At 54.9% G+C, this 70,092-nt stretch overlaps 2 protein-coding genes across 3 annotated transcripts in view; one reads left to right on the top strand and one right to left on the bottom strand.

The window, feature by feature from the left end:
• Nucleotides 1-5,822, top strand: part of FBXW8 (F-box and WD repeat domain containing 8) — a 118,182-nt gene extending 112,360 nt beyond the window's left edge. Inside the window, exons 9-11 of the mRNA XM_049619275.1 lie at nucleotides 2,110-2,283; nucleotides 4,606-4,713; nucleotides 5,148-5,822. Coding sequence (XP_049475232.1) covers nucleotides 2,110-2,283; nucleotides 4,606-4,713; nucleotides 5,148-5,292 — 427 coding nt within the window. The 3' untranslated portion in view covers nucleotides 5,293-5,822. The remainder of the gene's footprint in view (nucleotides 1-2,109; nucleotides 2,284-4,605; nucleotides 4,714-5,147) is intronic.
• A 6,766-nt stretch (nucleotides 5,823-12,588) lies between these two features.
• Nucleotides 12,589-64,588, bottom strand: TESC (tescalcin). Of its 2 annotated transcripts, XM_049619276.1 has the most exons (8): nucleotides 64,387-64,588; nucleotides 39,950-40,019; nucleotides 24,742-24,822; nucleotides 20,407-20,546; nucleotides 18,735-18,796; nucleotides 18,525-18,632; nucleotides 14,766-14,813; nucleotides 12,589-12,860 (listed from the first exon to the last, which is right to left on the bottom strand). In XM_049619276.1, exons 1-8 carry the CDS (start codon nucleotides 64,442-64,444, stop codon nucleotides 12,783-12,785), a joined length of 645 nt encoding a protein of 214 aa, XP_049475233.1. In that variant the 5' UTR covers nucleotides 64,445-64,588; the 3' UTR covers nucleotides 12,589-12,782. The 2 variants fall into 2 exon arrangements, with proteins under 2 accessions (XP_049475233.1, XP_049475234.1); XM_049619277.1 differs by lacking the exon at nucleotides 24,742-24,822 and having other exon boundaries at nucleotides 64,387-64,587.
• Nucleotides 64,589-70,092: the final 5,504 nt, after the last annotated feature.

Below are 70,092 nucleotides of genomic sequence, written 5' to 3'. Positions count from 1 at the left end.
GTGGGTAGCACATGGCTCTGGACCCTGCTGTACTGTCTTCAGGTCTGGCATTGACCCAGACCCAGCGCTGCCTCTCACACTGGGCCGATCGGCAGGGTCTGGGTGATGACAGGATGCCGGCCTCACATCAACATCGGGGAAGCGGTTTGCTCCTTCTTGTGCTGGGGAGCCTCGTGCGCAGCCCCAGGGGGCCTTCCCTCCAGGGTGTGCCTGTGTCGCTCGCTTGTTCAAGGGACCATTGGCTCCCGTGAGAGCTTTCCCCGTCTGCTCGTTGTTACTTTTTCTATCCTCGGGGGTCAGTTTGGGTAATTCCCAGGAGATTGGAGAAAATCGGCTCAAACCTGAGTACATAGTGACTAAAGAAACCATTATTAAAAAAAAAAAAAAAAATCTCCAAAAAAAATTAGGTCCATGTAGGTTTTTCCTGTCCAGGCAAGTTTTATCAGACACTTACTAAACTGTCTCCATCATTATCAAGCTTTTCATGCTGCAGTCCACCTCTCATTCGTAGCACATACTGAGTTGTATGTACTTGGTGATCCATTTGGAGCCCTTCTTGCTCCTTGGTGGGTTCTTCCCACATGCAGTCTGTGACTTCGCAAAGCCATCTTCTCGAGCCACGCTGGAGTGTTTTATGCATCCCTCTGTGGCCTGTGTGGTCCCCTCACAGTCCTTCCAGTATTTTGCCACCTCCCTTTCTTTTCGAGAGATCCACAGGTAGAAGATTTGGGGTCCTTTTCTGTTAAAAAAAAAAAAAATCTTAATTACACCTTCAAACTCGGTAGGTCCACGAGGTATAGAATTTTTGGTTCAAACTAATGTTCCTCAGAACTCTGCATACCATTGATCTGGTGCACATGCTCACAACTGGGAGTTGAGGACCCAGCGGGTTTCAGATCCTCTCTCTGCACCACTTGTCTAGACCCCACTTACCATGCTAGCATTAGCTGGGTCTGGCCTCCTGCTAGGCACTGGGTCTTTTACTTTTTGACTTGCAGCAGCGAGGCTGTTAAGTTCACCTGTACTGAAATTTTGCCCCTTTTAATTTTTGCTCTGTGGCTTTTATTTCAGGAACCGTGTTGGTGTTTTGCCAGATAAGGGATCTGTCTCGTTTATCCATGTGTGGAAATGCAGCATATACTTAAACAGTCATTTTTTTAGCATTTTTTAAAATTTATTTTTGAGAGAGAGGCAGAACACTAGCAGGGTAAGAGCACAGAGAGAGGGAGACACAGAATCTGAAGCAGGCTCCAGGCCTGAGCTGTCAGCATAGAGCCCAACACCAGGCTCGAACCCGGGAACCGCGAGATCATGACCTGAGCCAAAATCAAGAGTCGGACGCTTAACCGACTGAGCCACCCAGGCACCCCAAGCAGAGTCATTTTGAAAGAGGTTCCTAAATTCACATTATTACAAGGCAAGTAACTATTGTGGGACTTCAGATGAGTGGCAGCCAAGTGTCCACATAGTCTTATCGTGACTTTATTATGCTTCGTCAACTACAGACACACTGCTTTCCAAATTTCGACACGAGGGTGATAAAATTTAAAAGTCAAGTTAAATTCAACCCCAGAAAAGTGTCATTTTCCCAACCGGGTAAGGGTTTGGGTTGCAGACGAATGTGGCCGGTTTACCTCCTGCCCTTAACAGAATTTGGTGGTAGCAGCAAAACCCCTGGGCTGGGCGGTACACTTACCACTGGGTCAGCCTCCTCAGTCCAGTGTGGTCAGAGTTGAGCTTTCCTGTGTGTGGACTCCCGCTCAGGGCAGCTGTCTTCCCTGTTGAGCAGAGAAAGCATGTGTGACGGGTCCGCTGATATAGTTGTCTTGAGTCTATCTTGTTCCGGGGGCTTTTAAATCATTCTGATTAGACAGTTGTGGGTACTGTAAACTCATTCATTTCTGTCGCACCCTAGCATCCTATGACCATGTACTAATAAGGAGGTAAAAGTTCTATATCAGTATGAAGATATTGGCACACAACGGTTTTGTTTAATGTTCTGGCACAAGATTGTTGGGCATCGACCAGCACAACCAAGGATGAACCTGTCATTTCGGGCCCTAACGCGAATCCCATTTCCCTTCTCTGTGCTTCTCTCGGGCCTTCCAGGGTGAGGATCCACGACTTCCGCACTGACAAAATCGCCCTGTCGCTCTCTGCCCACCAGCTGGGCGTCTCTGCAGTGCAGATGGACGACTGGAAAATCGTCAGTGGAGGCGAAGAAGGCCTGGTCTCGGTGTGGGATTATCGGATGAACCAGAAGCTGTGGGAGGTGCATTCCAGGTAACTGAACGGAACAGGAGCCGTAGGGGTAGCAGGCCGCCTCTGAGCCAGTTCCTTGTGTCACCACACCGTCCTCAGCGTAACCGAGGAGCTGGCTGCGGTAAGTTCCTCTCTCCATTTCTCAGGCAAGGAACCTGAGACCCAGAGACGGCGCTGGTCACTGGAGAGGTAGTTCTACTCACGCCGTTAAAGCTGCCGTGACTTACACCCAGCCAGGGTAGGCAAGGCCTGCTGGGAGTCCCAACATGCGGGACCTTGATTGTCCATTTCTTGGACTTGCTTTCCACTGTTTAGAAGGGCCCTAGGACTGAAAGTAGTCAGGCTTCAGCTAAGGAGGGAGCAGTGTGTCCTTTCATCATCCCAAGTGTAGGTGGGGGGCCTCACGGATGTAGGCAGATAACGTTAAGGATGCCTAACAGGTAGAGGCAGCCGTGCCTGGAGCTGACTTGAGGCCGTCCCCCTCTTGCCCGGGGAAGGGGCTCTCCCTCCCCCCTTACCCTGCCACAGCCACCTGGCCCTACATGCCACCAGTTGGGGGCAGGGAAAGAGGAGAGCCTTCTTCCCAGCACCACTGTGAAGGCACATTCTGCGACGTGGACTGGGAGAAGAAGAGGAAGAAACACAGAGACGCTGAGCCCACAAATAGAAATTTCAAGTCCTAGTAAGAGAAGGCAGTACAGTCCAGGCCCGGTACCAGCGGTGGCAAGGTTAAAACAGGAACTGGCTGCTTCTTACAAGACAGGGGTGGCTAGTGCCTGCTCCCTCCGGCAGCTTCTGTCCGACTGCACCGTCTGGCTCTGTCCAGCCCTGTCTTACTCAGCAAACAGGTGCAAAAGCCCTTTTCCTGCTTTCTGTGGTGATACGAAGAGTTGCCACCAGGTGGTGCCGAAAGGCAACTAAACGTCCTCCATGGTGGCACCTTAGAAGGAGGAAGCCCTTTTATTGCTGGGACGAGCCGGGTCAGCCTCTCCTACTAGCCCAACTCACCGCAGCTGGGGCCCTGGGGGGCTGCCACCCTCCTGTCCCGCTTTCCAGCAGCAGCGCCGCCTGTTCACTAGGGCTGGACTCCAGCAAAATCTCGTTTTCTCTCCCGGAAGAGCTGTGTTCCCTTTGACGTATCATTCAAGCGAAGCCACAGTCAGTGAGGTCTTCCCCAGCCGTGTCCTGTCCCGGCACTTGCCTCCGTAACTCACTTGTAACTGTACAAGCAGTCCTTGCCGCCGGTTAGTGGCTTGGGCCACCTGGCAAGGTCCCCATGTCCACCATTGAAGGGCTGGGCCCCACTCTTCAGTGTCCTACCTGGAGCTCGTGTGCTCACCAGGTCCTCGCCTGCCTTGCGTGCAGCCGGTCTGGGTCCTCTCGAGCCTCTGGTCCGGCCCCGCAGTACAGCAGAGCCTCTCCCTCCACACTCAGCCCGCTCTCCCTTGGCCCCACCTCGCCGGGCCCCCAGTGAAGTCTCCCAGACATGCTTACTTCTGGTTGGTGCCCCGAATCCTGGACTGGCGGGGCCAGGTTCAGATTCCCCTGGACTTTCGATACCGAGAAGAGAATGCTCTGTTCCAGCCAAGAAGCCAGCCCCTGCTCAGCCTGCACAGAGTTTCCCTCATCTCTGCCTTTCTGCAAGGGCCTGGCTGATGGGCTCAGTGCTGAAGCCTGTGTCCCATCCTTGGGGCTTGTGACATCTTTCATGCTCTAGAAACCTTGGCTTCATTTTGGGGGAATGCACTCTTACATTCTTAGCTAGTTAGGAAACCTCTGATAGCAGGTTCCCGATTGCATTGGACATCCTTTACATCCTGTGGTTCCTGGCTTGGAGCTGGAGCCAAGGCACTGGCTAGAAGTGTTTAGAACGAACAAAAGCCTTTACTCCATCCGTCGGTCTCAAGCTACTGTTGCAAAATTTTGCAGCACAAGAGCACAGAGTCCAACCATCAGCTGTAGCCCTCTCAAACGTAGGAGGAAGGGGCCTTTGGTGGATCAGCCCCACACCTTGCTGAGGGGGAGCCTGGCGAACCTGTCCAGGGCCGGCCAGCCAGAAATGGGGCTGTTCTCCACCACGTGCTGCTAAAATCCTTCACGTCCAAACATACCAAGTTGGGTGGCCGGCCAGGAGACGTAGGGGGCACCCGGACTTGTTAACAGCAGCGCCCAGAGTACAGAACCAAGGCAAGTCTCTGCCCCCGTTGGGGGCCCGGGTTCCTCCCCCGTTCATGAGAAGCTTGGTAGAGGGTTCTAGAGCCCCTGTACTCTGAACTCCCGAACGTAGAGGGGGCCCAGTTTGGGGGGACTTCCCTTTACCAGGCGCTCCCCGTTGTGTTCCAGGCACCCCGTCCGCCACCTGTCCTTCAACAGCCACAGCCTCATCACGGCCAACGTGCCCTACGAGAGGGTGGTGCGCAACACTGACCTGGACTTCACGGCCCACAGGAGGTCAGTGCGCGCGGCTGGCTTTGTCGGGGCTCAGAACGCAGCATCTTGGCTTGACTGTGTTACTAGGACCCCTGGGCCACCCCGTCCCCGCCAGGGTCACCCCGTCCCCCGTCAGGTACGGCCGTCGTTTTCCTGCGCACTTAGGCGGCTGCGCAGCAAAGCGTGCGCGTCGCGATGCTCCCGCCGCGGTTACACTCCCAGTGACGGTGGCAAAGCCCCCTCCTCCTGCTCCATCTGCTGGGGGACCCCGTTCCCAACGAGGGAGAGACCCCCGTGCAGGTGGCTCGGGTGACGGCTGGCCTCCCCTCCGTCAGACGCGGTGGCTCACCTGTCTGTCTCCAGTCCCGGGACCGCGTGTCTGCCACGCTGCCGGCCCGAAGGACGGGAGCCTTCACGGGGACCGTCCCGACGCATGCTGTCTGTGCTTCCTCTAGGCACCGTGGGCTGATCCACGCCTACGAGTTCGCGGTGGACCGGCTGGCCTTGCAGAGCACGCTGCCCGTCTGCCGTTCGTCCGCGGACCCCACGGCCGGCCACGGCTATGCCCTCGCGCTCGCCTTCCCCCAGGACCGGAGTTAGGCGCGAGCCTCCCTGCGGCGCGGGGAGAAGAGCGGGAAGAACCACGCCTGCCGGATTTGGAAACTCCCGGGGGGAAGAACACGACCCCCGGGTGCACTCGTCTGACCCCACACATGCCTCAGCTGCCTTTGCCTTCCTCCGCTGCCTGTTCCTTTTTCTGTAGCTGCCTGTGGAAAGCGGGAGCCTGTCGCGGCTTGTCTCGTCTGTTTTCTGGGTGCTCTGGTCCTCCTCCGGGGCTTTCTCACTCACGCTGCACCTCCCCCGCCCTGGCCCCATCCGGGGCCCTCTGTCCGGATACCGTGGTCCAGGGCCCTGCTCACCTGCTGCCGCCATCGTTCTGGTCTTCAAGCCCTTTCTCCAGGGGGAGGGGAGGTGCCTGAGCTGACACGGCCCCACCTCCCCTGGACCCGAGAGCACATACTCACTCGGGCTGGTCCGTGATGCCACCACCCTGCGTAGACTTGGGATCACAGGCCTGTTTCCTCCTAGTTCTTAACCATGATTCATAATTATATATTTATACAATTGCATTAAGGACTCTGTGGTCTGCTCTTTTGTCCACAACCTGTGATACAAAGTAGATTATTTTCTACATGTGTGTTGCATCAACAGCCATCCTCCACGCAGGATGGAAGAGGAAGAGCTGGCGGAGAAACCGCTACCCTAAACCACGGCGCTACAGCAGGGCAACACCGGGTGGGGGGGGGGGGGGGGGGACGATAAGCAGCCTCCATTTCTGAGGGACGGGGAGGCCGAGCGGTCACCTTACAAAGGATGGACACTGTGCAGCAGCAACCGCCCGATGTCCCTTCAAAACAGCAAAGCAGAAACTGAGAGGACCACGAAGAGAAAGTCCATCCCCAGAGCGAGCGATCAATAAGGACTCCGAGGATTTACTTGGCCGAATGTACAAGCGCGATCCAATACGCGTATGTAGAGTCTGGGGCCTCTTTAAATACCCGTAGACCATGCACGGCAACTGAGTCCGTGTGAGCACCACAAAGGACGATCCCATCCAGGCCAAATTCCATGACCCCTAATGCAGTAAAATTAGATAAAGTGAAATACGTCCACCTGGAAATTCCAAATACTCCAGAATTGGTTTAAAGAAAAATGGAAATATGAACTCCCTAGACCAGGGTGACCATGACTGCACTGAACATCAAAACCCCCGGGACGAGGCCAGGGTGGACAGAAGCTGTGGCTTGAGGAGAAAACACAACAGGCCAAGATAAATGGATAGCTGTCACCTCAGATAGAGACCTCAAAGGAGGGTGTTAAGCAAAGATTAAAAAACACACTGATGGGACAGGAAGCCAATAAATAGTAAAGTTTATCACAATGCCAGAAACCCCACGCTTGTACCATTTTACACTGGACCAGCTTTTTTGAAAAGCCAAAATATACAAGTCTTGATTAAAAAAAAAAAAAAAAAGGCACAAGGGGCTTTTCAGGGCGACAACCTGCCCACGCTGACCCAAGAGAAAGGGACGCTTTCCTACCGTACACGGGGGCAGAAAATTGGGACACGTGTGCCATTACGGAGAGTCCCGGCCCTTCTGAGTTGTGAAGGTTTCAGTGTTTTCAGATGAATTCGGTCCACGTTAAAAACCGACGTGCAACTAACTAGATAGGACGGGGGAACCGGGAAAACTGGCCCCGCCTGGGAATCCTCACTCAACCCGCAGGGTGACGCTGGCTTTCAGACCGCCTTCCTGGGCAGGAGCTTCGTCAGGACGGCCTTCTGCTTCCTTTCAACCAAATTACTTCATAAATGAAGCCGGTCTGCAGTTAGCAGATGAAGGATTTTATTTACTCCTCGTGTCATGTGCTGCTCTGACCCCCTAGTGACCTCGCTTTACAAGGTTTTCATCTTTCATAGCCTTAATGTAACTGGACCACTGGGTAAAAGACATTTTTCTTCTAAGAAGCAAGCCCTTCCAGTCCGATTTTTACCTCATTTTGCAGACGCAGTCACCCTTCCTAGCTTCGCAGCCGTGAAAGGTAGTTGAAGAGTTGCAAAGAAATCAGACCCAGAAAAATACACCAAAACTAAAAATAGTTCTAAACTCTTGTCATTCGCGGCCAAAAGCTGGTCCAGCGTAAAGTGGCACCACCACAGGGGTTTTCTTACCTCCCCAGCCTGTTTATAACCTCTCCCCTTACGGAGAAGTGCCTGTTTTTGCGGAGGAGGGTTTATCAGATCCAGACTCTGATCCCCAGGCACGGCAACCTGTGTTTGCTGCTACAAACTTTACATCCTGGAACGTGGGGAAGGGACCGAATTCCTCCATAAATTCACATTTACCCAGTGACTTAAAACGCCTTGGCCCGTATCCCCCCACCCCTTCTGCTCCGCCCACCTTACCTGGATCCCTGTTGGCTCTTCTGAGGAAGCTTCTTTGCAGGTTCTGAGTTCGCAGGTGGATCATCTCCTTTCCTTCCTCCGTAGCTCTTCTCCTCCTCAGACTCTACCCTCCTGTGGCTCCCCCCCGAAGACAGAAGCAGCTCCTGTACCACCTGGGGAGCCAGAGGGCCCCACGCCAGGGCTCTTGTGTCCTAGAACATCACCTGCCTTTTGCTTTCTACTTTTATCAACTGTCTGTCCCGATATCAAATTTTTGAAATTTGTTTCTTGCTCCAATGACCGCTTGCCCTGGCAAGGCCCCCGGCCAGCCGACCGTGGCACCTGCTCTCCCCGACCCCCGGCGCGCTCTGCCAGCAGGGCAGCCTGGTGTCGCAGGCCACAGGGGAGCGCGACCACCACTCACGGGGGTTCCCAGGCCAGGATCCAAGAAACCCACAAGATGAGGTGTGAAACCGGACACGAGCGTTAGGCAGGTTGGCTTTCGTCAGGTCGTGTAAGGGGACTGCCGAGAATCACATCTCAGCCACTGGACTGCGCCTTTTGAGCCAAGCCACGAGCTGCCTTCGTGCTGCCATTGCACAGCCAGTGGTTTGTGTTTAAAAGCTACCCCGGGGGTGGCATCACCACCCCCAGGAGGCACAACGCTCACCCTGGCTGATGACTTCCCCAAGATGGGGATTTGGGTCTGTTGTGAAAGGAACGTCTGATGGCTCCCTAGATGAAGTCCCGTATCCCGGTTCCCCGCTTCAGAGAGAGAGGCCCCCCAGGGGCACCTGGGCGGCTCAGTCAGTTGGGCGTCCGACTTCAGCTCGGGTCAAGATCTTGCCGTTTGTGGGTTCGAGCCCCGCGTCGGGCTCCGTGCTGACGGCTCAGAGCCTGGAGCTGCTTCGGATCCTGTGTCTCCCTCCCTCTCTCTGCCCCTCCCCTACTCGAGCATAAACAACAAATTTTGTTTTTAAACTAGAGGCCCGGCAGGCACGTAGGGGATGGCATGCCGCTCTGCGTTTGAATGACAAGCACCAGCTTACTGCAGACAGACTCTGCTCACTGAGGAGGGGAAGTGGCTTCCCCTCATGAGGGCACAGCCTTCTCGTTAGAACCGCCTGGTGGCTTGCCATTACGGGCAGGTCCGTGACCACGGGCTAGACAGGTGCTGTCTCGCCCCCCCGACTCGGGGCCTCTGCTTTGGGCAGCCGCTGTGGCGGCCAGGAGCTTATGATGCCGGCCGGGCCGCGGCGCCGTGAGCCACGCAGACCTGCCCGCCTCGCCCTCGAGCCAGGCCAGACGGTTACCTGGCTGCTGCGGCAGGCCCTGCCGGTGGCGGTCCGGACAGGGCCGCCTCCGATGTGCGGCGGCAGGTTCCCTCTCGCTGGGCTGCAGCGGCCCCGGGCAGGGCAGGCGTTCGGCCTCCGACCTTCGCCGTGGGTTTCCAGCCGCAGGCTTTGCACACCGGCTCAGCGCCAGGGCACGCTTCTTCCCTAGGAAGGGCGGGAACGCTCCCAGCTCCCCGCAGCCCCAAGAGCTGAGCCTGTCACATCTTCCCTTCCCATGCCCACTGGCAGGACGGTCCCTGTCCCTCGAAGACCGAGGGGACCGACGCCGCTGCTCAACATATCCCTCACCCTGACTGCTGCTCGGGGCTGAACGTGAACCCTGGTCCCTTGCTGACTTGGTTGGATTAGAAGGCTCGGCAGCCGCCACAGGCCAAGTTCATCCACCGCCGAACACCCCGCTGGCACTTGCCTCCTGATTCCGGAAAGGCCCAGAGACAAAGGCAGAGCTGACAGAAACCCCGGCTCCTCCAGCTCCCCCCTCTCCAAGGCCTTCCCAAGGTCACCGTGTGGGAGGACAGCTTGCAAAGCAGGTGTTTGCAAAAACCCTCGCCAAGGCAACTTGTATTTTTAACTGTGTCAGCCCACGGAAGTCACTGCCGATCCCGGTGCTGCGGTTCAGCCTCAGCAGGCAGGTGGGGGCAGGCTCAGGTGCACGTGTGACCTGCCTCCCCTGAGCAGAGCACAGAAAGAACTTTCCAGTCCCTCGGACAAGAAGGTAACGGAGTTGTTTTGCGCAAGTCCAGCAAGGTGGTGCTTGGCCGAATTTGGAAGCGGTTGTGATCTTGGGCTATTCCCTGATCCGTGATGCACGGTCAACGTGGCTGCCGGATGTTTCCCCCGAGCTTCTCCTATTAGATTTCCATTACGCAGCCCTTTTGTGAAGCTACCAGACTCCTGCGTTTGCGTCAAATCGCTGGATCCTCTGAACATCCAAAAGCTGAGTTCTGGTAACTTCTCCCCTCGGTGACACGGCAGCACGGGACTAGATCCGGCTGTCAACCCGACTGCGGGCAGATGGGTGAAGAACAGAAGGGGGCCCTCACCCTGCTGGGTCTCCACCCACCGCCTGCGGCCTTCAAAGCACGACCTCACTTCCTCCAAATATTTGCCTTAGCACTGATTTCTGCCTATTTCCTTTTAGTCACTGGTGTAATTCTTGATAGAAGACAGGCTGTTGAACAAGCATATCTGTTGATTCGACCACTTGCCTCTTTTAGAACCAATTTCCAAACCAACACACCACTTGCTTCTGACGAGGCGCCCGATCCAGGGACCCGGGGACGTAGCCATACTTGCTCAGGGGCGATGCAGCCACAAAGCCCTTCCTGGGCACCCTCGCCGGTCCGGCGGGTGACAGGAGGGAACGGGAGCCCCCGCCTGCGTCCTCTGCTAGACTGTGGGGAATTAACCTGCCCTTTCTAGAAGCAGGTTTGCACCCACTGCTAGGAAACCCTGATCACTCCCCAAATGACCGAACGGGCACCCTGGGAGCCGGTGGGAGCCCCAGGTAAACTCCGCAGGCCGCGCTCTGGTGGAAATAAGCCTTAACCCTGCCAATTTTGTGACACCCTCAGTGACTGGGAACAAATTAGCTTTCTTTTGAGCAGCATGGACTGGGCTCATGGTGAATAAATCTCCTTTTAATTAGCTGTTTAGGTAAGCCGGGGCCCAAAGCTTCAAAGACGTTAGGCTGGCCCTCAGTGGTCCGAAGAGATGAAAACGTTTGATGTGTGCCCACAGTGGCCACCTCTCCCAAACTAAAACTCAGGGCACAGGGGCTGATGGGAAACGGTTTCTAACAACACTTCACATTAACGAACTGCCTTTGTTGAGAAGCACAAAATCGAAGCAAATTGGGGGAGCCCCAGAAAGTCCAGGCCGACGGTGGCCACGCCAGCCATCCCGCTGCTCAAAGGCACCGTGGGGGGCGGGGAAGGGGAGGGTCGCGCCTCTGCAAGGCTGCAGGGGGTCACCGGGCAGAGATGCTTCTGGCAGAGTGCCAGATTCCAGCACACCAGGCCATGCCAGGGACTTGAGACCGTCTCCGAGGGCAGCCGGGAAAGCCAAGGACGTGAGCAGGACGGTCCCTAGGGGCAGCAGTGAGATGAGGCAGCTCACGTCCCACTCCTGCTCCAGGAAACACAGTTCAGGGTCCCACCAGGTGGCTGGTACCCTGAGGGCAGGAAGCCAGGCCTCTGCCTTCCCCGCAGACCTACCGCTCAGGAAATGTCAAGACACTTGTTGAGTAAGCGCTAGTCTAAACAGCCGAGCTCTGGAAGTGACTTCAGACCGCTGTCTACTTCCCCACGGCCGGGGCCATGTGGCCTCCCTGCCATCCACCAGGGCCCGGGAGGGAGAGAGGAGGCCGCGGCTCGCACCGCAGGCCAGCATCCCTCAGGCCCCGGGTCCGGGGCCCCAGGCGGCCCAGTTATGCCCTTACTGCCTCACCTCCAAGAGGCGTCTGCTCTCACCTCCAAGCATCACCAGAAGGATGCGCGCGCTTCCCAAACCGCCACCGCCACGGTGGGTGTGCCAGCCTCGGGACTCCTGCCCTGCACACGGTGCTCCGTCCACACAGTCCCCCTCCACCCTGCCTCACTGCTCTGTTTCAACTTTTCACTTAAATACCGACATTCAGCTCCTCCTCGGCAATATACCTGCTTGCGTCTGCAGGAACAGCCCCGGAAGGATGTCAAAGAAACAGGCTGACCTGACTGCCTCGGGGAAGGGCAAGCCGGGGCCCGCCGGCACGGGAGAAGGGCCGTGTGCTGTGCCTTCCTGCGCCTTTTCAATTCTGAACCCCCACGCACAGGTGTTAGCTAAAACACGCTTAGTAACAAAGCTCCGGAAGTGCGAGAAGGCCAATAACGGCAGTTCTCGGTTCCCGGAACTTTCTTGGAAGGCTAGAAGGGGACCTCCCAGTGAGTGTGGACGGCAGGAGCCACGCAAGGGGGCCCGGGACGCCGCCAGCGATGATCGATCACAGCAACGGCCGTGCCGGCCCCACCGAGCACCAACCGGGAGCGTTCAGCCCGTGCCGGCCTCTGCTGACCCACCGGCCATAGCCATCAACCGGATGGACAACCTTCATCTCCCCGCCCCTAGCGCAGCTCACCCGAGTCAGAAGGTGACCTTGGAGCTGTGGGAGCCACTCACCGTGGACAGTCTCCTCCCCTGCTGCCACCACCACCGGGGACTGCCACATGCCGGCCTGGGAGGGTGTGGACGCACCCAGCCCGACCTCGGCAGCCAGGCCCGGAGTCCAGTGCCCCGGGTACCGTCGGCGGGCTTGGGCACATCACCACAGGTCCCCCTTATCTCCTCTGGCCTAGATGCTCAGTCACAATACCAAGGAAACCACACCGCCTGCGTCCCGGCCACCACAGCACGAGGAGCTGCCTCGTCTTACTAATTACCGCCCAGCACTCATGCAAAGGAGCAAACCTTGCACCCAAAATACACCAGAGAAGGTCTGGGGGGGAAAAAAAACTCCCCTTTTCCAAACCAGCCTTTGAAAATCAGCTGTCCTGTTCAGCCTCGTGCCACCGGGTGGCCAGGCCACCGAGTGGACGTGGGGAACAGACAGGAGCCATGTTCATTAACAAACCAACCGTCTTCTTTTTTATTAGAGATAAAAACAGAGTAGTCCCACATACCACACCCTCGGGAAAACAGGACGGCAGAGGGGGGTTATTTACAAGAGCTGCAGCAGGACACGGGTGGCCTCGGGCCCCGAGGGCAGCTGCGGACCCCGGTGCGGCTTCCGGGGGGGCGGGGATGCCTGCAGGTCAGTGGCAAAGGGCGATGGTTTCCATATTGAGGAAGCGGACGTGCATCTTGGTCTCGATGTCTATTCCCTGCCAGATCTGCAACGGACAGAGCAGCAGCACTGAGCACGCGTCCCTGCCGCCACCGGGCCCGCGTCCCCGCCCTCCCCTCCACCAGGACAAGTGACAACCCAGAGGGCCGGTTTCAAGGCTGTGAGCCGAGCGAGGAAAAGAAACTTCCACCTGCCTTTCTGCGGGTTAATTTGGCTCTGACGTGTGGATCCTTTCCGACGCCGTCACAGCAAGTTGTTATTAAGTGCTGAACCCAAGCTCTTCGCTCCAAGTCATTCCCGTCCCACCCACCACACTTCAGGCTCTGCGATTTTCATGCAAGTTCCTTAACCCCAGTAAACCTCTTCATCAGCACCATGCCGGGACCACCACCTGCACTGCCCATGTTAAGTCACGCGATGACGGGGGCTCAGAGGGGATCATCCGTGGAAACATTCTGTAAACTATTAGGCGCTGTGCGTTAGTCGCACCGTTTCATTAAGCCATCCTCGCTAATTAAAAGGTCACGACCGTTTGGGGTTTACAGCCTCCCTGGGATAAGCCACCTCTGTTCTACGTAGACAAGCTCACGCCCGGGAAAGGGCAAAGATGTCCACAGGCACGTACCTGGCACGGGTTCTGCCGTGACAGTCCACCCTGGCCACGGCCCCGGGGGACATCTGACCCCAACTGCCACGCTACGAGCCCCCCCACTCCCAGGACTGCGCTTGCCAGCTCTTTGGCCACTCGGCGCGGCGGGGAGGCCCAAGAGGGCCGCAGACGGAGAAACGGCCAGACCTGGCTCGGCCTCCCCGCTTGTGAGAACTTCTAACACTCAAGCTGTCGCCTGCAGCATCTCCAGGGCCTGCCACCAGGCTGCAGTCAGAGTCCTGCCGGCACCCAAGCTGCTTTCTGGGATCCTGCACCTGTTCTTGGTGTGGTGCCGGGAGGGGGCAGAGAAAACAGACCCGGTTCCTGGGGAAGGTCGTGGGGCACCCGGGGTGCTTTCTGCTAAATGCCAGGTGGGAACAGGGTCACCGGCAAGGCCCAGGGGAGGGGAGGGGCCAGCCGGTCAGGAAGGGCCCCCACGGGGTGGGGACAGGCTTGGGGAACACCGGAGGCCTCGGGTGAGGGCAGGGGGAGCCTTCCAGGGAAGAAGCTGGGTCTCACAGGCTCTTCGCCCTGCCCGGCCCCGGTGGGTACAAGGTGGAAGAGGCTGCCCAACCCCCTTCCTGCAGAGCTGGCAGCTGACTGGCCAGGTTAGGAGCACAGCCCGGGCGGAGTGCCCATCGAGCTGCCCCCGGGCTCCATGGGGCCGTGACCGCCCAAGTCCCGGCCCGGCTCCAGGCCCGGGCCCATCAGGGCCCTCGGGCGGGTCAGAGGCTGGCGCGGCAGGCTGGACTGGGACCTCTGGGTCGTGTTCCCCTGACTTCCTGTCCTAACCCCAGAATGAGCCTGGTGGCCTGCTGTCGGGGCACTCGGCACCGGGCACAGGGCAGGCGGGTTCATCTCCCTCCGCCGGGCACCTGCCAGTCCGAGCAATGAGGGGGTCCCGGTTCCCAACCTCGGAGCACATTTGTGACGGCAGGGGCCTGGTGTCCACCCGTGGGGGCTGGGAGAATGGGCAGCTATGTCCAAGGCACGGGAGAAGCGAGGGGCTAAACCCCACTCCGCTGACTCCACTATGTGACTCGCAGGCATAGAACATTCCAGAACCCGGTTCCGACTGTCGGCAGTGACGCTTCTGACACGGGGACCGGGGACTTGTGGGGGAGAAACGGTATCGTTGCGGCCCTTTTGGACGGCTCCAGGTGCTCTGACCACGTGTGACTATTGCCCTCCCGATAAAAATAAGTACAGCGTGCGTGCCCCCTCTCCACAGAGGTGCCAGTCTCCTCCTGCCCAGCGGGCAGGAACCCCCCTCAGCTCCCACTTCTGCTCCTAGACACCCACCTTCAGGAAGTCGTCGAAGGTGATCCCCTCGTACACCTGGTCAGGCTCCTGGGGACAGAGCACACGCAGAGTGAGCGGCCTCCCCCGGGAGACCCCCATCCCCCACCCCCGGGACGCAGATGGTCGGGCCCATTCAGTCACGAGAAGCGGGGGGTCCCTCCGGACCTGCTGCTTCCAGTCGGAAGCCAGTCCCTCTGAATTCCATCTCGGACTGGAAGGGAGGGTGCGGGCTGACCGGGGCCCCATCCGAGGCCCCCAGGGAGAACCTGGTGGGTGAGGGTGGAAAGGAAGGCGGTGGGCACAGAGGCACGTGCTCCCCTTTCCCCCAGCCACCCTGCTGCCATTTCCCGGTCCTGCGTCACCATGCCCGCACTGACCCTCTGAGCTCCCAGACCACTGGGGCAAGGGGGGTCAAGGGCCGGCCCGTGCGGCCCACCCCTCTCGCCCAGTGAGTCACCGTGATAATGCCTGCCCGCCGGGCCTCTCACCCACCTAGTCATGGCCAGTGCCAGTCTCCACCTGTGTCCTTCCTGCTCTGGGCACACGTGACCTCATGAGACCAGAGGTGGGGCTCCTGCCCCTCGTACGACTATCTCGGGCTCTGGCACAGCTAAGGCTCCCCAGACCTCACCCCTGCCTGCAGCACTCTGACCGAAAGCCCGGCTGCCGTCCCGTGTCCATCAACAGAAGACTGGCTAAATAAATCGTGGTCCTCCATGCTATTGATTACCAAGCATCCATTAAGAAGGGGTCGATCCCTCCATGCAGATATGGAAAAGGCTCCAAGATGCATAGTGGAAAAAAACAAACACGCAGAAAGAGGTCTGCAGATCCGTGCTTCTTCCTGTATCGCTAACCAGACTGTCGCCATCTGCCCTGGGGACGTGTGGGGTCAGCAGAGGCAAAGGAGTCCGGTCAGTTCCATTGTGTGCACGTCAAAAATAAAAGACACACGTGTACGTCGGTGTGTGTTGGAAAATAAACTCCAGCAAGGATGCTTCCCTCTAGGGAGGAGTGGTTGAGGGGGAGAAGGGCACAGAGAATTCACCTCTCTTCCTATACCTCCCTGCAATTTTTTTTTAACCTTTTTAATGTTCTATTTGTTTTTGAGAGAGAGCGAGAGCATGAGTGGTGGCAGGCAGGGGAGGAGGGAGGCAGAGAGAGAGGGAGACACAGAATCAGACACAGGTTCCAGGCTCTGAGCTGTCAGCACAGAGCCCGATGCGGGGCTGGAACTCACAAACCGCGAGATCATGACCCGAGCCGAAGTTGGATGCTTAACCGACTCAGCCACCCAGGCGCCCCTAGAGTTGTTCTGATGTGTATTTAGTAGCAGGCGCTCAGTGTCTGCTATTCGGGTTCTGTTCTCAGTCCCATTTTACAGATAAGGCCACTGAGGTGCACAGAGGCAAGGCCACCTGCCTGCCCATCTGGGAGTAGCACGGCTGACTCCCAAGTGTCTGATAGGATTCTTCACCCTCTGGGGTTTCTTTACACTTGTTTTTAACACAGAAAACAAATCTATATATGCGTCTTAATTTTGTAAATGTGACCAGTTCTCCAATCCCCGGGCGGGTCCCTGGGGCTCCCTGCTCCTCCCGCCCAGGGGCACAGGGAGAGGTGGGTGCCCCCTCTCTGAAGGCAACCCCCGGGTCCCCTGGGGCAGCCGAGGGGAGCTAATTATAGACCAGGCTCTGTATCCTGGGGGGAGGGGGGGAACCCAAGCTGAGACCCCAGCCAAGCAGCCCCACCCTCAAGCCACAAGACCGTCCAGAGAAAGCACTCTGGGAAGAAAGCACTGCCCCGATCAATAACCGGCTCTGGAAGTCCATTAACGCGGGGCGATGGATCGGCTGGCTTCGGTGCGCTGCACAGGCTGGAACGCTCGGCGTCCTCGGAGGCCGGATGGTATTGAACCGCGCCGCCGGCCCTCACCCTGTGCGTGCGTGTGCATAGCTCACGTTTATCCGGCTGACGTTGACACGAGAAAACATTTTCAGAGCACACGGGGGACCCGTAAGTAGAGAGAGAGGCTCGGGACACACACCCGGGAGGCGGCCACGGGCTCTCAGATACCCCCGCTTCTGAGGTCATGTGCCTTTTATGCAGATGAGCAGCTGCCAGCTGCCAACAGTTTCACTGCAGCAAATTAAGGAAACTGTCACCGGTTGCCACCGGAGCGAGACGGGGAGCAATTTGGAGGAGGAGAGTGTAATTAAGTCAAATGGGAATTTGGCTCCGCGGCACGGCAGGGGGATCCCTGCGCTCTCCACGGAGGTCGCCAGCCCTTTCTGCCGCAGTTAATCTGCTGAGTGGGGGGGTGGTTTCACCAAAGCCAGACGCCTCCCCCTGGGCCCCAGAAGCAGACCGATAAAATGCAGGCCAATAAAATGACCACAGCCCCTGCCTCTGGGAGCAGGCCCCGGGCGTGCCAGGACCCTCGATGGCAGGCCGGGGGCACAGACGACAGGTCCCGGCAGGAACACACCCCTCCACTCAGGCCGTGCTGAACCCAATGCCATAAAGGCATCTAGAGCCACAGCCGCTTTAAGCACAAGGTGTGAGGAGGTTGACGGTTTGGTGGGACCCACCGAAACCCTCAGGGAACGCAGTCATCGAGATGGTCGGGTGCCCGTCCTGTCCTCAAGGTCCCCCGGGGCTCAAAGCCACTGTGCCGGGCTAGCCAGGCTAGACCCGGTCCTACGAGAGTGTGTCCAGCGGGCACAGTAAAGATCACTGCCCCCAATTCCAGAAAGTTCCTTATGTCCTCGGGCGTCAGTTTCCCCACCAGTAAAATGGGACTAAAAACCTATGAAACAACGCACGTCTGCACAGGCCGTGCGGTCACACTCAGGGAGAGGAGCCTACCTGCGGGTGCCCCACACGCCCGACAGCCACCGCTCGCCGGGCCCAGTGCGGCGACCGCTCGGCTCACCGTCTGTTTCTGGGCCCCTCCAGTTAATGGCTCTTCACTGGGGACCATCCCGGCCTCCTGCCAGGGACATCTGGCCACGTCTGGGGACACCCTTGGTTGTCACGACTAGGAGGGGGTGACTGACGTCTAGTGGGTGAAGGCCAGGGGCGGGGCTAAACACCCTACGACACACAGGACAGTCCCCACCACGGACGGCTGTCCCGCGTGGCACTCTGAGAAATGACCCAGCCGTTTCCTACCAGCGCAGCCCCGACGAGCACGTGTGTGGAGGCTCCAATGCTCCCGCCTGCCTGTCCTCCTCCCCTCTCAGCCCTGCCCCAGGCCCTCGGCAGCCACACGTCCCCCTCCACGGCTACCTGCCTCTGGCCCCCGCATCACTTCTGGGGCCGGCCGGGGGCTCCCCCTCCACAGTCGCCAGCCCCGACGTCAACACCCCCCTCCTCTGTCCCGTTTACATGTGCCCCCCACTCCCGGCTCCACACGGGTCCCCAGACTAGGTGGCCCTGCTGACCCCTTCTCCAGACCAGAAATGCCCTCCCAGCCACTCGTCGTCAACTGCGTGTGGCACGCTGACAGCAGGGCTCGGGGGGGTGGGAGGCTACAAACTGCGGGGGCTTCCTGGCGGGGCCTCCACTCCAGGGGTCTCCCCGGGGCGGGAAAGCAGTGGGGTAAGAGCAGCGAGTCGGACAGGCACCACCAGGCCTTCCAGAAACACGGACCACAAGCAGGGCAAGGTGTGGGAGTTAGCCAAGGGGCAGGGGAGGGGACCGGAGATTCTGGGGACCTGGCTCCCCCTCCCCGCCCCCCTCGGGGACCTGGCTCACCATCTGCCCCACGCACACGCTGGCCGCCTCCATCATGGCCCCGTCGGCGATGGAGCGGGCCGACTCCTTCTCGATGTGCGGGTTTCCCGACAGCAGCTCCTCTACCACCTGCCGGGCGAGTAGACACAGGGTGACCTTGGGCCTCCGTCCAGGCCACGGGGCGGGGAGGTGCCAGGAGCTCTGGCCCGTGGGCAGAGGAGCATACTTTACATTTCGATATTCCTCCAGGGTGATGCGGCCGTCGCTGTCCGAGTCATACATGTGGAACAGAACTGGGGGCGGCGGCGGGGGGAGAGAGAAGGGCTTGGTCAGACGAGCCAGGAGGGGAGCCCCGGGTCCTCCTGCTCCCCCAACCTTCCTGCTCAGAAAGCTACCTCCAAATGAGCAAAAGACACCCATAATGAACCCTAAACGGCAACCGTAGGGGTCAAGGGCAAAGGCCATGGGTCCAGACCGCCTACTTCCTGGCGGGTGACCTTGGGCAAGTGACCTAACTTCTGAGCCTCGGCTCGCCCACCTATAAAACGAGAGCAACAACAACAACAGTGTCCACTTCGAGGCGTCCCGAGGGCTCAGTGAGCCACCGAGCTGGGGGGTTAGGACCAGCGGTCCCGGCACACTGTCAGCGCAGATGCGACACTCTCGTCGAAGTGAAGACAAATCAACATGATCCCCAAATGTCATTTCCTCGAAGACCCAAGAAGGCAGCTACCATCGGCAGGTCGTGGACCCCGCTGCCCATGTTCCGACCCCTGGCTGGTCTGAGCCGGTCCCTGGTGGGCCCGAAGGACACCAGCACCTCCTCTCCTCTGGTTATCCCACTTGGTGACAGTCCTTTGTTCCTTTACTGGCATCACGCAGTATCCAAAGAGGCCAGGAGCCAAAGGGGGGCAAGCCCTGCCCCAGCGGCTCACCCTCAAACTCACAAAGTCCCCGGCCTTAACCCCGCAGGGATCAGACGCCCTGAGCCACGCAGCGTGTGGCAAACGTCATTTCTCATCCACACGTGACCCCGTGAGGCAAGGCTGCCCTGAGCCCGTTTCACAGACTGCACCGTCGAAGCTCAGACAAGTTAACGTGTTTGCCCACGGCTACCCCATGAAGGGAAGGGAAACCAGGGGCCCCCACGACCTCTGACCTGGCCCTTGGAGCAGGTGGGCAGCTGGGCCGCCACCAGGCTGCCCCCGGTCCACGATGCCGTCGGAAGGCCTCGGGCCACCCAGCCCGGGAAAGTTCCCGGCAGCCCTCCCGTCTGCATTCCAGAGCTAAATACAGCCCAGTCCCCGTGTTTACATGTTCCTGCCGATGAGGCTGAGCCTCGGGTGGGGTGGGGGCGGGATGTCAGGAGTCGTGGGAAAGTCCACACGGGGGACGGACATGTGACGCATGGGACCCTGGGACCCTGTGCTGCTTGGCCAGCCCGGATCACAGCCAACCCCGCTCCAGAGCCCGGAGGCCCGGGGGGTTCCTCCAGGACATACCAGCCAGAGGCTCGTCCCATGAACTTGGCATTTGAGGCACCTCGAGGACGAGGGAAGCCAGGGTCTCTGCCTACGTGACCTCACTGAGCCTCACAACGGGCTGTGTTCACCATCAGCACGTGTCCTGGTTCAAGGCCACACGTCTGCCTAGTGGAAGGGGCCCGACTGGAGCCCAGGTCCTGGCTCTGTTCCCGTCACCCACTCCACCCCCCGCCTTTCCCCCAAAACACCAGCTGCTGGGGGGTGTCCACGAGGAGGCCACCACGGCGCGGCCTGGGAGGAGAAACACCAGTGGGGGCCTTCCTGGGTGCCGTAACCTGGGACCGGCGTCCCCCCACCCACCCCACCCCCCGTGCTCGCCCACCGCCTGCCGCAGGGGCGCGACCCCCATGCTCACGCACATCTCAGCTTCTCCTTCCGGCACAGCTGCACCTGCTCCTCGTCCATGGTGGTGTCGATGGGCCGGAAGTAGGACATGATGGTCAGGAAGTCCTCAAAGTTGATCTCGTCGGCCAGGCCACTGGATCCCTTGCGCAGGTTCCTGTGGGAGCACAGACGGGAAGTCAGCAACGGATTAAACGCCGGATCTTACCCTTTGAGCACCGATGCTTCAGAGAACTCGGCCCTTCTGGGCACATGCCTCGCCCACGGGGGCCGTCCTAGCCTTGGGTTCTGTTTCCCAGCAACCTGCTTATGGGGTGCGGGGCAGCGGTGGGGGGGGGGGGGGGGGGGGGGGGGGAGGAGGTGCTGCCCTCCCCGAGCTCAGCATGAGGGGGGCAGGGGGAGACACAGTTGCACTGCTGTTGGTGAAGGCCAGGGTGGAGGGCTGCCTGGGTGCTACAGTGCGCAGGGCGGGGCCCTCAAGGGTGGGGAAACCAAGGCACCAAGCACTTCAGTAACTCACCAAACTGACCCTTTCCTTCAGATCCAGGGCGGGCAACCGCGGCCCGCGGGCCAAACCCTGCCTGCGGCCGATTTTTGCACGGTCCGTGAACTGAGAAGGGCTTTTATGTTTTCGAATGGTTGCAAATAGGTTTTCGGGGAGAAAAAAACCCGAGACGGTAGCAGCACTTCATGACAAACTTTGGTAAAAATCACATAACATTTGCAAGTCAACGTCTGTAAATAAAGTTTTATTGGCACACAGCCACGCCCATTCATTTGCTGTCTGTGGCTGCTTTCCTGCTACCAAGGCAGAGCTGAGCAGCCCTGACAGACACCGCGTGGCCCACGAAGCCTAAAATATTTACTCTGTGGCCTTTTGCAGAAAAAGTTTGCCGACTCCTGCTGTCTATCAGCTGCCTCAAACTCTAGCACGGTGGTCAGCTTGGCGGAGTAATCGCTTTACTACCAAAGTGAAAAGTCTACTCTTAATTTCAGGGGTTTTTTTAGCAAGTCAAGGCGGGCTCCAGGTGGTCGCTGCTGACCTGCTTTTCAGAAGGGGCAAGAAGGGTTCGTGTTCCAGGTGAGGCTCAAGCTGGGTCATCAGCCTCGTGGCCGGCCCGGTGCCAGGCATACAGCAGGCGCTCAGCAGATGGGCAGTGTCCCTTCTCTTCTGCAAAGATGCCCAGCTCAGACACTATTTTTCAATCCTTAACTTCCCGAGGATCCCGTAAGATGGAACCCTTCGAGGTGGGGAAGGACCCTGCTCACACCGCCCTCCAGACCGGCTTCTCCGTCCACAGTCCTGTTCCTGAAGGGTCTCGGGAGGCAAGGCTGACCGTGGTATTTCGTGTGAAGAAAATTCTGTCTCTGGCCCCCCCCCCCCCGGCTCCAAAGTCCTCCTTCACCACGCCCCTCGGAACTTCTAGGACGAGGAGTGAAGAACTACGGGATGTACAGGCTCTCAGCTGCAGCGTCCGGGCTGTTCTGGGGACTCGCTGGGGGAGCCCTTCCTCAGTCGTCCCCTCTTCAGAGACTTCCGGGCTGCCTGCCCACTCGCCTACCTGCCATGGCCACCCAGCTCCGCCATTCCCAGCAGGACCCTCCCCCGCTGTGCTCCAGGAGCAGCCACATGGGCTTTTGCAAAACGCAGATCAGACCCCACTGCTCCCCTGCCCGAAGCCGTCCAGAGGCCTCGGTTCTCAGGGTAACCCCAGATCCCCCACCTGCTATCCCAGGCCCGGAAGGCAGGTATTGGTCTCACCAGCCACCCCAGCCCTGGACGACCCTTCCTGCCGCACTCCGGCCCCCACAGGCTTGTCCGGATGTCTATCTTCTGGACACTCAATATCCCCCGACCGCCCGACATCACTTCCTTCCTCCTGTGGCAGCACCGCGTCTGCACCAGCCCTCCGCCAGCTGTCCTAACTCCGGACCCTCCGAGGAAGGGGGGGCCTTGTCCCTCCTGCCTCTCACTGACCGCCCCGAAGTCCAGTCCCCGAGCCAGACAGAGGCCTCAGCTCCGCCCCGCTCCCACGCCCCGTCCCCACACCGACACCGGAATGCCACCCGAGAGCTGAAAAACCAGCTCCTGAGGCCGCTCCCAGTTCCCACGGGTGACGGGCGAAAGCCAAGCTGCGACCTCGGGTCAGATTTAAGGCCCCCAAACGTTCTCGCCCACGCCAGGCGTGCCCTCTTTCTCTCTCTCTCTCGTCCGAATACGCTCCCTGCTAGGCCAGTGGGGAGGAATGAAGGACCAGCCTGCGGGCTCCCGGCCCAGGCTGGCTCCCGCAGGCCCCGGGGAGCCGGCTTTGCTGGTCCCTCCGGGGCCACCACCCTCTCCCCACCCGAGTGGACCTCGTGCTACGGGAGACACTGGCCCCTCCAGCTCCACCCCACGGAAGGCTGGGTCCCTGGTGCCCGGCCAGCTACCCAGGTGGCCAGGTCCGCACGGAGCCTTTTGGAAACGAGCGTCCCCTTACAGACCCACACGCGGCAGGCACGCGGACAACACGCACACATCCTCACCCCCCCCTTGTCGCGCCAGGCACCACTAGGCTCCGGTCACCCTCTGCCATCTTCCTGTGACACCTTTCAACCCTAGACCCCCCGACCCATATCAACTCCCCCGGCACCCCCTCCCGCCACCTGTCAGCCTCACTGCCCACCGAGGCCTCCCTCCGAGACCCTTCACGCAGAACCAGGGTTACAAGGAGGTGGGGGCTCTGAATTCCAGCCCCACCTCCACCACGGACCGTGCGCCTTCCCCCCGGCGACGGGACAATCCGCCGTGAAGGTTCCTTCAGCGCCGCTCGTCACCTCCAACCCCGGACCAGACTCTCACTCCGTCCTCTGGCACCCCCTTCCCGGTGGCGCAAAGCTGCCCACGGCTCTCCGGCTCCCCTCAGCAGCCCTGCCTCCAGCCTGGGGGACCGCAGGACGCCCCCTCCCGGGCCCCGGGCCCCTACAACGCGCTGGCGGCCAGAGTGTGCGCTCCACACCCCACCTTAAACCCATCAGCGCCCCCCCCCCCGCCCCCGCCGCTGCTCTCAGGTTGAGGTCAAGACCCCTCTTACTGGTCAAGAGGCCGCACGATGCAGCTCTGCCCTCCGCACCCCTCTCCTCTTGCGTGGCCTGTGCTCCGGCCAGACCTCCTTTCTGCCACACACCCTCGCTGTACTTTCTTGTGCCGCAGGGCCTTTGTACATGCAGTTCTGTCCTCCCAGAACACCTCCTCTCTCTGCTTTGCCTCATTAACTCTTGGTCACTGTCTCAGGCCTTGCCCTGCATCTTCCAGGGCAGCTGAGGACTCCTACCCCTACCCCACAAACCTGAAACCTGTCCGGAAGTCACGGCCCATCTTCTGGCCACAGCATGGCTGTTCCCTTCCTCCCTCTTTCTGCCAGTTCTCCCGGTTTCTCGGCCATCTCTGCAGACACTGGCTATCAGGCACATGGTCCTCGTGTGTTTGCCCACAGGCCCTGGCAGCCTGGAGAGGGCGTACCCGACCCGAATCTTGCTAGAGCCTCAGACAGAGCGAGCCCCCATCCAGTCACGCGAGTCTCGCAACTCCGACAACGCTGGACGGTTGAGGACACGAGCTCTGCTTGGAGCCTCAGCTCTGGGACACTGGCCCAGGTGCACCGCCTCCCGTGCCTCAGTTTCCCTGTAAGTCAGGGCAATGAGCAGAATGATAGCCAACCTGGTACACATCAGATCAGTGTACCCTCAGCAATCCTGCGAGGCAGATGCTATCGTTACACCCGTTTTACAGGTAAGGAAACTGAGGTAGCCTCTGAAATCACCCTCAACGATCCCCACCTCCTGGCACTCAGCCCCGTGTGGTCCCCTCTCCTTGTGTGGGAGGCCCTGGTGACTCACTTCTCATGAAGAGGACACAGAAAAACTGATGGGAGGTCCCCGAAGTGGGGCCTGCCGGCAGGCACGTGTGTGAGCTTGGAAACAGAGCCGCCCCCCGTCGAGCCTTCAGATTGCTGGAGCCCCGGTGCCTTTGAACCCGAGAACTCAGATAGTTTGCCCGTGGGTCCCTCATGTACAGAAACAGTGAGGTGTTATTTGCTTTAAACCGCTAAGTACTGGGATAATTTGTCACGCAGTCATAGCTAACTAATACACAGGCCTAGAGGGACTGAGTGAGCTGCCCAAAGTCAACGAGCCAGAGTTGTCTGACCCCAAGCTGTGCTCATAACTCCTACTCAAAGCAACCCCCTCCTCTGCTCAATGGCTTAAGGAGACATTCGGAGCACACAGCACCATAAGAAGGTACAAAGGGAAAACACTCCCTCAAGGCCAAAGTCATCTGCCATTGGGCCGGTTCAGGGACAAGGGCCCACCTGTTGTCGAAGAAGGCACGGACGATTTTGGAGCGGATCGGGTTGAGCTCCAGGTCAGGAACATTGTTGAAGTTCTCTTTGCTGAGTTCCAGGAAGGAGAAGCACCAGGAAAAGAAAGAGGGGGGGAAAAATCAAATGTCAGATGGCAGGTCCACCACTTATCGGGCTGTATTTTTAATCCTGAGCCAATCCCACAAGAAGAGTCCAGAGAGGAGACTGGAACGTGCTGCACTGATCTGCCCCCACTCTAACCTTTGACTGGCAGGAGCTGGGAGGATTCGGAGGCTCAAAGATGCTACGTGTCCTCGACGTTCACCCTCAGAAAAACACGGAGACACAAGATGTGCACCCCACCCCGAGGACTCCGAGGCCACCGGAGGCCTATCCCCAGACCCCCAGGTAAGGAGACCCTGGTTGGGCCATTCTGGAACTGGGGCAGCAGAATGGTGGCTTGGACACCAGAAGATAGTCTGACGAGTCCTCAGTGGGTGGCATGGAGAGTTACTGCGTGCCCCAGCAATTCCACTCCTAGATATACGGCCAAGAGAAACGAAAACACGCATCCACGTAAAGACTCGTACGTGGGTGGTACAGCGGCCTTACTCATAAGAGCCACAAAGTGGGAATCTCCCAAGTGTCTGTGAACCGATGAGTCGAGAAATCGCGGTCGATTCTCCAGCCATAAAAAGGAAAGAAGTAGGGATCCACGCTGCAACACAGAGGAGCCTTGAAAACACTAGATGTGCTGAGTAAAAGCAGCCAGACGCCAAAGACCACACAGTGTGATTCCATCTACACGAAACATCTAGAACGGGTAAATCCGTAGAGACAGGAAGTAGACCGGTGGTTGCCAGGGGCTGGGAGAATGACGGAAAGGGACAGCAAAGGTACAAGGTTTCTTTAGAGGATGATCAAAATATTCTGAAATTGACTGTGGGGCTGGACACACACCTTCAAGGATTCTAAAAGCCACGGAATTATATACACTTTTTTAAGATTTTAAGTGATCTATACCCAACGTGGGGCTTGAACTCACAACCCCGAGATCAAGAGTCGCCTGCTCTACCCACTGAGGCAGCCAGGCACCCCTGGAATTATACATTTTAATGGGCAAGACGTATGATATGTGACCTGTATTTCGGTAAAGATGTTTAAGACAACAAACAAACAAACAACAACAACAACAAAAAAAACGATGCTGGCTTGGGGTGGGAGAGGGTGAATTTCAAACCCAGCTACCCTGTCACTGGGTCATACAGGCTGCGGGTCCACAGTCCAACCTTCCCACATGAGGCCATCCTCTGTTCTCAGAACCTGCTTCCTACTCACCTCTTTCTTCTGTTCCATGGACTTCAAGGAGTAGTAGCCTTGAAAGGGACCCAAGGCACAGGCTGGTAACCCCGGGGAGCAAGGAGGCACCCAGGCCAGGGAAGAGGAAATAGCAGCTACTTAAAATGAGAATGTCCAGGGGTGGGATATTCATCAGATCTGGAACTCAAAACTAGAACAAAGCCATGCTGGGAAGGAGGAAGTGCCACATACCTGGAGAATTAAGCACTGTTTGAGTTGGAAGCTTCCCGAAGCACATGGCTGACCCCTGTCCCGCCCCCACCCTACCGATGGGGAGACTGAGGGCCAGAGGCAAACGGAGACCTGGTCCTGGCGTTCAGAATCCCCTGCCCCCGTGAGCCCACCCCGACCCACACACTCCTTTCTGTCTTTTTCCTGATGCTCCTGGCCGGGCTGGCTGGTGGGGCGCCGGGCCAAACTCAGGAGCCAGTGTCAGTGGATGCCCGCGTTTTAGATTCCTAAGATCCCAGGTCCAAAGAAGGGGTGCACTCAGGACAGTCGCCTGGGGGATGGAATACTGTTTGGCCATGACAGGGAATGTAGTACGGATACATGCTACGATGTAGACCAACCTTGAAGACATGGCACTAAGTGAAGGAAGCCAGGCACGGGATGCTTGGGTGGTGCAAGCAGTTGAGCATCTGGCTCTTGATTTTGGCTCAGGCTGTGATCTCGCGGTTTGGGAGTTCGAGCCCCGCACCCGGCTCGGTGCTGACAGCTCAGAGCCTGAGCCTGCTTTGGATTCTGTGTCTCCCTCTCTCTCTGCCCCTCGCTCACTTGTTTTTTTTTTTTTCCTCTCTCTCTCTCTCAAAAGTAATTAAACATAAGGGGAGGGGAGGGGAGGGGAGGGGAGGGGAGGGAAAGAAAAGACAAGACAAGACAAGACAAGAAAAAAGGAGCAGCCTGGCTCAAAAGGGCCACGTATGAGAGGACCCATTTATACTTGGTGACTGGAAGAGATAAATCCATAGGGACTGAAAGAAGACGAATGGTTGCCAGGGGTAGGGTGCTAGAGGGGTTGATGGCTAATTAGTACAGGGTTTCTTTGGGGGGTGGTGACAGAAATGTCCTCAAATTGATTGCATACTTTCTTTTAATATACTTTTTAAAATTCTTTTAAATGTTTATTCTTAGAGACAGAGTGTGAGCAGGGGAGGGGCAGGGAGAGAAGGGGAGACACAGAATCCGGGGCAGGCTCCAGGCTCCGAGCTGTCAGCACAGAGCCTGATGCAGGGCTCGAACCCATGAACCATGAGATCATGACCTGAACCAAAGTTGGAAGCTCAACCAAGCCACCCAGGCGCTCCTAATTACATACTTTAAATTAGTAAACTGTACAATAACGTGCATTATATCTCAGTACGGCATTTTTAAAAAATCCCCGAAAATACATTTAAAAACCAAAAAGCAAAGAACCACTGCACTGTGACCGTATTTACATAAAGAACAAAAGGTACCAACACTAAGCCCTACAGCTGGAAGTCAGGATACAGGTCAACTGCTTTCGGGGAGGGTGACCAGGAGGGGCCGTGGGGAGGCTTTGAGGCTGAGAACGTTCTGCTCTCGATCTGGGTGTCAGTCATGGGTATGTTCAATCCATGAAAGTCCCTCTCTGTGACCCGACACATTTCTGCTCTTCTCTGTGCACATCATACCCAACTGGAGACAAGAGACAGAATGCCCAGAGACCCCCGCATGGGAACACGTCAAGTCAAAGGGGCCACGTGGAGCCGGAGAGAGAATTCTGGGAGAATGGAAAAGCAGCAACCAGCTGCTCCGTGGCGAGTTAGTACATGAGACCCCAAGCCCCCTCTGGCTTTCGTTGGCCAGAGGGTCACGGCTAATTCCTCCTCAGCCTCAGTTTCCTCATCTGTAAAGCAGGCACACAGATGCCATAGACGGAAGCTTTCACATGCCCGAGAGCATGCAGCATGGGGACAGGGACTCTCATTTCCATAGCCCCACATTCTCAACCTCATACGGCTGGGGGCATCACAGGTGCTCAGGGAGCGGAGTGGAAGGGGTGGTGAGCACGGGTGGGGCTCGCCTCCCGGTTCATTCTGTCCTGAGCACCTGGCTGGCACCAGACTCAGTTCCCCTCCCAGGTGCCCAGACCTTTAGCTGCTCCCAGGACTTCCCCTTGGATCCTTGGAGACCATCAACCCCCAGCTGTGGCTTGCTGAGCTCGGGAATGGGCTACCAGAGGAGCTGTCCCCCAGAGCTGCTGGAAGGAGCATATTGGGGGACACACCCGGGAAATGGATCTGGTTAATTCCCCGGAAGGGAACAGAGACCATCGACAGGGAAACTGCGGGTTCTAGGGGGTTGGGAGAAACCCGGGCCTAGGCGGACTCTGGAAGGAGGCAGGATAGAGGGAAGAAGGACCTCACAGACCCTGACCAGTGTCTACAGAAGAACGGTAATAAGAAAAGAAGGCTGACCTCCCACTGACAGCAGAGGAGGTGAGGCAGATACTAGGACTCGGACGAGGGCAGTGTCCTGGGTCCTGGCATCACAGCCTTTGGCGGGTCCGTGCAGGTGTCTCAGAAGCCCAGCTGCCCTTGCTCCCTCTCTCCGTGGGTGCCTGCTGGATTCCCCCTCAAATCTCAGCTCTCCCTCACACGGGCACCGTACCGATGCCCCGTGCCTCAGTTTCTTCATCTGTGAATTTGGTGAACACCTAGCACCGCCCACGGCCAAGGGGATGTGAAATCAAGTGTACCCGGGGTCTGGTTCAGGATCTGCTCCTCACCAGGCCCATCATCTTGGGTGAGCCTCTCCACATCTCGGAGCCTCAATTTCTCCTCTGTGAAATGGGGATCAGGGGAATGCCTAGGCAGTATCATGGGGTTAACGAAATTATTAAATCCGATAAACGCACATAAGGTACTTAGGACGTTGCCTGACACACAGCGAGCTCTTAATTTTAAAATGAGAATAATAGGGGTGCCTGGGTGACTCAGTTGGTTAAGCCTCCGACTCTTGGTTTCGGCTCAGGTCATGATCTCGCAGTTCTTGGGTTCGAGCCCTGCGTGAGGCTTCTCACTGACCACGTGGAGCCTGCTTGGGATTCTCTCTCTCCCTCTCTCTGTCCCTCCCCCACTTGCTCTCTGTCGGTCTCAAAATAAATGAATAAAAACTTAAAGTATATAAATATATATGTATACACACACATATGTGTGTATTTAAAAGTAGAATAATAATACCAGCTAACCTATTACTCCCAAGGTGTCTGGTAAGTGCTCTAAGAGATTTACCTTATTCTCCTATAAGGCAGACACTCATCCCCATGTTAAAGATGGGGGAGGGGCGCCTGGGTGGCTCAGTCGGTTGAGTGGCCAACTTCGGCTCAGGTCACGATCTCGCGGTCTGTGAGTTAGAGCCCCGCGTCGGGCTCTGTGCTGACAGCTCGGAGCCTGGAGCCTGTTTCCGATTCTGTGTCTCCCTCTTTCTGACCCTCCCCCGTTCATGCTCTCTCTCTGTCTCAAAAATAAATAAACGTTAACAAAAAAAATTTTTAAAAAGATGGGGGAAACTGAGGCAGAGAGCTAAAGAAATGTCTTGTGGCAAAAAAAAAAAAAAAAAAAAAAAAAAAAAAGACACAGGCAGCACTCAGAATCCCCAGGGAGCAGATGCTAGCAAGACTTCGGTCCTGGCTGCCGGTCTCGGGGACACCCGGATATTTGCCTTTTTGAACGAGTCGATTGCAGGCCTCGAGTCCAGAGCCTGGGAGAGGCTGACCGCAGTTTAATGTCCCATAAACGCCAGTTTCGGTCTTGTTTTCCTTCCTCCTCCACCCCCCCACCCCCGCCAGGTGCCCACTGGGCTGGTAGAACCGGCTCAGCTGAAGGTGTCGGGCCCAGGCTGCAGCCCGGGAAGGGCTCTGCCCCACCCAAGCCCAGGGCTCTGGGGCCACAGCTGATATGCGGTGGCCGGGGGTCGGCCATGGGGCCCCTGTGACCAGCGGGGAGGGGTCCCCCGCGGAGACCCCAGGGGCACACAACTTGCACACCTGCTCTGGGTGGGGTGGGGGATCGAACCCGGGGGTTTAAGGATCCTCTGCACCCCCCTCGCCCGCATCCTGAGGGCTTTCCCAGGGCCAGGCTGTGCTAAGCGCTTTGCAAACACCACCGTGTTTGATCCGCCCCACACACGCACAGTCCCCATCGTGCAGGTGAGGAAAGGAGGCCCCGGGAGGCCAAGTGAGGAGGCCACAGCCCCACAGCTAGGAGGACAGCTTTGAATCCGGCTCTAACCGCCCTGTGCGCTTCCTCACACTTGCTACTTCCTCTGGGTTGCACGGTTTTACTTGAAAGAGAGCACACAACTGAAATCTTGGTCGGGGATCTGCCCCCACCCAGCCCCGAGAGGCCCCATCCGGGACCCAGAAAGAAGGCAAGACAAGCGTCCAGCCCGCAAGGGAAGGAAAGACTGAGCAACCACCAAGGAGGGGCTCCTCCGCAAGCCTCGTCGTGGGGGCCGGTTTCCGGCAGCTCTGAGGGCCAGCTTCTCTGCCAGGCCCTCTGCTGGCTCGGTCATCCTCAGCCCCCACCGGGCCTGACCCACCGGGAGCTGAGGACCCAGCGAGGCCCCAACGGCTCCCAGCCTGGAACTCCAGCCTCCCTGCTCTCACCGACCCATCGGAGAAGGGTCTCTACCGTGGGGGCTGCCTGCCCGACTCTCCTGGAGGCCCCACCCTGGGGAAACTGGGGACCCGTGGGGACTCACAAAGGAGGAACCAAGAGTCACTTACCGTGTGTCTCCCCGGGCAATGCTGAGCAGCTCAAAGTGTCATCCCTGGACCAGGAGCATCAGTCTCACTTGGTGTGTGACACACAGAGCCCTCAGCTGGCCCGGAATCAGAGCCTGCATTTTAACGTGATCCCTGGGGAACTCACATGAAGGTTAACGTTTAAGAAACGCTAGGAATTCCCTAACCACGCCAGGCGTTTCTCCCGTCCACGTGCCTTTGCACGAAAGATCTGGCACAGGAGCACCTGGGTGGCTCAGTCGGTTAAGCGTCCAACTCTTGACTTCGGCTCAGGTCATGATCTTGCAGTTCGTGGGATCGAGCCCTGCATCAGGCTCTGCACAGTGTGCAGCCTGCTTGGGAGTTCCTCTCCTACCCTCTCTCTCTGCCCTTCCCCAGCTCATGTACACATTCTTACTCTCAAAATAAACACTAAATATGTGTGTGTGTGTGTGTGTGTGTGTGTGTGTGTGTACACACACACACACAGAAAAAGCCCTGGTCCCCTTGCCACCAGGCAAATGCCTCTTTCAGTGACTGGTGCGGCGTCACCAACGTCACCCTTCCCCACCACACGCTTTCTCAACTTCTCCTGTATCTGCTCCAGGCCCGTACCCAGCTGTCCTCTCAACACCTGCCATGTACTAATCACAGGGACCTTCCACGTGCCAGACCTGCTTCCAGGTGCTGGCTTCAGCAGTGAGTGGGACAGACATCACCCCTCCCGGGATTCCAGCAGGGGAAATGAGACAGAGGGAAAATGACCTGTCTCGGGCAGCAATGAGCACTTTGCAACCATACCAAGCAGAGACAGGACAGAGACCCCAGAGAATCAGATCAAGTCTCAGTGGGGCGACCAGGAAAGGTGACACACGGCAGAGAGCAGAGTGTGGTGAGTTCTCAAACCCCCAGGGAACACGGGGCCATGTCTGGGGACCTTTTCGGTAGTCACCCGGTGGGGGGGGGGGTCCCAGAATGTGCTCTACACCCTACCATGCACAGAACACCCCTGCCCCCACACACATTCTCCAGCCCCAAGTGCCAATAGAAACCCCGCTCTGGAGAAAAGCATTCTAGAAAGCAGGTCACGAGTGCGTTCTAGAGCTCCGAGGCGGGAACAGCAGGAACAGCCCCGTGCCCGGCACATGCCAGCCCTCAGCTAACGGCAGCTGGGGCTCCTATGTATGCACCTGACTGTGAGCAGACCTTTAACTCGACAAAGCAGGGGTGAGTGCTGCCGGGGGATGCAAAACAGGACGCAGAGTTGGGACTGGAGCAGGAGGCTGACAGGTCAGGAGGGAGGTAGGGACGAAGGCCCATCGCACAGGGGTCTGCCACTGCCTCGCGCCCCTTCCCTCTTGTCATCACACAGAGCTCCTTCTGTCCCTTCTGTTCTAGTCCAAACATGGCCACCTACCCCAAGGTCCTTCTCCCACCACGGTCCCAAGACATGCACCCTCCCTGTCCTGTTTCCTTCCCTCATCTCACATGTGATGAGCTTGTGGGACGCGTGGGTGGCTCAGTCGGTTAAGCATCCGACTTCCGCTCAGGTCATGATTTCACTCTTTGTAAGTTCAAGGCCCGCGGTGGGTTTTGTGCTGACAGCTCAGAGCCTGGAGCCTGCTTTGGATTGTGTCTCCCTCTCTCCCCTATTCATGCTCTTTTTCTCTCAAAAATAAAAAAACACTAAAAAAAACTAAAGAATACATATAATGAACTTGTGTGCATGCTAGTTCCCCCTCCGGTCCTCCCTCCCCGCACCCCCACCCATGTCCCCACTCCAAACAGAAGCCCCCACTACCTGCTTCTGCAAGCAAGGGCTGAGTCCTTCAACTTCCGGGGGAAAGAGTCTCTGTAAAAACTTTCTATTCGAGACTTGCGAATTATTCGGGTCCATTTAGAAAGCTTCGTCCTGTTTCAGGGACACCTTGCACCCCTCACACTGAAGGGACCCCTGCACGGCTCTCCGGGTCACCTGAACAGACAGGAGAGCAGGCCCGCTTGTGCCCACTGTGGCCTGGGGAGTTTTACAAGCAACTGTGGGCTCTTCTCTTTCAGATGAACATGCGCCATCCAAGCCGAAGCCTTAAAGGGAAGATGCGTTAACTCCCGGAACCTGTTAAACACTGACAGCAAAATGGCCTGAGGATGAAGGCAGGGCCTCAACTCTTCACTGTTGTGAGTACTTAAAGAAAGAAAAAAAAAAAAAGGAAATTTCTAGCTATTTGACAAGCTAAAAGCAAAGCTACTAGATTAAAATGGCTTACTTTAGACAAATGCAGTATGATCACTGTAGGCTCTGGCTTTTCTTCTAAGCAGGGAACACCCTCCCTAAGTAAACCCATCAAAAGATACAGCCTTAAACATTTTTTTTTTTTTTAATGTTTGCTTATTTTTGAGAGAGTGAGACAGAGTGCGAGTGGGGGAGGAACAGAGAGAGGGAGACACAGAAATGGAAGCAGACTCCAGGCTCTGAGCCGCCAGCACAGAGCCAGATGCGCGGCTTCATCTCACAACACTGTGAGCTCATGACCTGAGCTGAAACCAAGGCTAGGATGCCCAACCAACTGAGCCACCTAGGTGTCCCTACAAGATACAAATTTTAAATAGGAAACTATTTGGGGGCCTCCAGCTCTGCCTCTGAACCCCAGCCCTGCTGGGTGACCTTATCCTCTTTAGCCTCAGTTTCTCAATCTGGAAGATGGGATAATGGTGTGAACTTCACAGGCTCCCTGAGACCCCTAGGACCCCACGTGTGGCCATTCAGCCCCGTGCCCGGCACATGCCAGCCCTCAGCTAACGGCAGCTGGGGCTCCTACGTACGCACTTGACTGTGAGCAGACCTTTAACTCGACAGAGCCGGGGTGAGTGCCGCCGGGGGATGCAAAACAGGACGCGGAGTCAGGGCTTTGTCGGTGCCCTGGCGGGCAGCCTGTCCGAAGGCTGCCGTATGCTTTGGTGACGAACAACGAACACCGCTCCCCGCCTTCGCCTCGTATGTCCGTGGTTCCGTTCATGCCACGACTCACTCCACACTCGGGGGCCTGGTGAATCTACAAATATTTTTGCGGTGTGGCTTTACCTAATCAGCCCTCCTACCGGCCTGCAGCACGATGTCTGACGTATGGCACAGCGTCTATTTCTGGGGCTTCGAGAGCCTGCCGCGGCCGCTCTCAGGAAGTCAAATTTGCTGTTTAAGACATTCACCAGTCGAGTGGCCCGACTTCAGAAAGAAAAAGTGCACGCAGCAATTATTGTATTTTCCTCACTACCTGCAATCCGGATCTGTTCATGGGTTTCCTTGGGGAGGGGCTTCCCTGCTAGAAGAAGAAAACGTTTTGAGGACAGAAGTCTCTGCATAGGATTGGTACTCGATGTGTCACATGACCATTTTCTACTCAAGCATTTCTCCAAGAGGCCATGGAGCTCAGTGCTTTGTGGTCAGGGTGGATTCAGGTTTTGGGGGGCCCTTAAAGAAAAATAATGCAGCATTATGAATTTTTGTTTTAAAAATTTTTTTTAAACATTTATTCATTTTTTTGATAGAGACAGATGTGAGTAGGGGAGGGGCAGAGAGAGAAGGAGACACAGAATCCAAAGCAGGCTCCAGGCTCAGAACTGACAGCACAGAGCCCGATGTGGGGCTCAAACACACAGACCCTGAGATCATGAACGGAGCCGAAGCTGGATGCCCAACCGACTGAGCCACCCAGGTGCCCCGAATTTTTGTTTTTTAAATCAGATGCTGGGCTTTGTAAGACACACACACACACACACACACACACAGAGCGGGAGTCCTGACATATCAGCTTTGAGGCCTCAGGGGTGAGGCCATCCCTGCACATCCTAGGATAATTTTTAGAAGGAGAGGAGACCAACCAAACATGGATAGGAAAATGGTGGGTTAACATTAAATCCGTTTTGGCAGTTTTTACTCGGTTTTGATTTTTTTTTTTTAAGCTATATACAACTTAACAAAGTCACAAATTCAGAAACTCAATTCTTCATTAATAAAATTTTATATTTTTTTAAGTTTATTTATTTTGAAAGAGAGCAAGTGGGGAGGGGCAGAGAGAGAGGGAGAGCGAGAATCCCAAGCAGGCTCCCCACTATCCACGCAGAGTCGAACCCACGAACCGTGGAGATCATGACCTGAGCCCCTCTTCATTTTTTAATGCAACTTACAAAACTTATCAGGTCTATGTTTAAAGCCTTCAGGTTTAAATGGCCACTTTTAAGGGGCCTTTTGCACTGAAGGTATTTTCCCCCCCCCCCCCCCCCCCCAACGCCTGCCCCATGGGATCCTAGGCTCTCGGGCACCTTCATTTTCTGAGAGGCAGGGGCAAAGGGTGCTGCCTCCCACACCCCTCACAGACTGCGGTGCTGGGGGCCTCGCCCAGCGGACCCCAGTCAGTGCCTTTCGCCAAACTCAACCCTAAGGAAGCAAAAGCTCCTTTCCCTACTCTGAAACCCCAGCATAATCCACAGCCCCCCAGGTGTACCCAGGTATCAGAGAGGCCCCCCCCAGGGTCACTCGGGAACCCCCTGGCAGTGTGGGGACGGTGCTAGGGACCAGATCACAGCCCAGGGCTGCTCATCCTTCTGCCCTAGGAGGGTGGGCAGGAAAGCCCGCGGGACCGAAAACCTGCCCAATCACCCTTTTCCGGGTCCTGAGAGACAGATTAGGATCAGGCAAAGTGGGTCTGGGAGGGGCTTTTCAGGCAGGCCTGTTTGCATAGAACACTGTGGCCTGTCACCTCCTTCCTGCTGGGCAGGGCTGTCACCATGTGCGGCTGACGCTACCCTCCCAGCAGAGACTAGGAAATTAGGGAGCAGGGGCTTTGGTGGTGGGAATTATACATGCCCACCGCGGGATGGTAAGGGTCCTCAGACGGCAGACGAGGGTGACTGAGGTCCCGAGACCACTCGCAAGAAATGTCCACAACTTCCTTACAGAGGCATCTCAGCACTGAGCTCCTCCACTTACAAGCTGTGTGACTCAGGCACAGGTACACGACCTCTCTGAGCCTCCCGTCTGTAAAATGGGGAGAACAGGTGTTCCTACCACTGCTTCCTGTGGGGTTTTTATGAGGCTCAAGTAACATGCTCAGATAATAACAGCTTACATCGGTGAGCAGTTCCTATGAGCCAGGCCCCAGATAAATTCTTTCCCGGGAATATGTACACCTTCTGGAGGGAAACAGTATTAACAACAACGGGTCTCACGTACACCATGCTTCATGGCGTATAAAGAGAACTTTGGTAGTCCTGGGGTGCCTGGGTGGCTCAGTTGGTTAAGCCTCCGATCTTTAGTTCATGAGTTTGAGCCCCACATTGGGCTCTGGGCTGACAGCTCAGAGCCTGGACCCTGCTTCAGATTCTGTCTCTCTCTCCCCTCCCTCCCTCTCTCAAAAATAAACATTAAAAACGATTTTAAAGAATTTTGGTAGTTCTTATACTCACTTTTGCCTCATTACTTTGGTCTCATTCATTCATTCATTCATTCGTTCGTTCAACCCGCCAGTTGTACCCCCGAGCATCTAGAACATTACCAGACCTGAACTGAGCACTAGGCCCAAGAAACAAAGCCCCAGTTCCCGCCCTGCACGGGGCCAGCTGTCTATTAGGGGCACAGTTGCAATTCTGTAAGTGGCAGGTTGGGGCACCCCCAGGAGGAGGCCATGGGAGGACAGGAGGTAGGGGGGTTATCCTGCAGGACGTGGTGTCCACACTGAGACCTCAGCAAAGCAAAAGCCAGCATCTAAAGACCTTGGCGGACCCCAGCTAGAGTACAGATGTCACCTTAAAGGCACAGGGGAGCCCCCAAAGCTGGAGCAAGGGCTGCTCACTGGGTCTCGGCAGATGCGCAAAGGGTGAGGTGTGCGGTGGTCCTGGGGGTGGGGAGGCAGAGCCGAGGGCTCGTATTCCCACGCCCTGGCCTAGCCCACGAGTGGGAGGTAGGAGTCTCCGTGCCTGAGAGGATGCAGCCTCCACCCATAGAACCCGGGGGGCCCACTGGGCACCATCCTCCGTGCTGGGGAGGCCGACCTGCCCACGACCACTCATGCTTGTTGGAAATGCAGAGTCTCGGGCCCGGCTCCAGACCCGTGAATCAAATCCTGCCTTTGAACCAGGCTCCCAGGTGATTCACACACACATTCACAGCCGGTGTCCCACCGGGAGGCGAACTGGAGTCACCCCATGCGGCTACAGAGATGTGCGGGGCCCAGGGAGCCTGACGGGGCGCTGACTGGGTCGGGGGCATCGTCCAGGCAGACTTGGCTGGAGAAACGCTGCTAAGGCCCAACAGCCGGGACGGGTTTAGTCAGAGGGATGTGAGGCAAGGGAGGGAGGCCACGGGCCTGAGGGGAGTGGAGGAGGTTGGGAATACCACACAGACTGACGTCTGAGGCCAGGGGGCGGGAGAGCTGGTCAGTGGCAGAGAGAAAGGCAGCTGCATTTGCTGAGTGAGCACTTAACTGTGCCCCGGGGCACCGTGCTGGCCCCTGGGGGCCCTGCGACCCCCAGTGAAATGCAGAGTCTCAGGCCCCACCCACCTGCTGAGGCCGAGCCTGCATTAGGAACATTCTCGAGTGATCCACGCACACACGCTCAAGCTGGGAAAGAATGTGTGCAGGTCACAGTGTTTCAGTTCGTCCTCGCAGAGGCCCCGGAGGGGCCGCTGGGCGACACCGGGCTCGGATGCTAGAACCTCGAAGTGGGAGGGGCTCCGAGGGCCTCACAGCCCCCTCCCCACACAGCACCTGTGCTCCCCGCCTCCACTCCCGCCCCACGGTCAGACATCTGCTAACAGGCATCTCAGGGTGGGTCCCCGAGACCTCACCCACCGTGGGGAGGATGGCAGCCGGGCTGCCCAACCAGCTCAAAGTGGGATCTTCCCACATGGTACCTGCTTACGTTCCGCACCCAAATCACTTTACGGATGAGGACGGAGGCTCAGAGACAGAGAGCAACTAACGCAAACACACACAGCCCCTCCTATACAGGAGGCCGATGCAAACGGTTTCTCAAGTCTGGGTTTTTGCCTCTGTTTCCCCCAAGTCTGGAAATTAAACACACGCGGCACGGAAACTTACAACCTCTCAAGAGGCAAGACCCAGAGACCCCCGACTAGAGCAGCTTCTTCCGGGGCTTACTGGAAGACTATCTTGAGAAAGGGGGCCCCGCCTTCACACGCCACCCACGGTAGGCTGCATCCAGCAGCACAGGTACCAAGCACCTGGTACAGAGCACATGCACAGAAGCTCCCGAAGGAAGGGGGGTGCCCTTGACACTTCCAGGTTCCAACATCCAGGTGCACAGACGTGGCCTCTCCTTAGACTCCCAGGTGTCCGGCCAAGGTGTGCCCACCCGGCCCTGGGAAAGCACTCCAGTCTCCACCCTGGCTGATGGCCCAGCCCCGCTCCGTCACTGCTCTGGGAAAAACCAATTTGCATCTCTAGCCCTGGCCACGGTGACCGGCTCCCACTCGGACATGGAACGCTCTCGGAGCCGATGAGAAGCCAGGTGACTTTCCCCTGGGCTCACTCCCTCTCCTTCACGGGGCTTACCCAGGTGTCACAGACAGAATTGACCACAACACTCCTAACTGGCTTTAATTCTGCCTTGGATACAATCAAACTGAGACAGGAGGCCACAGGAACCAAGAGATCACCAGAATCTAAGCTCTGGAAACGGATGCTTTGAAAACATGACGTGTGGGATCAACAACATGCTTTTGTTTAGACAGACCAAGGAAAGTGATTGTTTCTGTCAATTTCCATAAAGCTTAGGTGAAATTTTAGTCTGTTGGCTAAGAAAAAGGACGTTTCCCTGGGTTATTAAAAGTTATTATTTTTAAATTTTAATATTTTTAATATTCTTAAATTATTATTAAGTATTATTAAATGTTGGAAGTTCAAAGACTGTAACCTGAAGACCTTGCATATTTATTTTAGGAAACTCCATCTGTTTGAAAGTCTGTGGTAGAACGCTGTTTACTGTGCGTCGGGGACCCCGCTTGCTACACTTCAACTTGAAGCTTCCTCCCCAACTGTGCAACGACCAAACATGCTAACTAGGATCGCTCACTAACCTAGCTCTATAGAACTCAACCAGCATGGAAGACTGAACACACTCTCTCTTGGGGTAAGGGGGACAGTTTAGGGCATTCCTCCTCATAAAGAAATAACCTGGGGCACCTGGGTGGCTCAGTCGGTTGGGCGTCTGACTTCGGCCCAGGTCATGATCTCACAGTCTGAGTTCGAGCCCCGCGTCGGGCTCCGTGCTGACAGTTCATAGCGTGGAGCCTGCTTCACATTCTGTATCTCCCTCTCTCTCTGCCCCTCCCCAGCTCACGCTCATACTCTGTCAAAAATAAACTTAAAAACAAATTAAAAAAAAAAGAGAATGAACCTACCCAGCTTCTAAAAGATTAACATTAAACATGCAATGTAGGGGGGCACCTGGGTGGCTCAGTCGGGTAAGCATCTGACTTCAGCTCAGGTCATGATCTCACGGTCTATGAGTTCAAGCCCTGCGTCGGGCTCTGTGCTGACAGCTCAGAGCCTGGTGGCTGCTTCGGATTCTGTGTCTCCCTCTCTCTCTCTCTGCCCCTCCCCCACTCACGCTCTGTCTCTCAAAAATAAACAAACATTAAAAAAAACTTTTTTAAAGGCAATGTAGGATGGCCAGTCTGACTTCTGTCAAGAAATCAGTCTGCTGCCCGCCATCTTGCCTGAGGCCGGAACTAACAACGGAGAGGAAGCAGAGTGAAGAGACCTTCAACGAGGTCTTCAAGTTACGTATACCTGAGATTCTAAGCACAGAGGCCAGGAGCGTGTCCCATTTGAGGAAGCCAGGGCAGGGTACATGTGGCTGACTGGCCCCCTGTCTTCACTCTAGACAGACATTCCTGATCCCAACAAGTATGGCTCTAGAACATCTTATCTAGAGGGACCAAAAGAATGACAACTGCAAGTTTGCCACAGGAAATGGGGCCACCCAGGGGCTCTTCCAGAGTCATGCTGAACTCAGGGAAAGAGAGAGAAGAGAAATCCTCAAGGGCCATGGAGCTGCCCAAGGCCCAAACCCAACTGCAGATCTTACCGAATGGTGGGCTGGTCTCCACTCAGCTGCTTAAACCTCCGGTGGAGCTGCTCGATCTGGTCTGAGGAGACTGGGAAACAGGGGAGGGAGGGAGAGAAAGAGAGAGAGAAGACATCACTGACCGCTGAACTTGAGCCACCAGCAGGAGGCTGGTGACATTCTCCCACACTTCCCAGGCGGGCAACACCGACCACCTCCAGACGAAGAAACCGACAAAGGGCGTCCCATTCTTCCTGGCAGTGCACCCCTGGGGTCATTACCTCCGATCCCCCGGCAAGACAGCCTGTGCTACGAACGGCAGCTGCCGGGACAGCACGAAAGTGAACCAGCTCATTTTCCCCTTCCCCCTAAAGGGATCACATCCGTGTGACTTCTTCCCCTCCTGCTCCCGAAGACAGGGGGAGCAGGAGCAAGGGGCTTCATACGGTCACGTACGGAGAGACAGAGGGGCATGGCAGGGCAAAGGGGTTCGGGCTGCTGCTGGAAGTCACTTGGGAGACACGCAGTAGGACGCGGAAGGAGAATCTGGTGCAGCAAGGGGATTGGAAGGAGAAGAAAGAGAATTTTGATCATTGCGCTGTGGAGGACGTATTTAGATCTTCCCAGTAGTTCTAGAAAACCTTAAGTACAGTTTTTCGTAATTACCATTTCGGGCTGGCGGGCCGCTGTGTCTTCCCCAGTAAGACGGGGCCTTGCACATCCCGGGTTTCATAAGGGCTCCACCCCCACGAGGGCCTGTTTTATGAAGCACACAGTATGACACCCGGACCTGCATTGTCTCCCCTCATCCACGACACATCCTGCATAAGGGAGCAGATGTGCTTTTCTCTGTGGGATAATTTGCAAACTGCAGCTCAGAGCACTCGAGACCGCACGACCGGTGACTGGTGGAGTGGGGTCCATCTCCTGACCCCGCCTTCAACCTGCCTTCACTCGGTATCGCCTGCCTGCCCACATATCCTGGTGCTCCAAGGCCTTGAGGGCCGGTTCCCCGGGGACTATACACGGTTCGGGCAAAACTTTCCAAACAGCCATCCCCCCTCCCCCCGGCTCCTCCCGGCATTTCCCATGCCCTATTATAAATGTCTTTTCTTGTTCCAGAGACAGCTAATTTCTGGGACCAGCTGGTCATCTCATTTGCTGTTGCTTTTTTTTCAAGTATTACAAGAAAAAAAAATGTTTATTTGAGAGAGAGAGAGAGAGAGAGAGAGAGAGTGTGTGTGTGCGCGCGCGCGCGCACGCACGAGGGGGGAAAGGGGCAGAGGGAGAGAGAATCCCAAGCAGTCTCCACGCTCAGCATGGAGCCCAACGTGGGGCTCGATCCCACGACCCTGGGATCATGACCTGAGCCGAAATCAAGAGTCAGACACTCAGCTGACTGAGCCACCTAGGCACCCCCTTTTTAAGTAATCTAAGTAATCTCTATACCCAATGCAGGGCTCAAACTACAACCCCCAGATCAAGAGTCACATGCTCCACCGGCTGAGCTAGCCAGGTGTCCTCCTCATCTTTTTTGGGGGGGGGGTCTCAGGCTCAGGTTGTATCACTTTAAGAATACGTAGCTCAAGGGCTCCTGGTGGCTCAGTCAGTTGAGCGTCTGACTTCGGCCCAAGTCATGATCTCACGGTTTGTGAATTCGAGCCCCACGTCGGGCTCACTGCTGTCTGCGCAGAGCCTGCTGCAGATCCTCTGTCCCCCTCTCTCTGCCCCTCCCCTGCTTGTGCTCTTCCCAAAGTAAATAAGTATTTAAAAAAAAAAAGAATCTATAGCTCAGAATTCTCCAGCCTCCCTAGAAGCTGTTGGTGAGGAAATACCCCTCAGGATGGCCAACAGCTGTGAAGGGTTCTCCGTGTACCAGAGGCGCATCTCCACACATCAGTGCACCTGTTCCCCACGGCACCCTGGGATAGGGCTGTATTCCCATTGCAGATGTAGAAACTGACTCTTGGAAAAGTGGGATGACCGTGAGGGGCAATAACCACCTTTCTGGAGGAGGACATGGCCATTCCTATCAGGTGTGTATCAGCAAGGACATCCGAATACTCTACAGGGCTCAGGGATTGCAGTCCTGGGCACACACCCAACAGAAACGCACCCTTGCGCTCGTCAGAAGAGGTACAGAAAGAAGGAGAGGTTCACAGCAGTGCGGTTCCAACAGCCCTAGACTGGAACCTATCCAAATGCCGACAACGGCAGAATCAAGTGTTGAGGTGCAGTCTACTCAAGCAATGGAGTAGTATACAGCAAGGAAAACGAGCAGACGGTGCGTGCCATAACCTGGGTGAGCTTCAGAAACATAAAATCAAGGAAAAGAAGTCAGATGCCAAAGAGCAAGTATGTTAGGATTCCATTTAAATGGAGCTCGAAAACGGGTAAAAAGTCCTCTGTAGGGTTAGAAGTCGGGATGGAAAGGCCGTGCACTGTAAGATTCTACTAGGACCTCCTGGAAAAGGCAAAACCGTGAAGGCACGAGAAAGGTCTCCGTGTCCGAGTCTGGGGATGAGGAATGAACAGGCAGAGCACAGAGGGTTTCCGGGGCAGTTAAACTATCCTGTGGGTCCCATCATGACGGACACACGTCGCTGAACATACGTCCAGACCTGCAGAAGGTGCACCACCACAGGTGAACCCTAATGTGAACAATGGACTCCGGGCGATAATGAAGTGTCGATACAGGTTCATCGACTGTATCAAACGTACCACACTGGCGGGGGCCACGGATAAGGCGGGAGGCTATGGCACGTGTCGGGGTGAGGGCATAGGCGAAAACTAACTTCCTCTGAATTTTGCTATGAACCTATCTAAAACTTGTCTGGTAATAGCAATGACAAGGTGGTGCCTGGGTGGCACAGAGAGTGGAGTGTCCGACCCTTGATATCGGCTCGGGTCATGATCCCAGGGTCATGGGAGCAAGCCCCACGTCAGGCTCCACATGAGCATTGGGCCTGCTGGAGATTCTCTCTCTCTCTCTCCCCCTCCCCCAGTCATGCACTCTCTAAAAGAAAAAAAAAAGACTTTAAAAAATATAATAAAAATGATGATGTTGTCTTATTTTTTTAAAAAAGAGAAGCCAGAATAGTGGTTGCCCCCGAACGGGGAGTAGTGATTTGAATGGGGCGTGAGGGGCGCCTCTGGGTAGTGGGAATATTCTATTTCTTCATCCAGGTTCAGGTTACACACACGTGTGCTCAGCAAGGACATGGAACTCTATGCTCACGGGTGATGTACTTTTCTGTACCTGATATTACGATAAAAGGTTTACCTGAAAATTTCAGTGATTCTACCTGGCAGGAAAAAATAAATCCAACGAGTACAAAAGACAAATACATAAATGTGTCCACCCGTGGATTCTTAACAGCTTAAAAAATGGACTCGACCTAAGTGCTCACCCAAAGCAGATTGGTCAAATATTTTACAGAAGGCTTAGTCAATTAAAAAAAAAAAAAAAAAAAAAAAAAAAAAAAAAAAAAAAAAGCAAGCTGCTTTTGAGAAGTGACAGTTATATATCGGACATGAAAATACATTCCACAGAGAATGTTTAAAAGTCAGGGCACCTGGGTAGCTCAGTTGAGGGTCCCACTCTTGATTTCAGCTCAAGTCATGATCTCATGGTTTTTGAGTTTGAGTCCTGTCAACGCAAAGCCTGCTTGGGATTGTGTGTGTGTGTGTGTGTGTGTGTGTGTGTGTGTGTGTGTGTGTGTGTCTCGCTCAAAATGAACTTTAAAAATGTTTAAAACAGCTTGCTATGGGGCGCCTGGCTGGCTCAGCAGGCAGAGCCTGCCCCTCTCAGTCTCGGGGTTGTGAGGTCAAGCCCCACACTGGGCATGGTCCTTACTTAAAACACAACCGCCTGCTACAAAAATAGCATGACCTCATGCTGGGGAAAACATGTAGATATACACAAATGTATAGAAGTAAGGAAAGAAAATCCGGACTCCCTTTCCCCAAAATAATAATAGCAATGGTCTTTCTCCGTAGAGGGATTAAAGGCTTTGTTTTGGTTTCATTCATCTATATCTTCTAAATTTCCTCTAATACACAATGCATATTTATTAGTGATGTAATGAATATTTTAGGCACACAATACGGTAGCACATGGGACAGCCGAGGGATCTCGAAAATACTGCTACTGATGAATCATCTGTTAGCTGAGCACCACGTCCTGGGCACACATGGTCTTATTTAACCCTTACCATGACCGTATAATGGAAGGACTGCTCCCATTTTCCAGAAGAGCAAACTGAGGATCTGAGGCGTTAGGTGACTTGAAGGTCAGGCCCTAAACTTGAAAGGGAGACCCAGGATTTAAGCTCAGTTTGTCTGGCAGAATGTGTGCGGTTTTATGTTCGTGGGTTACCGATCAAAGGCAGCCCAGCACTCAACCGCAGATCAAAAAAAACCCCAAAAACAAAAAAAACAAAAAACAAAAGCACACGGACGAGAAATAACCATAGAAATTGCAGCCACACATGTGCTCCTAACATTGCATGAATCCATTTATAGGAGATGCTCAGGGAGGCAAATCCAAACTAGACCAGGGCTTGCCTGGGGCTAGGCAAGGATGGGGAGTCATGCTGATAGGTACTGAGCCTCTTGGGGGAGGGCGGAGGGGAGGGGAGGAAAATGTTCCAAAGTTAGATCGTGAGGGACGCCCAGCCCTGTGATTATTCTAAAACCCGAGTACACTTTGAATGGGTGAGATGTAGGGAACGTGTTACGTCTCAAAAGCGCCATCAGGAAAATGAATTACGTGCCTAATCCTGGGAACCACAGCAGTCCACGTCAATTGAGCCCTGACTGTCCAGGGCTGAATTCTGCATCCAAAGCGCACGCACGGGTGCCCACACCCTTCCCTGTCGTGCCTGACTGAAAGCAGAGGGATGAGGAAAACAGCCTCCCATCTCTGGACCCCTGTCTTCGGCACCCAAATCCCCTGAGCCAAGAGCTCGGAGCTCAACTCGGGGAAGCCTCCCCGGGCTCAGGGACTGGGAGAAGGAACATCTTAGGCCTCACGAACTGACTTCCGAAGACCTCACGCGCTCTCAGGTCCCGGGGTCCCCCAGAGGACGTGTCCTGTGGGCACCTACACCTGTGTGCAGAGCGCCCTCGGGGGCTCCAAGGACGGAAGCTCTTCTGGTCTCCCTGCTCCTCCCTCAGCCCTTCTCCAGGTCCCCAGGCGGTCACGGGTGCCATGGAGACAAGAGGCAGAGTCACTTGGGTGCCTGGCACGTTGACCTCGTTATCTTTGGTTTTAGATTTCAGCCTGAGGGTTGAGGTCACACCCTTCCACAGGCTGGTGGGAGTTTAACTGGCCCAATCTGTGTGTGTGTGTGTGTGTGTGTGTGTGTGTGTGTGTGTGCGTGCGCGCAGTCCAAGCTGGAACCGGAGGTATGAAATTGTGTAAAATACACACCAGCTTCCAAAGACTGAGTACAAAAAAGAATGCACACAGTCTCCATAATTTTTATATTGGTCATACGCTGAAATATTTTAGAAGTAAAATATTAAAATTAACTGTATCTTGTTTCTTTTCTAAACATGGCTACTACAGGGGCGCTGCCTGGGTGGCTCAGTCAGTTAAGTGGCCGACTTCGGCTCAGGTCACGATCTCGCGGTCTGTGAATTCGAGCCCCACGTCGGGCTCTGTGCTGTCGGCTCGGAGCCTGGATCCTGCTTCGGATTCTGTGTCTCCCCATCTCTCTGCCCCCCCCCCCCCCCCCCGCTCGTGCTTTCCCTCAAAAATAAACATTACAAAAATTTTTTTAAAGCATGGCTACTAGAAAACGTAGAATTACATATGTAGCTTCTGAAAACATTTAGAATTATTCCACCTTGCATTATAATTTGCACTGGACAGTGCTGGTATCTGTGCTTTTAACCAGCAACTTGATCCCTAGGAACAAATACTGAGGAACTGAGACGAGTGTACAGAGATAAACAGGTAACCGTCATCATCCTGACCTGTTTAAAACAGTAAAAAACTGGGTCACCTGGGTGGCTCGGTCAGTTAAGCACATGACTCTTGACTTCACCTCATGATCTAACTGGGAGACAGAGCCCAGCGTCGGGCTCTGCACTGACAGCGTGGAGCCTGCTTGGGATTCTCTCTCCCCCCCTCCCCTGCTCCTGTGCACGTGCCCGCTCTCTCTCTCCCTCCCTCTCTCTCTCAAAATAAATAAACTCATGGGACACCTGGGTGGTTCAGTGGCTTAAGCATCTGATTCCTGATTTCAGCTCAGGTCACGATCTCATGGTTAGCGGGTACCAGCCCTGCGTCAGGCTTCGTGCAGAGCCTGCTATGGATTCTTGTGTGCTCTCGCTCTTTATCTGCCCCTCCCCTGCTTGCATGCTCTTTCTCTCTCAAAATAAACTTTAAAAAAAAAAATCTATAAATAAGTATGTAAATAAGCAAACTTTAAAATTGGGGAAGTGGTGAGCTATAAGGAAACGGGTTGAAATAAATAAACGGGTACATCCCAAAGGCAGTATACTACAGAGCCTTAAGAAACATTTTTAAAATATTTAGGGGAGGCTGGGTGGCTCAGTTGGTTAAGGATCCGATTTCAGCTCAAGTCATGACCCCAGGTTTGAGCCCCGTGTTAGGCTCTGTGCAGACAGCTCAGAGCCTGGAGACTGGTTTGGATTCCGTCTCTGTCTCCCTCTCTGCTCCTCCCTCGTTCACACTCTGTCTCTCCCTCTCTCTCAAAAATAAACATTAAAAAAATTTTTTTTAAATATTTAGAACACAGAAAAATTTTCATGGGATATCGCTACAGGGAAAAACCAACAGGCCACAAGATCTCACGTCCATGAAAGTCCGTAATGATATAGTTGTGTGCGCAGGAAAAAATAGGAAAGGATGAACAAAATAGCACATTGCTTCCAGGTTTATAGGAAGCAGGTTTACAGGTTTACAGGACATCCCTCTCTTCCTCTTGTCCCTTATCTTTGCTGATCGGTCCCTTAACTTTTCTGTAATTATCAGAGATGCCTTGTATAATCTTCAGTTTCAACTTTGATGGCTAGAATGAAAGATAAAAGCTACAGTAGCAAGCGCTGGTGAGACTGCGAAGAAACTGACATCCTCGTGCGCTGCTGATGGGAATGTCACACAGTGCAGCCACCGTGGGACACAATTCCGTGGATCCTCAATAAATCAGATTCACCACGTAATCCAGAAATCTTCCTCCCAAATACGTACCCGAGATACATGAAAACCACGTCCACACATAAACCCATAAACGAGCGTTCACAGCGGCACTGTTCACAATAGCCTAGAGGGAACAACGCAAACGTCCAACGATAGATGAAACTATAAACAAAACGTGGTCTGTCCATACAGTGGCATAGGATTCGGTCACAAGTGGAACGAAGCGTGGACACGTGCTCCGACATCCATGAACCCTGAATACATAACGCCAAGGAGAGAAGCCGGACGCAGCCACATATCGTAGGATTCCATGTATGTGAAACGTCCAGAGTAGGCAAACCTCGCCACAGAAAGTAGATTAAGGGGTTGCCAGGGTTCGGGGTCGGGAGGAATGTGGAGTGATGCGGACACGGGGTTTCTGCCTGGTCCTGGCCTCCCCTGTCGGGCTGTGGGAGCCACCTTACAGCCTCGCTGTGCTGAGCAAGGGGTCACCGGGCAGGAGGAGGGTCGCATAGACCGGGAGGTCAGAGACAACCCTCAAGGAGGTGGAGGCAGGAGCCCGGGTGGAGGCAGGAGACCCAGAAAAGGGGCATGAAATCCGTCACGAGGCCCAGCCTCCCTCATCTGACTCTGGAGGAGATCGAGCATCAGCCTTCACCACACCCACTATGGGGTGGCCAGGATCACTGGAGCCTGTATCTCCAGGGGCCCGAGTCTGGTGGCAAAGGACACCTAAAATAGCACTTGGTCCTTCCCAAATCCACGCTGGCTCCCAGGGGTGTGGGGAGACCTGACTGACTCCATCTGAGGGATGCTGTTCACTAAGAGACATTTACTGGGGCGCCCGGTAGATGCTGGGGGTACAGACACAAGCAGAGCCCTTATCTACTGGAAACGCATGTCACCTCCCTGGGATCCAGGGTAAGAAATGTGGTGTCAGCTTGCCAAGGAGCACCCATAGGGAGCTGATGCCCTGTGGGATCCTGAAGGCTGAGGGCCAGGCTGGGGAGGGCAGGGCTGGCAGAGCAGGGTGGGCAGAGCTCAGGAAGCCCCGGGTTCTTCAGCCCGGGCAGAAGGCAGGCTGAGGACAGCGGAGAAAGGAGGTAAGTAGCGGCAGTCACACATACTGAACTCAAGCATTCAGACCTCACCCTGAGTTTACATAGGATGCTAAGGGAAGGGACAAGATCGCATGTGCCTGGTGACAGAATGCAGGGTGGATGCAAAGGACAGGATGTAGGGAACCCGCTGAGGGGTCGGCAGGTGTAGCCGTCTGGGGGCGGGGGTGGGGGTGGGGGTGGGGGTCTCAAAACGCAGTTGCAAGGACAAGGGTGGCTGACATTATGCACCTGATCTCTCCAGGGGCTCTGCAGGAGCCACCCTGCCTCCCCGTCTCCCCAGCCGTGCCGCCCTGGATGCAGGCCCCAGGACGCCAAGTGGCATCCCTGGGAAGGTCTCGGTGGCTTCCAGGGCCCCCAAAGCTCTCCTGCTTGCCATGTCCTCACAGACCGGCCAGGACTGAACCCAAGCACCAGCCAAAGTCCCGAAATACAGAGGTGAACCAGGCCAGACAGAAAGGTGAGCTAACAACATCTCTGCCAAGAGCTGCTGGCTCGGTCCCCAGCTTCCCGTCCCACTAAACTGTCCCTGCCGCCCCCGGAATACAGAGATCACAAGAGCACCACCCTCCTGAAGCTGTCCACACCCCGGAAAACAATCAGAGTCGCAGACACGCCATGCACGATCCCCGGAGGGTAGGGACACCCAAGCGTGCATCAAGTGGTCGACAGATGAACCAAACGGGGTAGCTCTGCGCAGCCCGACATCATCCCACCACAGAAGGGAAGGAAGCACGGACACCTGCTGCAGCATAGACGACCTTGAAAACAGGATGCCAAGCACCCAGGGCCACCGCTGTAGCCTGCCATTTACACGGAGCATCCAAAAAGGCGAGTCCACGGGTTCAGAAAGCAGATTTGTGGTTGCCACGGGCTGTGCGCGGGGGGATTTCAGGGGCAGCTAATGGGCACGAAGTTTCTTTTTTTTGGGGGGGGGGCGGTGAGGATGCCCTGGAACTGGTGGCCGCACAACACCGTGGATGTGCTTAACTAAGCCAGCGAACTGTAGGTTCAAAAATGGTGACTATGGGAAGTTTTAGGTTGTGTGAGTCTTTCCCCAATTAAATAAAAAAAATCAGGGGTGCCTGGGTGGCTCCGTGGGTTGGGCGTCCGACTTCGGCTCGGTTCGTGATCTCGGGGTTCGTGAGTTCAAGCCCCACATGGGGCTCTGTGCTGACAGCTCGGAGCCCGGAGCCGGCTTCGGATTCTGTGCCTCCCTCTCTCTCTGCCCCTCACCCACTCGCATTCTGTCTCTGTCTCTCTCAAAAATAAACATTAAAAAAATAAATAAATAAACATTAACAATTTTTTTTTTAATTTTAAATAAAGAAAATCACATATATTTTGCACCGGACCCAGCGGGAAGAGCTGAGACACCAGAGTTGCCACTGGAGCTATGACGATGCCCTTAAAGTAATAATCCTGTGGTACCTACTCTGCTCCTCCGAGGTCTCCCAGCTCACTCACAGGGGAGGGAAGAGGCAACTGCACGCTGCCTGGGGCTACAGCCAAAGCAATTACTAATCCTGGGCCTCAGGAGGGAGGTGGGGGGAGGAGGGGTAAGAGTGGATGGAGACCTCCACAGCCTGGAAAGGGACCAGCCCATCGTACAGAAGATGCTTCGCGTGGCTTCACGGACGCCCTGCTTCCGTCCTTCCCCTGCGCCACATGCTCAGTGTGGACCCATCAGGGACCATGCCTCACCGCCGGGATTTGTAAACAAACCAGCGATGCAGGGCGCCTGGGTGGCTCAGTTGGGTAAGCGTCCCAACTCGTGATCTCAGCTCAGGTCATGATCCCGCAGTTCGTGAGTTCGAGCGCCAAATCGGGCTCTGCGCTGGCAGCACGAAGCCCACTTGGGATGCTCTCTCTCCCTCTCTCTGCCCACTAGCCTCCCCCTGCGCTCATGAGCGTGCTCTCAAAAATAAGCAAACTTAAAAAAAAAAACCCCACCAAGACGCACTCGGCCTTGAGAAGGAAATTATCAAAGCCAATTCTAGTCTCCAAAGCAGAAGTAGGAACAAGGAGGTCCGCTACTGGCTTTTATCCAGCACCTTCGAACCCTTTTCATGCCAACTTCAACTCAGTCTCTAAGTTACGAGCCAAGGGACTCCTGGGAGGGGCTGCCCCAGGCCCCGGCCAGCACGGGGATGGCTTTTATTCTAGTCTCAAGTATGGAGGGTCTCCTAAGGATCTCTGTGGGTATCTTTCCTCGCAGAATGAATCTTCCATAGCAGAAGCTGAGACAGAATGAAGGGGCTTGACTTTGGAAACTATCCTTTTCCCATGAGCGATGAGGAACCTTGGCACCCGGTCAGAGTGGGTGAGCACCACTCTCGGAAGCACACAGCCTGGGCTTTGCTCATCTGTGCTCACCTTCCTACTGCTGTGCGCTTTGCCATTTGCCTGATCCCAGCAATAACTGCCATGTGGTAGCATTTACTCAGAGGCAGGAGCTGCTCTGTGCCCAAAGTTGAGGATGAGGGGGACAAGGAACCGTATCATTTATGTCACTAAAGAAACAAAGAGGTCTCCGTTGTAATAAGAAGACTAAAGACGGGGAAGGCGGGTGGGGGGAGATGTGAGTGAACCAGCAGAGATTTGAAGAGTGGGCGTCTTTCAGAACATCCAAGGAAACAAATGGCTTCCCACATCCTTCCAGAACTATCTTCAACTCCAGAATTAGATGGAGGCCAAATCAAGCGGAGACAGGCTCACCGAAAGCAGGAAGGCTTATTAGGTAAAGAACTCCAGTTCCTGCTACGTGCAACTAACACAGACCCTCCGTCCCAGCACAGATCCCTGAAGCACTGGAAAAAATAGGAAAAACCTCACATACACCACTAAGCTCAAAAGCAAGGGACACTCTCAAGGCCAGAAGCAAGGAGGGACGTCACACCCAGCAGGGTGGGAGTATGAGATGCTGCTGAGGTGGCCCAGGGCTGTGAGAATGGTTACAGGCTCTAACAGCTAAGGGTAGGAAGCTTCCAGCCCACCGAGTGACAGAAGTGGCCGTGGTTCTATGGAGGCTAGAAGGGAGACTCCTATCAGAAGCTGAAGCATAAAAGGCTGCTTCCCCATGGAAGATGGGCTAGAAAAAGTATTCCCTACTGTCTCCGACAATCAGCAAGGAAGTGGACTTGGCTAAGGAGGTGACCGGATGCAGGAGCAAGGGGGCAGGCCTGTGATGTACCAAGATGCCAAGTCTGTGCCATGCACAGGTGCAAGATCCAAACCCGTGTGGTGCAGGAAAGCCAAATTGAGGAATCAATGCAAAAAGTGTTTCTAGACCAGTGACATCTCTAAGGTACTAGAAGTAAATGAAAAGCACTGTGAGGGACCCTCATGGGAGAGGTACTTTATTTTTTTTTAATTTTTATTTTTTTAACGTTTATTTATTTTTGAGACAGAGAGAGACAGAGCATGAACGGGGGAGGGTCAGAGAGAGAGAGGGAGACACAGAATCTGAAACAGGCTCCAGGCTCTGAGCTGTCAGCACAGAGCCCGACGCGGGGCTCGAACTCACAGACCGTGAGATCATGACCTGAGCCGAGGTCGGCCGCTTAACCGACTGAGCCACCCAGGTGCCCCAGGAGAGGTACTTTAGATAAGCCCTTCTCCACTTGGTTTGGCCTCAGCATAAATCGGGCGCTGAAGATAGTTCCAAGAGGATGTGAAAACCAGGGGAGGCAGCCCAGTCAAACATGAGCTCATAATCAAAAATCAAACCACGCAAGCAAATGAATCACCGTAAGGGACCATCAGCAGACACAATTAACAAAAGGAAGGGCACCCTTTTTGTTTTAAATGTGTTAATAACATCACGATCTGGTGGGATTTATTCCAGGGATGCAAGGGTGTTTCAATATTTGCAAATCAATCAAAGTGATACATCACACTAACAAGAGAAAAGATAAAAGCCTTATGATCATAACAAAAGATGCAGAAAAAGCATTTGACAAGATATCCATTCAGGATTAAAACTCTTAAGGGGATTTAGAGAGAACATACCCGAACGTAACAAAGTCCATAGTCGAAAAACTCACAGCTAACATCATACTCAATGGTGAAAAACTGAGAACTTTTACTCTAAGATCAGGAACAAGACAGGGTTGTCCTCTCTCACCACTTTTCTTCAACATAAGAAGTCCTCCTAGCTGCAGCAGTCAGACATGAAACAAAATGAATTCCAGTAAAGTTGTAGGATACAGAATATACAGAAATCTGTTGCAATTCTATACACTAATAATGAAGTGGCAGATAAAGAAATTAAGAAAACAACCCCATTTATAACTGCACCAAAAAGAATAAACTTAACCAAGGAAGGAAAGACATATACTGTGAAAACCATAAGACGCTGATAAATGAAATTCAAGAGGACACAGATAGGAAGATATACCATCTTCATGGATTGGCAGAATATTGTTCAATGTCTCTACTACCCAAAGTAATCTATAGATTCAAAGCAATGCCTATCAAAACAGCAAAAAGCATTTTTCACAGAACTACAACAAATGAGCCTAAAATTTGTATGGAACCATGAAAGACCCGAAATAGCAAAAGCAATCTTGAAGAAAGATGGACTTACAGGTTCCAGATTTCAAAACCTACTATAAAGCTCTAATACTCAAAACAGTAGAATACTGGCAAAAAAAAATAGACACCTACGTCACTGCAACAGGAACAAGGGCCCAGAAATAAACTTATGCTCCTGTGGTCAATTAATCTATGACAAAGGAGGCGAGAATACACAATGGGGAAGAAACAGTCTTTCCAATAAGCAGTGTTGGGAAAACTCGGACAGCTACGTGCAAAAAAAAAAAAAAAAAAAAATAGAACTGGACTACTTGCTCACACCATACCCAAAAAAACAAACTCAAAATGGGTTAAAGACCTAAATACGAGACCTGAAACTATAAAAGCCCCGAGAGAAAACACGGGTAATAATCTCTCGGACATCAAGCTTAGAAACAAATGGGACCACTAAACTAAACTAAAAAGCTTTTGCATAGCAAAAGAAGCCATCAACAAAACCAAAAGGCAACCTACCAAATGGGAGAAGATATTTGCAAATGGCACGTGCAATAAGAGGTTAATATCCAAGGTATATAAAGAACTCATACAATTTAACACCAACCCCCTCCCCCCCCAACGCCGAACAATTCTATTTAAAAAACAAGCAGAGGACCTGAATAGACCTTTTTTTCGCAAAGAGAGAAGATGGCCAGGGGAGCCTGGGTGGTTCAGTCAGTTCAGTGTCTGACTTCGGCTCAGGTCACGGTCTCAAGGTTCATGAGTTTGAGCCCTGTGTCGGACTCAGCTCTCAGCGTGGAGCCCATCTAAGATCTTCTAACCCCTCCTCTCTCTGCCCCTTCCCCACTCGTACTCTCCCTATCTCCAAAATAAACATTAAGAAGATATATAAGAAAAGTGATGGCCATCAGACGTGAAAAGATGTTTAATATCATTCCTCAGGGAAACGCAAATTTAAACCACAATGAGAGATCACCTCACACCAGTGAGAATGGTTAATATCAAAAAGACAAATGAGTGGTGGTGAGGGTGTGGAGAAAAGGGACTCTCGAGCACTGCCGGTAAGAATGTAAATTGGCGTAACAGCCGTGGAAAACAGCATGAAGTTTCCTTAAAAAAAAAAAAAAAAAAAAAAAACCACGAGCCAGTAATTCGACTCCTGGGTATTTTACCCAAAGAAAATGGAAACACGAATTTGAAAACACACGCACCCTATGTTGATCGCAGCACTATTTACAATGGCCAAAATACGGAAGCACCCAAGTGTCGCCGACGACAAGATCCGACAATACAAGATCCAGGATGGACCTAGAGGGAATTATGCGAAGTGAAATAAGTCGGAGAAAGACAAATACCATAGGATTTCACTGCTATGTAGTATCTAGAAAACAAAACAGACTCTTGAATACAAGGAGCTGGTAGTTGCCAGAGAGAAGGTGTGGGAGGAGGAATGGGTGAAAGGGATTAAGGCTCACAAACTTTCGGTCACAGAGATGAAAGGTAGGCGTGCGGAATAGAGACAATACTATCGTCATGACACCGTATGGTGATAAACGGTGACCACACTTACTGTGCTGAGCACTGAGTAATGTCCAGAATTGGCAAATCACTAGATCACTTACTAACATTGTATGTCAATTATACTTCAAGAAATTTTTTTCAATAAAAAAATCGGGGGGCGCCTGGGTGGCTCAATTGGTTAAACATCCGACTTCGCTCGGGTCGTGATCTCACAGTTCGTGAGTTCAAGCCCCACGTCGGGCTCTATGCTGACAGCTTGGAGCCTGGAGCCTGGAAGCTTCAGATTCTGTGTCTCCCTCTCTCTGCCCCTCACCTGCTCACACTCTGTCTCTCTCTGTCTCTCAAACATAAACAAACATTTAAAAAATTTTTTTTTAAAAATCGGGATGGGGGGGGCATGCCTGGCTGGCTCAGTCGGTAGAGCACCTAACTCTTGATCTTGGGGTTCTCAGTTTGAGCCCCACGTTGGGGGTAGAGTTTACTTAAATTTTTTCTTTAATTTTAACAAGGAATGGCACCACAAGAGGGTGAAACAGAAGAAACCATGTAGTAAGCGTTAAATTTTTACAAATAATGAAAGAACACTATGACAAAAGCAGTGAGTTTGAAAACCATATGGAACTTGTAAAAAAAAAAAATGTTTTAAGTTTTTTTGAGACATAGCATGCACACACAGGAGCAGGGGAAGGGCAGAGAGAGAGAGAGAGAGAGAGAGAGAGACAGACAGACAGACACAGGAAGAGAGAAAATCCCAAGCAGGCTCCACATGGTCAGTGCAGAGCCCAATGTGGGCCTGATCTCACAACCATGAGATCAGGACCTGAGCTGAAATCAAGAGTCAGTCGTTTAACTGACTGGGCTACTCAGGTGACCCGTGTTTTTTTTTTAAAAGTCATTGGAACTTGAAAACTTAAGGGGCAGCAAGATTTAAAATTTTTTAATGTTTATTTTTGAGAGAGACAGAGCACAAGCGGGGGAGGGGCAGAGAGAGAGAGAGGGAGACACAGAATCCGAAGCAGGCTCCAGGCTCCGAGCTGTCAGCACAGAGCCCGATGTGGGGCTTGAACTCACTGATGGGAAGATCATGACCTGAGCCGAAGCTGGATGCCCAACCGACTGAGCCACCCAGGCACCCTGGGGCGGCAAGATTTTAATAGCTAAAGAGAGAATTAGTGAAGTGGAAGAGAGACCTAAGAAAAAGACTCCAAATACAGCAAAAAGCAGTAAAACGATAGAAAATATCAGAGAGGAGTAAAGAGGCATTCAGGACAGAATGACATGGTCCAACATATTTCTGTTTTTTTAATTTTTTTTAATGTTTATTTATTTTTGAGACAGAGAGACAGAGCATGAGCAGGGGAGGGTCAGAGAGAGGGGGAGACACAGAATCTGAAGCAGGCTCCAAGCTGTCAGCACAGAGCCCGACGTGGGGCTCGAACTCACAGATGGTGAGATCATGACCTGAGCCAAAGCGAGACGCTTAACCGACTGAGCCACCCAGGCACCCCGGTCCAATGTATTTCTAATAGGAATTACTGAAGAAGAAAATAAAGAGAAGGGTCGGGGAGAGAACATTTTTCATACTATAAGACCTAAGCCTTCTTCAGAATAAAAGAGCATAAACCATTCTCAAGCAGGACAAATAAAACAAATCCACCTAGACAAAGTGCAGTTAAAAACAAAAACAAAACCCCAAAAATCTCAGAGGTACAAAAGCAGATTTCACACAAAAGAATCAGACCAAAGAGCTGACTTCTCAACAGCAACAAGGGACCAAAACCAAAGTGCTGAGAGAAGATATAGCCAGCCGGTGATCCCAGGAGGATCCTGGCAAAATCTAGTCACTTTCAGACAGCTGCTGACTCAGAGACTCACTGAAAAACCTATGGAAAGGTGGAACACATAAGAAAATGAGATCTGTGGGGGAAAACTGTTCCAAGAATTAATAGGGTCTGCGTATAGGAATAATCAAACCAATGAGTGGCTTTCAAAAACAGAAAAAGTACCACAGAGTGATGCAAATTAAGGCGTGTTAAGGTCCCTGATCATCAGTACAGGGAAAGACAAAGACTAACGTCACTTGTGTCATACGGCGGCCATGTCAAAAAATGAAATGAATTAGCGAAGTTACAGAATGCCCTAAAAGGGAAAAATTGTATGGGGCGCCTGAGTGGTTCTGTCGGTTAAGCATCCAACTCTCGATCTGGGCTCAGGTCACCATCCCAGGGTCGTGGGATGAAGCCCGTATCGGGCTCCACACTGAGCATGGAGCCTGAAGATTCTCTCTCTGCCTCTGCCCCGCTCCCCCACTCTCCACAAAATGAAAAATGAAATGAAACTTTAAAAAGGGAGGAACACAGCCAGCCCCTGAATGGTTCCTTTTTTTTTGTTATTTATTTATTTTTAATTTATTTTTAATTTTTTTTTAACGTTTATTTATTTTTGAGACAGAGAGAGACAGAGCATGAACGGGGGAGGGTCAGAGAGAGAGAGGGAGACACAGAATCTGAAACAGGCTCCAAGCTCTGAGCTGTCGGCACAGAGCCCGATGCGGGGCTCGAACTCACAGACGGTGAGATCATGACCTGAGCCAAAGTCGGACGCTTAACCGACTGAGCCACCCAGGCGCCCCTTAATGTTTATTTATTTTTGAGAGAGAGAGAGAGAGAGAGAGTGTGTGAGCGGGGGAGGAAAAGAGAGACAGGGAGACACAGAATCTGAAACAGGCTCCAGGCTCCGAGCTGTCGGCACAGAGCCCGACGCGGGGCTCGAAACCACAGACCGCGAGATCACGACCTGAGCTGAAGTCGGACGCTCAACTGACTGAGCCACCCAGGCACCCCTGCCTCCGAGTGGTTTCTAATGGAATTAGTACTTGCCAACAGCTACTGAACACTTACGATGTGTCAAGGGCTTTGCTAAAATTCTCATTTAATCCTCCCAATAGCCCTGCAACACGTGCCCATCTGACAGATGAGAAAACCAAGACGTGGAAGCAAAGTTACTCGCCCAGACAGGGAAAGGCGGTGCCACAGTTCAAAGCCGCATCTATCTGCTGCTATGGGCCAAGGTCGGGGGAGGCCAGCATGTGCCTGTGTGGGACCCCAGCTGCAGTCTTGGGGGATGCAGGTGAGGACAAGACAGGAGAACCCCCGGGAACATCAGGTGTGTTGGGCCTAACTGCTAAGTGCTCACTTGAGGGCTCTTTGACCACTGGGACCCCAGCATGAACGCTCAGGAGGAAGGAAGGGAACCCCCCTTCTAACCTCAGCCCACAAAGTCCTTGGCCGTGGCCACCTTCTCCCTCCATCACGGTCTAGGACTCAGCCACGCCGGTAGTGAGGTCTCCTGCTGGCCGCCTGCCCGTCCTCCCAGAGGCACCTGATCCCCGAGACCTGAATGTGCCTTCTCGCCTCCTAGGGAGCCGCGCCAAGAGCCCAAGACCCACTTCTGACAGCTTGCCCATCCGCAAAGGTCACACTGCTGGAACAACAAAGGGCCTTTTTGTCCTCGCGCTTAAGGTGGCTGCCACCACCGGCGCAAATCACCCACTCGACCTTCTGGCTTTATGAATTAATAATAAAGTTGGAACGGGGGGCAGGGAGGCTCACAGGCCCAGACGCCGCCTCCTCTCGATCCCCTCACCTGGTCCCACCAACGTGGGTACAAGAGGGCCCCTCGCCCTATCTCCCCAAAGCAGTGGGCACCTCTGAGCCAAAAACACCATGTTCCTGCCACTTGAGATAGCAGATACCGGAGGGCTCTGCGAGAGTAAAAAGCACCTTATCGACACGACACTCGAGATATTCCGTCTGGATGATTGGGTCCTGCGGCATGTCTGGGCATTGGTGACAGTCCATGCTGCATTCCGGGGCCTATTAACTCACAAAAAGAGATCCTGCCCGAGTGGGGCTGGGGGTGGGGGTGGGGTGAGAAAGAAAGACCATAAGGGATCTGGTTACTCCTAATTCGCGGAGCTATAGGAAGTCTTGAGCGGACTGCCAATTACTTTCCTGCAGGGAAAATACAGATTCTTCCTCTGAAACAGACGTGAGCCACCCAGTAAGACCCCACGGAGCGGAGAGGGCAGCACATTCCAGCTCTCGCTCTCAGAGCCCCCAATTCCCCCTCGTGATGCCCCCTCACCGAGCTTGTCCTCCCTGGGGACAGCCCACAGTTCATAGCGCAAAACCAAGCCTGTCTGCCTCAAGGTCCAATTCTCCCTCTGCCAACTTAGTAAACGAGCATGGGGGACTCTGTCAACGAGGTCACGGTGTAATGGCGTTGCCTCTCCCAGACATGCAAGATCCTTGGTCTCTGTCCAGCTTGTGTGGGGCTTAGGTCACGTGGGAGAGTCAGCTTCGAATTTGGGTTCCACACTCAGCATTTAAGTGACCTTGAGCAGTCCCTTCGGGTGTCTGAGCCTCCATTTCCTCATCTGTAAATTGGCAACATATGCTACCGTGAAAGTGGAGAGGATCTGGCCCAGCCGGAGTACAAAGTATTAGCAGTGCTGGGCCAGAGGGCAGAGGTGCTTACGAATTAAGTGCATTTCCCACCCGGCCCTTTTAAAGGCTTCCAGAAGCAGGCTGCACATTTCCACACCGCAAGCACCCCGGGATGAGCGGGGGTGGAAGAATCTGGATACTGCCCACCTTACCAAGCTCTGGAGGGTTCCCGAGGGCCGGGACCACTGTGCCCACATCACCACCAGACCACGGGCCGCAGCCCACCCCGAGAGCTCGGCCTGTGGTGACAGATCCTCCCCAGGCCCCACAGACGTGCTTATTCCTCCTTGCCCAGAGGCCACTTTTCGTCTTGTCCTAAAAAATGTTTTTAATTATTTTCTTATTACGGGAGGATTTAGGATTTACATGAGTCTGATGAGCGCTGGGGGTCTGGTCCCAACCCCACCCCGCCAGAGCCCCACAGACACAGCAGTGCACCCTATTTCGTGGGGCTTACAGAGTGACCCCGGAGCCCAGGGCAAAAGCCATAATCCACCCGCGGGAAACAGAAAGGGGGCTGGGTAGGTGCTATCGGTCGTTTGACTTCACAGGCCTCGGCGGATGACCGGAGGAACTCAGTGGTACCGGCCAGGGCGCCTGCACCCCTCAAAGGCCCTGAGCTCCTGGAGGGCCGGGAAGGGGTCCGGTCCGCCTGGCCATCCAGAGGGAACATAACGCACGGCAAATAGGCCGAGGTTGTGGTCTGGGGCCGCTCGAGGACTTTATGACCTCAGAGTAGTGCCCGGCGGCCAGAGGCCAGTGGAAAACGCAGTGCCACCCACACCCGCCCGTGTGGGCCACACAAGCCTCCGTCCCTGGTGAAGAGGTCTGGGGAGCAGACCAGAAACCGAACCCCGGCTCGACTTCTCAGTAGCCTGTGGCCTCGGGCAAGGGGCCCGCTCCCCGAAGCTTCCAGGGCCTCATCTGAGAAACGGGAATCTACGGTGTACCTGGGGGGAGGGGGGGCGGAGTGGGGGGCCCGAGAGCAGCTGTGCACGTAAACCGCACGGCTCGGCTCCGAGTTCGGCAGATGACGGGCGCCTGGTGCACACTCACTGTCACCATGACGAGGTCCAACTCTAGATCCGGGACGTTGTTTTTCCTTCGTCCTTCTGGCAGCTTCTTGGCATGTACATAGATAGGCCTGTGGAGCTGTTTGGGAGCCTGAAGGAAAAAATAGACCCTCCACCTTTCCCAGAATTCTTCATTTATTATTTCCTTCGCAGCCTCAGGAGCAGACCAGATTGGGGGGGCGGGGGGGGGGGAGGCGGGTGGCAGGAAGGGGCCACGCCTGCTCAAGGTGGTGAAGGGGAGCGGACAGACACCTTCGGTGAGTGATTCCCAAGGGGCCTCTCTTCCCGTCAGGGGGCCCCCGTCACACCTCGGGACTGATTCCGCTGTGGAAGGAGAAAGGCCAGCTCAGGGTTTAAGGTGAATTTTAACAATCTAGGTAGTCAGCCTTCTCGGCTCAGAAGAGATGGTTGGATGACTTTTTTTAGGTTTTAAATCAATCAAGGAGACTCTCTCAGGCAAGGGGAGGTGGGCGTGGAACCCAGAGATGCCCTGTGTGGGCGAGCTTGCGCTCAGGCCTATTTTTGGCGGGGCTGGCTCAGCACTGAAGCCCACAGACTGGATCTCCCGGTGCCGGGCGGGCGTGGCGGAGGCCGGCCAGTGGGGTGGCACCGGGGGTCGCTCCCGGGCAACACCCCTTGGGTTGTAAAGTCCCCGGGGTCTCCGCCCCTCCAACACGAGCGGCTTGTGGCCCGAGGACCGCGCACACACACAAAGGTGAATGAGAAAGACATCACGTCTCCTGCAGTCGAGAAGCGCCAAGCTTCGAGGGGGTGGCTGGTGACAGAGCTGACAGTTCCCCCGGGGTGTGATGTGTGCTGTAACGGGAGGGGACGCGGGGGGCGTGGCCATCTCGAGGATGCACATTAACCCTCAAAGGCTGGATGGAGAGTAACCAGGGCAGCTTCTGGAAGGGCGCCACAGAGCCCTGAACCACGACGAAGGGGTTTGCAAAGAGGCCTGAGGGGAAGTGTTTGCCATATTAACCTGGCTGCTGGTTACAGAAGCATCTCCTTACATAAACGCCAAATTATGCACAGTCGAGGGAAGAGTGCTCCAGGCAGAGGGAATGGCTTGCACCACGGCCCGGAGGTGAGAAAAAGAGACGAGCAACCGGTTCCTACCCCTTCTGCGTTCCTAGACATCAGAGAGGCAACTCAACACAGTGAAAGCACAGTGTCGGAGGAAATGGGCTTAGGGATCCTCTGAGCCCCTGCTCCTCCACTCATGACCCCCGGGGCTGCCACCTTGGAGGCTTCACCCCTCCAAGCCTCAGTTTCCTTATCCGTAAAATGGCCACATGGCCATCTTCCATGGAGGGTTATTATGAAGATTCCACCAGAATGCGCGCAGAGGGTTCAGCACAGAGCCCGGTGCTCAAGGAATCATGCCCACTGTCACCATCTCGTGCTCATCAGTTCCAGATGGAGTCCTCAGAGAGGGGCCAGGCTGACCCTTCAAATTAGGGACCATCTTGGTCCTCAAAGAGGCCGGGGAGCCCAGCAACGTTGTGGGCACAGCCCGTTCCTTGGCTGACTGGGCCTTTAGGCTGAATGCTTCCCACGGATTCTTGTGGGAGCAGGATCCTGGGGGCTGACCTTCCCATGCCAAGCCAAGCCCTTGACATACATATATACATCATGTCACTGAATCCATGTAACCGCCCCAGAATCCAGACGGGGACACTGACGCTCAGAGGTACAAGGACTTGTTTAAGGTCACACAGCTGGGAAGAAGTAGGACCAAGCTTTAACTCTTAGCCGTGGTTCAGAGTGATGGGGACAGATGGGTCTAAAACACGGCCAATAGTACCAAACACTCGCCCAAAGCCACACACCTAGCAAGACCCCTTTAAATCAGGCTCCTCCCATAAACTGAGCCCTCACTATGGCTGCACCCTCCTCTCACACAATTCTCATTTATTGTTCTCAATGTCTTCCCGCCACAGGGCCCTTGCACTGACTGTTCCCTCTGCCCAAAATGTACTTTTTGCTGACCTGCACGTAGCTGGTTCCTTCCTATTTAGGTTTCTGTTCCATTTTTGCCTCTACAGAGAAGCCCTCCTGATCCTCTCTAAAGAATTGTTCCCTTGCCCTTCCTCGGGCTCTCATGCCACTGTGTAACTCCCCTCAGGGACATCAGCCTCTAAATCTCCAAGTCCCTGGTCAACAAATACTCACTGAACAGGTAAAAGCACCAGACTGTACCAGCCCCTATCAGAGAACTAGGTGGAACTTTCCACCTGCTGAAAGTTCAGAGAACTGAAGGCATTCATTCTCCTTTCTGACTTCAGAACCCCTTTCCTGACCCCCCCCATCTCTCTTCTCCCTTTGGGGTACAAAACTAGAATCCTGGGGCCACAAGAAGGGAAGCCACATCAGCCATTTGTAGGAAAGCTACAGGGGGAACACTCAGCATCAGTCTTCTCCCCCCACCCCCTACCCCATACGTTAGGGACCCAGGAAACTGACAAGATTCCCATCATGCTCTGCAGTGCCATCACCTGTCAAACTCACAAACAGATGGAATCCCCCGCAACCGCCTGTGTGGGGGCTGCCTGAGTGATGGAGGCTGGTGGCCAGCCCACCCTTCTGGCAGAAATCCCAGCTCCAGGAAACCCTGATTTCAACCAGTCCAGACACAAGGAGGCAAGAGAGTGTGCAGCTAACCGGGGAAACCCAACAAAGAGGGGAATCCTACCTCCTCTCTCATGTTAGCCTTCGGGTTGAACTGGACTTAAAACTCTTTGAAGTAAAATATTCATACATTGTTCAAAAATGAAAATATTTTAAAAAACTATAATGAAAAGCTCCCTCTCCCTTCATCCCTCCCACCAAACCTCCAAGTATTCATTATTCTTCCTTGTGGATCCTTCCAGAGTCCTTGATGTAAACAAAGCGATTATAAACATAGGTTCTTATTTTTTTTTAATGTTTATTTATTTTTGAGACAGAGAGAGACAGAGCACGAATGGGGGAGGGTCAGAGAGAGAGGGAGACACAGAATCGAAAGCAGGCTCCAGGCTCTGAGCTGTCAGCACAGAGCCCGACGCAGGGCTCGAACTCACAGACCGCGAGATCACGACCTGAGCCGAAGTCGGCCACTCAACCAAGTGAGCCACCCAGGCGCCCCCTTATTATTATTTTTAAACCAAAAAGTGTTCCATATTATATATACTGCACACTTTTCCCCCCTCCAGTCGCAAATACTCTTGTATTTGTCCACGGGAAGATATACACATGTATGTACGTGGTGTGTGAATGTGTGTATGCACGCATGCGTGTACACACACATGTGTACACACACACACACACACACACACACACACACCCTCCCCAGACCAGTTATTAAGGTGTTTTCTGTAATTTTCACCCAATTCTCCTGGAAAGAGCTGTTCAGATTAGGATCAGCAGGGGTCGCCTTTCAGCCTGGGCACAAGTGGCTGGGTCACCTCCACCCCCACCCAGGTGACCAATTATGGACCTGGCTGCACAAAATTCAAAGCAGGTGCCAGCTCTTTCCTTGAAATAACACTGCAGCTCCCATATCTTGGGCATCTAGCAGGTACTAGCAGAACTCTCGTTCTAGAGAGAAGGAAACAGGGAGAGGAAGTGACTAGCCCAAGGTCACACAGCCAGAAAGTGGTGTCGGCAGGATTCACATCGCCCTGTCCAGCGCGCCCCCTCGCCCTGGGGACCCGGCCTCCCTCGGTCTTCAGTCTACGCCCCCCTTCACGGCGGGTGGCAGAACCCGGCACCCCGAGGTCAGAGCCCAGGGTCAAGTTCCCAGCTGGGCTGGACTGGGGCGGACAAACGCTTCCGCCGTCACTTCCCTGCGGTCAGCTCGGGGGCCCCCCGCGGCCAGACCGCTCCGTGCGCCCAGCCTCGGGCCGGATGCGGGGCGCGCAGCCTCTGCGGGTCCCAGGAGCCCGGGCGAGCTTGAGGAAGGTCGCCGGGCTCCAGCCCAGTGCTCCCCGGGCTCTGCCAGCTACGCGGGGAGGTGGGCCCGCCTGAACCCACTTTACAGACGGGAGGACAAAGGCGCAGGGGGAGGCGCTCACCCGCCCGAGGTCACACGGCCGGAGAACGCCCGGCTGCCACCCAGGTCCCGTCGACTTCAAAACTTTCCGGCCCCTGCGCCTCGCGAACCCGAACGACTTTCAGGTGCGGAGCGCGCACACCGGCTGGGCGGCCCGGGCGCTCAACCCTCCCGGCCGGGACGCCCGCCCAGCCCTGCTCCCTCCCGGGTCCGCAGTCCCCAGGCCCCGGGGGCTCCCTGCCAACCCCGAGGGCGCCGAGGCTGAGCGGCCGCGGCACTTACTCAGCATCGCCGCGGAGCTCCTCGCCGCAGCCTGCAAAGTGGCCGGCGGGGACCCATTTGCAGGAGGGGGAGACTGAGGCGCAGAGAGGGCCAGCTGCCGGCCCAAGGTCACACAGCGCGGCGGCGCGGAGCCGGCCGGGCGGCAGTGGGCTGGGAGCCCCGCGCCAGCCGGCCGGCCGGCCGCCGGTCCCCGCCCGCGTCCCCGCGGATACTCACAGCCGGTCTTGCCCACGAGCTCCCGCACCTCCTCGGACGCGGAGTGGGCAGCGCCCATGGTGCCCGCGGCGGGGACCCCGGGGCGCGCGTCCCTCGCAGGCCCCGGGCTGGCGTCGGCTGCGCCGCGTTGGGTCCGGCCTCGGGTCCGGCGCGGGTCGGGACGCCGGGGACGGGTCTGAGCCGCGGGTTCCGCGTGGGGCGCGAGCGCGGCCTCTTATAGCGGCGGAGGGCGGCGCGCCGCGGTCCTAGCGCGCGCCGGCTTCGAGCGCCGCGGGGAGGAGGGCGAGCGCCCTGCCCCCGGCAAGAAACGGTGGGGAGGGGTGGAAGGGGGTGCAGGGCCTAGGAGCCCACCGGCTAAGGTTCCCCCGTCCCCCACGCAGCGGCCGGGCTCCTCGCGGCTCGGCACCACCTCCGCAGCGCCGCCGGCTTTGGAAAGAGGCAGGTGTGAACAGAGTTGGGGTGTAGGTGGGCGGGAGCAGCCCCCTGGGAGGTTCCGTGTTCACCCCCACCCCGCTTCCACCACACCCTCCCAGATCTCAGGAGGGAAACTCACCTGGGACAGTGAAGAAACACAGCCAGGGTTAACTAGCTCGATGGCGAACAGCAGTGAAGGTAACATAATAATAGTAATCCCACTTAAATGCGCACCGGGTGCTTGGCTTGGCTTTGTTCCAGGAAAAGTCCTTGGCCCCTCCCCCAGCACCTTGATGAAGCGGACAAACCCCAGGCCAGAGCGGCCCATCCTAGTAACACAGCCCAGGAGCCCGGGGTGGGGGGTGGGGTTCTCAAACTTGAGGGGCAGGGGACTGCCCCTTCCCCCACCATTCTGACTGAGGCAGGCCCGGGAGGCTGCATTTCCAAAATGCCAGAGAGAATGTAAAGAGGGTGGTCCCTGAGCCTCCTGGGAGAAGTTTTGCCTTAAATTGGTTTAAGGAATTGATGCTGTGGTCAGCCTGGATGACCTGGGCTAGTCCTGCCACCTGTTTGACCCTGATTCCTTCTAGTTAAAATGGGGAGATGACAGTCAATGACAGGTCTATCAGAAGGGCCTGGCATGGGACGAAGCACAAGGCAGTTGCTGTGGAATCACGTCCATCTTACAAGGGAGGAACCGATTCTCAGAAAGGCCACACAGCCAGGGCAGAAATTCAAAGTCAGCATCTTCTAGGTCTCAAGGCCAGGCCATTGGGCTCCACAGTGCTTGGTGATGTGGCCGTCAATGTTCAGCACGTACTTGGTGTATGTCCCAGATGCCAGGCTCTGTGACAGTGTAGGTGCTCACAAACACCTAGATGGGCCCACCTACAGCAGCTTCACAGGGCACTGGGGAGGGCACTGCCCATTCCTCCCGATCACAGGTCCAAAGTGAGAGTCACAGCCCTGGGGTGGGGGGAGGGGGCAGTGTCCTGCAACCAGCCAGAGCTGCGGAAAGAAGGAAAGGGACCCCCCTCCTAGGTGAAGATCCAGATGCCCGTTACACTCTGTTGGCACTCTGGAGCAGTACCTGGAATCTGCGTTTCCAAAGCACTCTTGGGCAGTGCCGAGATAGCCAAGCTGGGGGAGTGTTGGCTGTGGGGCATCAGCTGGTCGGAGTTAACTGGACCCAGAGTTTGCATTTCAAGGCAAGAAGGAATCTAGAAATCCAGATTGGCCTCAGGACCAGGAAAGGGGTTCTAGGGCCCCTTCGGAATTACCCACAATTGCTGGACACAATTTTATTCTCATTTAAAATACCCGTTCCTAAAAAAAAAAAAAAAAAAAAAAAAGTACCTGTTCCTGGGGCACCTGGGTGGCTCAGTCGATTGAGCACTGGACTCCTGATTCCGGCTCAGGTCACGATCTCATGGTTCGTGAGTCTGAGCCTCACATCCTCAGGCTCTGTGCTGGTAGCACAGAGCCTGCTTGGGATTTTGTGTCTCCTTCTCTCTCTGCCCTTCCCCTGCTCTCCCTCTTTCTCTCTCTCTCAACATAAATAAATAAACTTTAGGGGCACCTGGTGGTTCAGTTGGTTAAGCAGCGAAGCGTCCTACTTCGGCTCAGGTCATGATCTTATGATTTGTACGTTCGAGCCCTGGAGCCCTGCGTTGGGCTCTGTGCTGACAGCTCAGAGCCTGGAGCCTGCTTCGGATTCTGTGTCTCCCTCTCTCTCTCTCTGTCCCTCCCCCGCTCACGCTCTGTCTCTCTCTCAAAAATAAATAAACATTAAAATTTTTTTAAAATAAGTAAACAAAGTTTGGAATAAAGTAAAATACCAGTTCCTGGAATTTTATTATATTAAATTATCCAAGGGTTAAATGATGGGGCTTTCTGCTGAAGACACAGAAAATAGCATTTTCAGGACCGCACCTCCGCCCCCTCGGCATAGCTGCTCCCAGAGCTAGAGACAGTGCAGGTGGGTGGGGAAGAAAGCTCTGGGGCAGTCGGGGGGGGGGGGGGCATGGCTCTGCTCTGCCCCTCAGTGATACCAAGAGGCCCCAGCGTGTGGGATGTCTGTCTTCACTCTATGACCTGTCTACACGGTCACCCCAAGCCCCACTGGCTCCTGTCAGCTCCTAGATGAGTCCTGGCACTTGTCCCTTCCCCTCCCTCTTCCTACAGCTGGGGCTTCCTCTTCAGATCTCAGTGTAAACATCACCTCCTCTGAGAGGCCTCCTCAAGGCCTCCCTCCGCCCTCCTGGGTCTGTTGCCAACAAGCCACCTTCAGGAGCCAGCAGGGAGCTGGAGGAGGGGGGGCCTGGGACGTGATGACCAGGGGAGGTATTTATTCCTGACTGTAAGCCTTGGGGAGATACTCAGGAGTTCCTTGTGGCAGCAGGAAGGTGGAGAGGCCAAGGCCAAGTGTTCGTTCATTCATCCATTTCACATTTATTGAAACCCTGACGTGTTGCAACCCCTGGCTGGGTCCTGGGGCCACAAACCAGGAACAATCAGGAGCCACCCTTTGGCTCCTAAGGAACTCCTGGAGGAATGGGCAGACAGACACACAGGAGGTGACAAGGCAGAGGGGTCAAGCACGGGCTGACTTAGGCCAGGAAAGATCCGGAATGTTCAAGCCAGAATGGTTCCTGGAAAGACTCTTGTCATCCCTTAAGCCGAGCTTCGGGGAATCCAGGACTAGCCCCAGCTGCGAGCCCAAATGGGCAGGCCGGAGGCACACACTGGGTGGACAGCTGTATCTGTGAGGTGTGGGGGGCCTGGGCCTTGCCCCCCTGCTCTGGCGGTGATGCACGAACGCAGCATGGGCTCTCCCCCACACGAAGCCTGCTGCTGCCTGTTCTAGGGCGTCACGGCTTTAATTCCATCCTAGCAGTGGCTCTGGTGGCGTCAGAGCAGGAAGGAGGTCTGGAGCCTCGCGTGGGGTCTGGCTCGGCTGATTGCATCTGGAGCCCTGCAAAAGGGGCACCCCGTGTGGGGATCTTTAGGTTTGCTTTACACGGCGTGCCCTTCCAGGGGCTGGAAAACACTTCGGTCACCAGGCAACTGCCTCTCTTCTCCCCGAGGAGCTGATTAAAACGGGTGGCCGAGATTAGAATGGCTGGGAACTGTGAGTCCACAAAGGACAGCGGTGCCCAGAGACTTCAAGGATGATATTCCTGCGGCTCTCCCACCTTCCCGTTAGGGAAGGCTCCCAGACCATATGTGCGCAAGTGACTTCCCCTCCCTGGGCCTCAGTTTCCCCATCTGTAAAATGGCAATAATAATGGTGCCTTCCTCCGGGTGGCGTGAGGGCGAAACGTGGGTATTTGAAAGGGCTTAAAACAGTGCCTGACGGGGGAAGCGCTATCTAGTGGTATGCAGGTAAAGCTGGGGACGCCCTACTTTGTAGCATTTGCCCATATCCGTGGTGTAAATATTCCATCAATTTCAAGCTACCAATAGTTTGACAAGGGGCTTGCAAAATTCCTGAACGTCTGACGATTCCATCTTGCAAGCCGGTCTGAGCCCACTGCAGCACCACCACACGGTAGACCATTATTCATAGGTTCATTCGTTATTTTTTTTAAGTTTATTTATTTAGTAATCTCTACGCCCAACATGAGGCTGGAAGCCAGGACCCTGAGATCAAGAGTCGCACGCTATTCTGGCTGAGCCAGCCAGGGGCCCTCGTTCATCTGCTTTGAGTGCCAGGAATTTTTTTTTTAAGTTTATTTATTTTGAGAGAGACAGACACAGCTCAAGTGGAGAGGGGCAGAGAGAGAGAGAGAGAGAGAGCAAGAGAGAGAGAGAGAGAGAGAATCCCAAGCAGGCTCTGTGCTGCCAGCTATGGAGTCCAACACGAGGACTCGAACCCAAGAACTGTGGGATCATGATCTGAGCCGAAACCAAGAGTCAGATGCTTAACCGACTGAGCCACCCAGGTGCTCCTTAAATACTACAGTAAAGGAGCCAGTTCCTGACCTTGGAGGATCCCGGAGTCAGGAAGGAAAGAGGTATAAACAGACCATCCCAGTACAGCTAATGGATACCAGCTGCTGTGGGAGTCTGGAGGAGGGGCACCTAACACATGCCCATTTTATTGATGGGAAAACCAAGGTATTCAGAATGTATGGTAAACCAGAATCAGAATGCAGGTGTGAAGCTGGATAAATGGCAGTTCCTGTCATTCATCTGTGTCGATTCCTTTTCCCTCTAATCACTTAGGGGTGCTCCCAAGGCTCCACAATGTTCTGGGAGCAAACAAAATGCCTTGATCTTCAGGCCCCTGCTCTAAAAAATTTACATGGAATACAAGTGCCACCTGGCTTAGCCTCGGACTTAGAGAAGAGCACATCTAAACCACTTCAAACAAGTAAGGATTAGTGATGCTCCCATAAAATATGTTGAGGCGGGAAGGGAGGGGATCCCTGCAGGTGCCCACACCCACGTCTAGTCTCTAACACGGGCAGTTTTTCTCTTAAGCTCATTAAGGCTCCTGCTGGTCTCATGAATGGAATCAGAGAAGAATCATCCCCAATCTGCCCTTTTTTTCTTGTGTTTATTTATTTTTGAGATAGAGAATGAGACGGAGTGCAAGCAGGGGAGGGGTAGAGAGGGAGGGAGACACAGAATCCCAAGCAGGGTCCAGGCTCCCAGCTGTCAGCACAGAGCCCGACGCGGGGCTCAAACCCATGAACCATGAGATCATGACCTGAACTGAAGTCTGAGGCTCAATCAACTGAGCCACTCAGGCGCCCCCACCCCCAATCTGTCATTTGAATTAAAGTTGCCCTTTTGGTTATCTTTTAAACAATCCTTTCTTGCCCGAGGCACCCTGATCTTTTAGGTGAACCTTGGGCGACAGCGTGTTCTAGCAGACAGGCATCGGATCCCCCGCAACGGCTCTGGCATTCCTGGTTATGTGCCCCAAGGGTTGCCTGCTTTACCCTCTGAACCTTGATGTCCTCATCGGTAGAAGGGGTCCACAGCCCCATCTTTCTCAAGAGGACTCAGCAAGGGGAACGGCTGACACGGAACAAGGCCTCCACACCTGGCCATTCCCTTTCTTGGGGGACAAGAGCAGGACCTTGTAGCCAGGCTGACTCTCCTGTCTCTCTATCGCTCTCCTCCCTGCAATACCCCGTGAGACAATTAAACGGAACTCGCGCTCGAACTTTGGTCTTACCTCCACTTGTTAAATCATTTGCAGTCTCGAAGAGCATTTTGCAAGCATTGCTCCCTCTCTTCATCTCCGAGACTCCCCCCCCCCCCCCCCCCCCCCCCCCCCCC

The sequence above is a fragment of the Panthera uncia genome, assembly GCF_023721935.1.
Source record: "Panthera uncia isolate 11264 chromosome D3 unlocalized genomic scaffold, Puncia_PCG_1.0 HiC_scaffold_8, whole genome shotgun sequence".
Lineage (NCBI taxonomy): Eukaryota > Metazoa > Chordata > Mammalia > Carnivora > Felidae > Panthera > Panthera uncia.
This window is presented reverse-complemented; position numbering and strand designations above follow the sequence as displayed.

Bases quoted from the DNA above. Each gene is read 5' to 3' on its own strand.
- TESC (XM_049619276.1), bottom strand. From the start codon at position 64,444: ATGGGCGCTGCCCACTCCGCGTCCGAGGAGGTGCGGGAGCTCGTGGGC. The intron at 40,020-64,386 runs GTGAGTATCCGC...CCTGTTTCCCAG, and splicing joins GCTCGTGGGCAAGACCGGCT to TCTCCTCAGACCAGATCGAG. The intron at 18,797-20,406 runs GTGCGTGAGCAT...CGCCGCCCCCAG, and splicing joins CCGGAAGGAGAAGCTGAGAT to TTCTGTTCCACATGTATGAC.